The sequence below is a fragment of the Sphaerodactylus townsendi genome, linkage group LG07, assembly GCF_021028975.2.
Source record: "Sphaerodactylus townsendi isolate TG3544 linkage group LG07, MPM_Stown_v2.3, whole genome shotgun sequence".
Taxonomy (NCBI): domain Eukaryota; kingdom Metazoa; phylum Chordata; class Lepidosauria; order Squamata; family Sphaerodactylidae; genus Sphaerodactylus; species Sphaerodactylus townsendi.
In genome coordinates, this window is record NC_059431.1 from 107,815,739 (window position 1) to 107,880,310 (window position 64,572).

Here is a 64,572-nt window from a genome sequence, read left to right on the forward strand (position 1 = left end):
TTGAACCATGAGGAAAAAATAGTTTTAATAAATAAAACAAACATTCCAGGGGCAGTGTGCAGATTCTCAGCCAGTGACATTTGAGCTCCAGAATGTGACCATGGTTCAGCAAAAGAAAACACTGTCATGTAATAGTCAACTATGCATTGGGAAGTCTACAATTCCAGCGTCACCCAGCAGCTATGAATTTGCTGGGGAAACCGGTTGGGCAAACTCCTACCATACACCTTAAACACCTCTTCCCAACGGTAATATGGGGATTACAGTAGTGTGTTTCAGTAAGGATTTGCTTACTGTAAATACATATGAAGTGCTTTTAGTACTTTAGAAAAAAGATCTTGCAGACTTTCTCATAGCAAGGTTGTAATGTGGAGACAGGCAGTGGCAAACTAGTTGTGGCATCCCTTGCCTTGAAAAACTAACCAGGGCCTGCCATAAGCCAGACGTGACTTGACGGCAATTTTTTTTTTAAAAATGAATAGCTACAACAATGGGTGTAATATAGTTCAGACTGATCAGTCCTATGACTTGAGTTCACCCTCCCTGAAAGAGATGACTAACGCAGTATCATCAAGCATAAGAAGAGTAGATTCACTTTGATAGGCACAAAAGCAGGTGACTCATAACTCTGGAAATGAGGATGGGAAGAAATAAGACCGCCTCTATGCTAAACGAACATAAGGAGTGTAGTGTAAGGCAAAAACTCAAAGTGCTAGGAATTATTGTTTATCGGCCTTTTTTGCTGTCTAGCCTTCAACCGCTAACCTATTTTGTTTGTTTGAGGAAGTGTTTTCTCCCTCTTTGTAACAGGATAATCAAAAGACCAAACACTGAGCTGACGCTGCCTACGATCTCATCGTGAGGTGGCTATATTCATGTTGGGAGCCATTTGTCTTTAATGAATGGGTACACGCTGGAAGCTATTTTACAATATTGTCCCCACAATTCGGTATGATAACAAGGGTAAGAGTTAGATGCTGAAAGGCATAATTTTATTAACCCAATATTGATGAAATATCCTGGTAGAGAAAGGAAAACTCTTATCTCAATTTTGGTTAATGGAACAGACAAAGAAATAACGGCAAATGTAGCCAAGTTTGCTTGGAGGTACTGTAAAAGGGGGGCGGGGGAAGAAAGTTATAAAAAGGCCTAATTTTTAATAGATTTTATTTAATTTGTATTTTATTGGCATTGATTTAACTTGTAACTTGCAATTTGTGAATTTTAGATTAACAGAAAACTATTTTTTCTATTGCTGTTTTTAACAATATTTATATTTTAACATCAAACAGTGTGCTTATCTGTATATGCTGGACTCTGACTGTAACCGAAATAAATACTACATACAAGGGTAAAAGAAGCTGGCTGCTGTCCATTACAAGATCTTCCTCATTGATGCAGCCAAGACATAGTGCTTGACCCACTGGAATAATCCTGTGACTGAGTCCAATGTGATTGCGGTGAAGGTTTTGTCAATGCATTCCTTTAGCAGGGAGTGCCAGTCATATGGTAAAACTATTTCTGGACAGTACCACAAGAAATCAGCGAAGCACATGCATGACCCCCCGCCCCCAGATTAAAAGCAAGCTACATCCTATCCACAAAAGTTTACCCACTAGGTGTCATGACCTATCTCTCTGAAACATTAGTATAGGATATGTACAGAATATTCTTACATGGGGGAGTATTCAGTTTCAAGAGGAACAGGAACAACATTAACCATACCATCTTCTGATTGGACTGCGCTTGTTAAGCAGGTCAGAACTTTTAAAAGATTGACAGGCAGTGTGACCGAAGAGAGGGATCTATCGATCTATCTATCTGCATTCATTATATATATTTATAATGCATTCATCAGGGACTAGGCTATATATATATAGCCTGGCCCCTGATGAATGCATTATAAATATATATAATGAATGCAGATAGATGGGTAGGTAGGTAGGTAGGTAGGTAGGTAGGTAGGTAGGTAGGTAGGTAGGTAGGTAGGTAGGTAGGTAGGTAGGTAGGTAGATAGATAGATAGATAGATAGATAGATAGATAGATAGATAGCCTGATGAATGCATTGCAGTCCAGCCTGAAAACCAACTATATGCTATGAGAACCATTTATTTCACCAGTTACTTTATTCCACAGCAGATGGTGTGTGCTGTTTGTTTAATAATGTGGCAGCACCCCCAAGGTACATTGCATTGTTCTATATTCTAGTCATTACAGGCTTAATGTAGAATTATGGGCACCTAGAGCAACATACCCAAATACACAATTAGACTCCTAAATATAGCTATATCTTCCTTCCAATTTTAATCACTTCCATTAGGAAATGCTGACCTCTGTATTTGCTCAAAAACAAATAAAAATAGCTTTCAAAATACTACAACATTGCAGGCATGTTTGAAATGGCTGTTATGAATCAAGCACAATCTTTGTTTGGTTTTAATGCTGTGTGCAATTTCGTTTCCAGAATACCTTGTAATGTTGTGTCCCTACAAATTCCTACCTGTGTGCATGCTTGCCTATACCTATACACATATGAAATGACATAGTGTTACAAAATGTATAATGTGTAGTGTCACAAAGGCACTACACATTTTCCCATACACAAGGGCAGATCTAACAAAGCATAAAGGTGCTCATAGACATAAACGTGGTAGTTAAATAAGGTAATTTTTTTATATAGAGCCAAATTAATTAATATTAAACTGATTTTAGTCTTGATTTCATTGTGCTCTATCTATGTTTGTTGTTCACCACCCTGAGCCCTCCGGGGGAGGGCGGTATAAATAAATAAATAAATAAATAAATAAATAAATAAATAAATAAATAAATAAATAAATAAATAAGAAGTTTTCTAGTGACATAACTCTTCTAGTGACCTGCAGTGTTCTGTTCATGCAGGAAAAGAGTGTTGATTTTGTTTCTTCTACAACCCTAGGCAATTTGTCTTCTAATTATTGTATGTTATTCATCATGTGTTATTTGCTTTTGAATTAGTGCTTCCTCCCCAAATGGTAGGAGTTTACATGGGTAATCTTTTATAGAGTTTGGCATTGGAAGGTGCTTGCTAATTCAGATGATTCCCTAGGAGCAGCAGTGGCATAGTGGTTAAGAGCAGGTGCATTCTAATCTGGAGGAAGCGGGTTTGATTCCCCACTCTGCCGCTTGAGCTGTGGAGGCTTATCTGGGGAATTCAGATTAGCCTGTGCGCTCCCACACATGCCAGCTGGGTGACCTTGAGCTAGTCACAGCTTCTCGGAGCTCTCTCAGCCCCACCCACCTCACAGGGTGTTTGTTGTGAGTGGGGAAGGGCAAGGAGATTGTAAGCCCCTTTGAGTCTCCTACAGGAGAGAAAGGGGAGATATATATCCAAACTCTTCTTCTTCCTCCCCTTACCCTGGACACCTTAAGGCATCCTAAATGTTGATGCTTATGTTCATGGGACTTGCATGCACAAGAAACCTCAGGATGTGAAAACTGAGGATACAGTTTTACAAGGATCAAATTAACCTCACCTTCCTTTTTAAACCAATATTGTTTCCATTGGCACAGTACCTTTAATGACAGGGGAGTGTGGCAGATGCTATTTTTCTCCATTTACTCTCCCCCATGTAAGACTATCAGAACATCTGAAGGCAAAAGTGTACACCATAGTTATCCGCCTTGTGGCCCTATACGGAACAGAATGTTGGCCAATAACTCGGAAACATGAACAGATTCTTCATGTGATGGAAATGAAGATGCTCCTGTGGATGCTTGGCCTCTTTCCGATCGTGTTACAACGAAGTCATATGACAAAAGACTTTGGAATTACATCAATTACAAAGAAAACGAGGGAAACACGGCTCCGGTGGCACAGGCACATTATGTGCCAGGAGGAGATTTCTGTTGCAAAAACTGCCCTAAACTTTGACTCTGGAGGCCACTGCCCACATGGAAGACCAAAGAAATGGTAAATGGACAGCATTGCTGAAGACATGCGTGCAGTCAACCTTACCCCTGAAAATGCCCAAAATCGAGCTATTTGGTGGAGAAAATGTCAGCGCTAACCCGCTCAAGGGGAACACAGCCCTAGAAGAAGAAGACTCTCCTCCTGATGCCTTTTTGTCCATATAGGTCTTGCGATCTCCATCATCTGCTTTTTGGAAGTGTTGGTGTTCCTTCGGGAAGGGGGTGGTGGGAAATGTCTATGTGAGAAATGTCCTCCACTGGTGCTTCAAAAGATTGAATTTAGAGTATCATACAATATTGTCCCTGAAACATCTTCTTCTGGGACAAAAAATGTAACGATAATTCAAATCTGAGGCAGCAATCCAAGGAATACTTTCCTCTGAGTAAGTCTAATTAAATCAAGTGGGACTTACTTCTGAGTAGTCTTGAACAAAACAGTTCCCTGAGTTACTCTTGATTTGGTTGTTATCTGCTATGGAAACACTGTGGCATACTGGTAGAAACAGAATCTTTTCCTGCTTGAAGAGAAGTTCTATTTCACTTGAAAGCATGCTTTGTCTAGCTGCCAAACACATTTGAGCCAGTAAAAAGTATCCAGATATTTTAGATTCCTTTCATAGCTACTGTTCTGGCAAAGACATATCTGATGAAGACGGTATATAAATATAATAAATAAATAAATATGTTTATTATAGCCTGATGTGGGCCTAAGATCCCAACTTTCATTGTAACTGATGAGCAGCATTGCTATTTATTACAGAGATTTCAGGGTGGTATGCATCGGGGTATTCTATTGCAGCTTCACAACAACCCTGTGAGGCAGATTAGTCTGAGAAAAGGCTAGGCCATCTAGTGAGATTTAGAAACACTAATTAGAAACACAACTTAGAAACACTACTGATCTAAACAGACTTACATGCTCTTACACCCATTATTTTCTATAGACTAAGGGTCAAACAGTACATTACAACTCGCAATACAAGTATAGCAAGCCCATCAAAATACATACAGCCCTCCAGTGAGGCTGCAGCTCTATACACATTGACCTGGAAGTAAGTCCTACAGCACTGTATAGGATTTACTTCTGAGTATACTTGCTAAGGATTCACCCTTGATGTTCTTATATTAATTTCTACAACTCCATCAGTTCTGTTCAGCCTATTGAAGTGGGATGTTTCTTATATCGTGCAAATGAAATTATTGTGTCCAAGTTCTTAGAAAGAATGAATATCCAGAGGCAATTCCATGAGCCCAAAACTGGTTACGTAAGTTGGACTCTCTCTTGTATAGGTATCTTTGAACTATGAAAAAATATATATATCTTGGGACATTAAATACATCTCACAGATCTCATGTGCCAAAAAATATACTGTATTGGATCTGACAGAAAACTGCCTTTAATTGTGAATTCCTTACACTACTTTTCTATATACTTTATGGTTTCTTCTTCTTCTTTTGGTAAATGAAACTTCATTGTAAGGTTTGAAATACAGGCTTTTTCATATGCTATAAACAACTAAACATAATACAAAGTATGAAAAAAAGATAAGATTCCTCCAAAACTAGTGAGGGCAAATGGTGTAATGCTGTGACCATTAACCTCAAGGAGTTCAGTGGGGCTTTCTTCTGAGTAATGCATTGGCACAGGCTACATGTTCCATGGACAACAGTGGGACATGTTTGGGATTATATATCAAAAAGGTTAAGGGGACTTTCAAGAAAATATACATAGGACTGCAATCATCTAGGAGAATTCATGTATTCTTACTGAAAGTAATTTTAGTTCAATCAGACCTTTAGCTTTTTAAATGTCTGTTAAAATGTATAACTGTTAAAATGTGTAACTTATACTCAAATTACATTGTTTGAACTTGTTAATTCTCCCGAAATTCAGACCTTTAGCAGAATAATAAGTTATTCTCATTGGATGCCTAGAGTCTTTTAATAATACTTTTTCTGTGAAATATAAAGTAATGAGAACTGTATTCTGTAAATATTTCCTCATATTTTGAATTGTGGAAATACTGTACTGGTACATTCTTAGCTCTACTGCACGCTCATGCTTTACATATTTTCACTTCGGAATAACCTTCATGTTTATTCAAGAAACTGCAGACATACTGCACAGAAATTCCAGTGGAACAATGTGAGTGTATCTGTTACTTTCCAAGCACCTCCATATTTCAGCAAATCCGTTCCTGGTCCTGCTTTTTCACATTCACATCTCAAAATTCCTTTTTTTCATTGGCTTTCACATTCATGACTTATTGCAGTTCTGTGCTAACATTTCATATTGCATTTATTTAAGTTAAGGTGGCCAACCTTCCAGTGGGGCCTGGATATCTCCTGTTATTGAAGAGTTTGGATTTATATCCCCCCTTTCTCTCCTATAGGAGACTCAAAGGGGCTTACAATCTCCTTGCCCTTCCCCCCTCACAACAAACACCCTGTGAGGTAGGTGGGGCTGAGAGAGCTCCGAGAAGCTTTGACTAGCCCAAGGTCACCCAGCTGGCGTGTGTGGGAGTGTACAGGCTAATCTGAATTCCCCGGACAAGCCTCCACAGCTCAGGCAGCAGAGCGGGGAATCAAACCCGCTTCCTCCAGATTACATACAAGAGCTCTTAACCTCCTATGCCACTGCTGTTCTTATTACAATGTGGCCCTATTACAACTGATCTCCAGACTATAGTAGGGTTGTGAGATAATTCTTACATTTCCATTCTAGTGATAATTATGTCCAGTAATGACTATGCGTGCACAAACTTTTCATGTGTGCTGTCTTCTATTCAGTGTCATCTTCATTTTGAGTAAAAAAAGTACTTTCCCTAATGCTTTTGTAAACAAGCTTTTGGTTTCTTCCAGTCACTCTTTAATGGGACTTACTCCCAAGTAACTGTAGTTAAAACTGCAACCTTAAAATACACAAACACATCTGTGTACATTCTATTTTTTTTCTATATGGTATGCCGGAGATTAATTTTTAAAATACTGGTCTCCACATATGCTGAGCTACCTAGCATTGGGTTCCCAAACCCTCCCCCCAAATATTAAATCCTATCTGCACCAATTTCATTTTTAAATATTTTTACTTGTAAATTATTTTTTAATCGGTTCTGCCACAGCCCGTTCAAAAAATTAACTTTATGTCGTTAATGCTCTTGAGCTTCCAAAAGGCCAGACAAAACTCCAAATTGCCTAAGAACTATTAATAAAAGATTTCCACGGAATTTAAATTCAAGTAGCGCAAGCGTTGTAAAGTCCGTTTCAGAGCTTGATGCTCCAAGGCAGCAAGAGACACGGAAGTGACGTCACTTTTGTTGCTGTAGCCATCATGGTGCAGGTGTGCATTCGCCAGGCACATTTCTCCCCTCCCTCACAGAAAGGACAATCCATACGCTTTGAAAACAATAACTGCTGCCAGTATTTTTGGACTGATTATTCGTTCTCCTCTTCCTCACAAACTAACCCCCTTTAACGCCCTGAACGGACGCCTCTTTTCCCGCCTTTCCCGCCATCCCCTTATCAAGCGTTCCACTCCGCCTAAAAACTTCACGCATGCGCAGTGTTCGCCAATAGCCTTCCGCGCCTGCGCACTTCACGCCCCCGTAACGCCTTACAGAAGGGGCGTGTCTGGCACGGCCGCTGGTCACGAGCTTTGCGTCCGCGTCATCATGGCGGCCGGGAACGCCAGCCAACCCGCGCGAGAGTCCCGCTGAACGTCCCCGCCGCGCGCTGGAGAGGGGACGTTCGCCCCCGCTTGGCCCCGCCCCTTCCGACTAGCTCCTCCTTTCCCCCCCGTCCTCCGCGCTTTCGCCCACCCGAGCAGCGGGCCCTTCGCCGCCCTCCCTCCCTCCCTGAGGCAGCCTGCGGGGTGGGCCTCTGCCGAGCCGCCGCCGCCGCCATGCAGATCACGCTGAAGACGCTGCAGCAGCAGACCTTCAAGATAGACATCGATCCCGAGGAGACGGTGCGGCCTGGGGAGCGCAGGAGGAGGCCTCGGCCTGGCGCTGGGACCGGGGTGGGGGGCGGAGAGACGCCTCGAGGCCTTGACGCGCCTCAGCAGTTGGGGAAAGGCCGGAGAAGCGGGACGGCGGCGGGCCTCGGGAGGCTTTGCGGCGGAGGGGGAAGGGGGGGGCATTGCCGTTTCCGCGCTTCCTTCGCGTTGCGGCCCCCGTGGCCTCCCTCAACTGGCGAGGGAGGGCCTGAAAGGGAGGGTTGCGAAGCGTGGGCTTTGCCGTGACTGTGCATTATTTCATTTTGCAGGAGGGAAGGGAGGGGGGGGCGAGAGAGCCCCGCGCGCGCGCGCTTGCTTCCCCCTCTTTTCTGGCTGGGAAAGGAAAGAAGGGCAGAGGGTATGTGAAGGCTGGGCTTCGTCTTGCTTCCTCTCCCCCCCTTCCCAAAGTCGGGAGGGGCTTACGATGCAGTGCTTTTTTCTCGTGGGGTCAGTCGGAGGAAGACTCTGGAAAGCAAATTATGATTGAAAACAAATAAGGGAGGGGAGTATTCAAATTATGGATTTGTAAAAATTGGGGGAGGGGAGTATTCAAATTATGAAGTTAAAAAAGATTGGAGGAGGGGAGTGTTTATTTGCAATCGCTTGTGTGCGTTTGGTTTTCTGAGTTAACTCGCTGGATGCTTTTTAGGAGGACAGGATGTGTAGTGCGATGTCACCAGACAGACACCTCGCAATGGAAGAGAAAGCGCTATAGTTAAATGGTAAATTTTGAGGCAGTGCAATCTCTCTTGGTGGGTTTTTCCTTCCCTGATTATATTATTTTTAGCAGAAGGGTGATTGAAAAGCAGCCACGTGGGTTAAAGTGAGTTTGGGGGTATTTCCTCTTTAGGGGGAAATAAAAGGAGTATTTAATACTTTATTCTTGATGGCTTCTTCAGATTGGAAATATTTTTTGCAGAGAAGCTGCCCAAATGATGCGACTCCCCATTTTATTTGCTGTTGATATAACACAAACAGGGTTTTAAGTGTGTATTTGCCTTATTGTTTATTTCTGAGTTCGGTTTCTCTGTTTCAAGGCTCACATCTTTTCTTCATGCCCCCCCCCCCTCCTTTGGTAAAGGACATTTTGGTAAAGGACATTTGAATCTGGAATTTGAAGAAGGCAGGTTGTCTGTAGTCCTATTGGGAATTTGTCCTGAGAAGCGTAAAATTGCTTCATTTGCAGTGTAATCAATCTGTGTTCTTTGTGTTGTTGTTTTCTAAACTTGGGCAGTTTGAAGTTCAACCAAATATTGCCAAAGGAGTAAGTTAGAGGTACATTTTGTAAGTCAGGTCCTTACAGTTTCTCATTTTTCCTGAAACTTTTGGGAAATGAACTGATGAATTATTTTATTTATTTATTTGATTTCTATCCTGCCCTATCCCCGCAGGGCTCAGGGCGGGTCACAACATAAAATTATGATAGCAAACATCTTGTTTGAGTAGACTTTGTCCCCCCCTCCCCCAATTGAGTTGTCATTTGTTAATTGGGTAGCATATTTTGCATCAAATCAGCTGAATTTTTTAATCTTGGTTTATAGCTATAGCTAAAATAAGCTTATAGTATTTTACAGCACAATCCTGGGATGGGGGTAGTGACCCACCAGCACAAATGCCACTTAGAATGGCATAAGGGGGATTTATGCCGGCTCAGGGGCACTTAACACTGGTGTTGCCAAGAAGCCAACACAGCTGTGGCATCAGCACTCTTCTCATACAGAGGTCCATACTGTGCTGAAAGTTGTGTTCCTGGGGGCAGAGCCTGCTGTAGTCCACGTCCTGACCCCTTTTGGGCTGGTAACGTCCCCTTTTACTGGTGCCAACTACTGCCAGCAAAATCAATGGGGCATCCCAATGAGCTGAATATACCACTTGCACAAGGAAAGGGACAGTATGACTTTTTGCTTGCTGCATTTTCCCTGGCAGCATTGCAACTATTCCCTTTCCCCTTTGGATTGCATTACTAATGTCATGTCCAATAGTACATCTGTATGAATGTTTACTAAGGACAGACTTAAAAGTAGAAATCTTGGTTAGATATTCTCTTCTCTTGTGCTGCAGCAAAAAAAGTCCCTTTCTTACAGGGTGGTTTTCAGGATGATTCCCGTAACTTTATATTAGGCTAGGAAAGGGGCAACATGCACAATTACAGGCAGTTGGCTGTGGAACTAATAGTTCTTTCTTAACTTTGCAAGTCAGGGGCAAAACAATAAGATCTCTTCTTGATATCTCTTCTTAGGCATCAGGCAGCTGCCTGTGTGTTTGTGGAGTGTAGGAGACATAGCTTTAAACTGACCTTAGCATAAATTAATTGGGTTGTCTTGAGCAAGCTCCTGTGTCTCTCAACCACAATCCTCCATTTGTAATATGGGGACGATTGTGGCTTATCGTATAATGCTGTGGTAAGCGTTATTTAGGTTATGTTTGGATAGTGCTTTAAGCAGTTAATATTTACATTGCACTGGCATCTGGGGAATTGTGTACATACATTCAATACAGAGTTAATACAGATGTAAATAAGTTTTGTTTTGTGCTTTATGAATTACTTACATGGGATGTATGTGTGGAAATGAGTGATGATGACAACAAGATATTGATTTTTAGCTAGCCCCCCCCCCCCCCCCCCATCTAAGCACATAATTCAAAGCCTCAACTGCAGGCCCTGTGATCTCTTGAAATACATAGTTTCTCTAAATAGAGGGAGAGAAGGCGATTGTGAAATAGGAAGATTTCTCTTTGGCTGTCTGTACACATGCAGTAATGCTGTGTAAGATTATTAAAATTTCCAGAAGCAAGGATCAGTAATTTTTTTGCAGAGTTTTTTCCCCCCATGAGATAAAAAAAACTAGATGGGTTAACAAGTTCTAAACATTGAGGGTTGGCATAACAGAATATATGGCATATTGTGGCTCTATGCCCTGCGTTTCTTAGTAAACATGCAATGCCATCCTGTGGTTTGGCACTATTAGAGCAAGTCTGAAACAACTGTGAAAGTTGTGTATTCTGCTCCTCCGGTGCAGTAATTACTTCCTTTTCCTCATTTGAGGAACAGCATTATTTGCCATTGCTGAATTGGTAAACTGTGAATTGGTGTGATCCTGTAACCCAAATATAAAAATCATTATCAAGTCTTGATTTGCAATTCTGGTTTTCAGGGCATTTGCAAGTTGTGGTTTGGGAGGAAAAGTCAAGAATTTAGTCTGCAGGATGAAGGATGCTCATGCCACTTGTGCCAGATTGTTGATTGTCATTGATTTGACTCAGTTGCCAAATGTGCAATCGTTGAGACATTGAAGTAGACCTCAATGCATAAGTATTACATTCAGATTTCGTTATAATTTGTGTTACTTTTTAGAGACATTTTTGGGCATCTGGTTCAGTGGGTGCATTAGAAACGCAATGCTTATTTTTGAATTTTATGCAAAAAATGTTTATTCTTTAAATCAATTAAATGGCCAGAATTCTTAACATGAGTTATGAATTTAAAATGTATTCCCCCAAATGAGATCCTGAGTGCTATCAAAAGGAGGCTCTTTGATCAAGAACAGTAATTTCTTACAAGCCAAGCCGGGAAGACCTGTTCTCTCAGTCTTGGCATTCAGCCCAAATCAGCGCGGATGGCAAAATATCTGTGTTTTTTGACAGAGCCCAAATATAGGTGGATAATAACAAGGGCCAGATGTAATGCACTCCCCACAGTTTTGTTCCATGTCCGATTACAGAATATTCCAACTCATGACAGAGTTTGTCCCTACTGTCCGAAAACGCCAGAAACGCTTGTACATATCCTTTTTATCTGTCCCCAATACTCAACGTTAAGACGCACCATTCCTGCCCTTGAGTGTGACTCTAAGCCAGTGGTGGCGAACCTACGGCACTCCAGATGTTCATGAACTACAATTCCCATCAGCCCCTGCCAGCAATTGGCAGGGGCTGATGGGAATTGTAGTCTGTGAACATCTGGAGTTCCATAGGTTTGCCACCACGGCTCTAAGCCAAAGAACATTTATAATGTAAAGATGATACAACTGCTGGACTGTGGCCGTCATGGGGACACTGAAAGCATCCTCATGGGGACACTGAAACCCTTTTTATTGCAAGTGCGTAAGATCTGTGACTTGTCACCTTAGTGACACCAATTTTTACTTCGTGTCTATTCTGTATTATGCAACAGTTTTTATAATCATACTTCATGCCTAATAAAGGTGTTGTTGTTGAATTTGAAATGTGTCTTGCTGTGGTGTCTATTCTGTGTTTTGCATATTGGCCTAATTCCTAGAGGCTACGTGGAGTCTTCAAGCATTGCTAGCTGCTCTACCAGATGCACTCCTTTGTGGTGCGTTACTTGGTTCCACTCTTGTCAGTTACAAGTAAAGAAGCTTTGATTTGGCTATAAGACTTGCTACCAGGCTACTTTGGGGATGGGGTTTAGGTTGTTGAGCTTGTGACTATTCCTATCACATTCTTAAATAGGTCTTCTGGCTAAACTTGAAAGAAGGGGTTAGTGCCATAATTTTTAATTTCAGAGCAAGTGCGCATGTGGGTTGCTAGCATGTCTGCATATGTGATATTATTTCTGGCTTTGTAGGCTGGGTTAGTTTAACCAATGCTATTTCTATATTAAGTTGCCTCTAATTCAGCCTTGGTTATAAATGTAGCTGTTTAGATTGTACTTTTCCAACGGATGCTGATTCAGTCTCACCTTGGGGTTAATACTATCGGTGTCTTTCCTGTGTGAAATCAGTTTAGAACTGCATCCCTGATTCAGTTCTCTCCCCCGTCACCGCTTCACTAAGTTACCAGGGGTAAACGTCTGATTCAACAGCCCATCAATAAGAAACTTAATTGTAACTTGTGTTACAGAGTTGTTGTAAAGATTGAGGTAAAGGGTTCATCAAGCACTTCGAACATTTAGAAGTGATAAATATGAAAGGACGTTCGTTATGTGTAGTGGACTGGATTAGGAATGGGAAGTTCTCACTCTAAGGCAGAGGGCATCTTCAAGCTTGGGTTATTCCCCCTGGCTGCGTAGGGAGGCAGGACTAAAACTTCCATTTATTGTCCTACTGTTGGGTGCTTGTGGTTTCAATTTTGATTCCTGCCTTGCATAGGGAGAGCAGCTTCAATTTGTTCTTAATATTTAATTACTAAACTAAACTGTCTTCTTCAGTCTACTTTTCTTATCTCTCCTTTAAAGTTAATGTTTTGGGTTTTTTGACATTTTCTTTGTGCCCTACTCTGTCGAATTCCCCCCCTCCCCCGCCCCACCATGCTAATTGCTGTAATGGAGAAAACCCAAGGAGCTTCACAGATGGCTTCGTGCTGTCCTTGTAGCAGCAGGGAGCAAACTTGCCTTAGGGCAAAGCCAGGATGGCGTAAAGAGGAACTGGAACCTCAGAAGGGGCAGAAACAGAAGTGGTAAACTGTGCATCATAAATAAAGCGCAAAAAAAAAATGATGGTGACAAAAGTCTCCCCCCCCCCCCCCCAAGAAGAGAAGAAGAAGAGTTTGGATTTATATTCCTCCTTTCTCTCTTGTAGGAGACTCAAAGGGGCTGACAATCTCCTTTCCCTTCTCCCCTCACAACAAACAAACAAACAACAGTCAGTTTGGCCCACTGGGGCAACGATGGCGAGCCTGCTCCCTAAAAACTATCTTCCACCCAGATGAATATCCAGGAAGCCCCAGGGGTAATGTACAAGTGCTCCTCCCCTACCTTAGGGTTGGAGTTGACTGACCAATTTACTCTGCTGAAGGGCAACCCTCTTGTCTATGGAATCCTTTGGGGCTTATTTAGAGGGCAGTGAGGGAGGAATTCCTTCGTCTCCATGCAACTGCTCCCTCCATCAGTGTCACCAGCCCATATGTAGATCTCTTTAGTCCCCATTGGAAAGATCTGGTCTGGAGGAAGGTATGCCAGCCCATGGGGATCAGGCTGCTAAGTATTGACTCACTAAAGCTGCCAGGAAGGCTTCCTTCTCAGGCACCTACCCTGGTAATCTGAAAGACAACATAACCATTTCCTTTTATTCTGACGATGTTGGGGGTGCGGGTGTCAGGTGAATCCCCAGAGGATGAGGAAAACAAACCCAAACAGCCCCTCATGCTTTTTAATGGGGAAGAGATTCAATCCCTCCTGTCCAAAGTAATCATAACCCCAGTCCTGTCTGTGGAACCTGATATAACAAGGGCATAAAGTAGGACAAATGCGTAAAGGGTCTAAGGGATTTTTCTTCAGCCTTTTTCTGAATACTTTAAGAGACTCTTTAAGGCAGAATGGGAAAAGCCGATGTCCAAAGACAATATCCCAACCTTAAGAAAAAGCTGTACAGACTGGAAAACCAGATTATAGTCATGCTGAAACTACTACTAGTAGATGCTGCTGAAGCTGCCTTAACCCACAACAGTTATGTCACCCATGGAACACCTCCCCACCATAACAGCAGTAGAGCCAATTCCATCTTAGCAAAGAATATAGTACATTCTGTCTCCTTCCTATCCCCAAGGGTAACAGAGAATGGAGGGCCATACTTGTTTCAAAGTTCGTAAATCACTTTTTAATTTCAAAAAGGTTCCATATGGAATTGCTCAAGTTCATAACAGAAACCTGAACACCCAGCGTTTTCATCACATCGATAGATATTCAAGAAGCATACCTGCACATCCACATTTCTCAGGGCATTGATGGTACCCCCAGTTTGCACACCATAACCAGCGCTATGAATTCTGAGCTCTTCCAGTTGCTTTAATGGCTCTTGCCTGTTGCCAGGGCATATAAATCCACCTGTATCTGAAGGACATTTTGATCTGTTCCCCTTCCAGAGAGAAGAAAGTAAGAGAAACATCTGTTATTACTTAGATGTGGAAGATCAAGGGTATCTGATCAACTGGGACAAGAGTCATCAGTCCCTCTCTCAGAGGCTCCAACACCTAGGGGTGAGGATTATACACACACAAAGAGACATGCTGTTCCTTCCCAGCAAAATATAAGCAATGGCCAAGAGAGTACAGACAGTCAGAGCAGAAAAACGTATTGCCCTAATCCATCCTCAGGGTTCTATTCTCATTTGTCCAGACTTAGTGGGGCTTGTTTGCACACTTGGCCACTACTGTGATTCCTGCAACCACACCCACCAGACACTGTCCAGAAAATTTCCCTTCTATTAAACAGACAGATCAGAAGGAGCATGCTGCAGTAGACAAGTCCAATTCACTTGCTTCGAGAACCTCATACAGATTTTTACAGACACCAGTCTGATGGGATGGGGAGCCTCACTCCACACCATGCCAGCCCAGTGATCCTGGTCCAAGCAGGAACAGAGGCTGAATATCAACATCCTAGAGCTTTGGACCATCCGGCACACCCTCAATCAAATCCACAAGTCATACACAGATTCTCAACCTGGAGACTGAACATTGTGCTTCTAGCACTCTCCAAAGCCACTTTCGAACCACTATGAGAAGTATATCTGAAGCGGCTGTGGATGAAGGTGCGCCTTTTAACAGTGGTCACAATTGACCAGGAGGGTTTCTGTGCTGGCAGGAATGGTTTGTGTTTTTTTTAATTTGGACAGTGTAGGTCTTTATACCCATCATTCATGCTGAAGATTAACCTGTGTTTCTCAGAAAGCAAGAGATCAATTTACCATCTTTTGTCCTAGTCCTAAATACGTCCTGGTATATGTTGGATCTTCAGCAAGCTCTTGGGATCTATATGGTGGTGCTCAGAACACCTTGGTAAGATGGACTTTTTATTCATATCTTCAATTCATATCTGATAAAAGAAAAAGGAGAAGAGTTTGGATTTATACCCCCCCCCCTTTCTCCTATAAGGAGATTCAAAGGAGATTCCTCTTTTTCTCCCCACAGCAGATCCCTTGTGAGGTAGATGGGTCTGAGAAAGTTATGAAGAACTGTAACTAGCCCAAGCTCACATAGCAGGAATGTAGAAGTGGGAAAACAAATCTGGTTCACCAGATAAGGAGCAGGGAATCAAATCTGGTTCACCAGATTAGAGTCCTCCTGCTCTTAACCACTACACCAAGCTGACAAAAGATATCTAAGGCAGCAGTAAACGACATCATTAGACAGCACAAGCATACGAATCTGGTGATATTACCATTCCACCAGGCATCCACACACACTTTGGTGAGGAGTGCAGCCACAAATACAGCATTTGACTGTCAGCTGTTGTTTGAAGAAATCTGTGGAGCTGCCACATGATCATCCATTTCAACTTTCGTCAACCACTATAAAATATACTCTGTGTCTTTAGTAGATGAGCCTGCAGCAAGTAGTGGAGGAAAAATATTTCCTGCCCTGTTCAGTAAAGATGCTGTCTTGGACATCCCAAGCTTGAAGATGTCTTACACCTCTCAGAGTGAGATCCGAACCTTGGATACTCACCATGAAGGTTCCTTCTTTTCTGAAGTAAGGAGGACATCTTGGCCACCCAAAGAGTAAAGATAACCTGGAGAGTTTTTAGATAAATGTAGACCAGACAACAACAGTGGGAAAATTTATCTCCTTAATATGGTGATATGCAAAACGGTGCAGCGTATAACAGGAATCAGTTCACTTTACTCCATATATACTTGCTGCATATATACTTGTCTGATAACGTGTTTTTCCCCCTTCTGTTCTAATTGTTTAACTTGTTCTAAGTTACTCTGTAGTTTTTCACTATCCACTATTGCTCACAAAGGGGGACAAGAAATTGAATTTTTAGTCCTGCCTTCCTAAGCAGCCAGTGGGAATAAACCGCTTGAAGATGCCCTCCTTATCTCAGAGCAGAAGCAACCTTCATGGTGAATATCCATGTCCCCCTCAGTGATGAACTTCACTGTGATCTTGCCTGTGTCTTTTAGCCTAATCTGACTTATAGTGTCATTGCACTTAAATATTGAAAAGTCTAGGAATTCCTTGGTTTCTTGAAGGGAGGGCAGGGTACTAACACTTTAAATTATCATATCGGCTTTAGTATGAATAGGAACTACCAACTTTTGACTGTTGGTGGTTTGACTATTTGCTGTTGATTGTTTCATTTTTCTGACCTATATTATCTGCTTAGCGTTGTGGTGTTGAAGGAGTAGCCATGAAGGATGTATAGATCGTTGACAGTTTTCCATCTGAATTAACTAACACTAGCAGTTTACCTCATTCATTGCTTCTCTGGGACTGTTTCCTGTTTCTGGGAGAAATTCTGTAATTGAGGAAGGCACAAGTTGGGCATTCCAGTTTGTCCGGTAACTTGAGCATTTAATTTAAGCTAGCAATTAGTCATTTGTCTGGTTGCCTGTAATAAATACAGTGGCCTCCAGCAGTCCTACAAATCCACATTGCAATTATGAAGACTGCGCAAGGTATTCTTTTAGCAGAGTATTTTGTACTTCCTTGGAAAGTGGCTTCAAAGCTGTCTTTACAAAAATAATTTCAAATGTTTCGTGAAGAAAGTGTCTGGGTGGTGATGGGTTAATGTAACAGGTGTTTACCAGCCATCCCCAAACCTTTTGGTTTACAGAGCAGCTGCTGCAGGCTTTCATCAATCAGAGTTTACTTCATCAGATGCGTGAACCCACTGACAAAGCTTATGCTAAAATAAATTGTATTCGCTTTTAAGGTGTCACAGAACTTCTGTCCTGTTTGCTGTTATAGATGGCTATAAACGTGGAATTAGTAGCTTAAGGTATACAGTATCTGGACTAACTACATCTACACTCAGCATAACTTCTATCATTCCATCAAGGACAGTTCTTGATAATTTTTTTCGTTCTTAGAGGCCCCTTCCGCACGGAGGCGGAAGGGGTTGGGTCGGCGTAATGAACGCCAACCCGACGACGCTGGGACCGTCCACATGGATGGTCCCAGAACCGGCTGGGATGATGGCGCCGCAGAGCGCCGTCGCCCGGCCGACCCGCCTCTTCCCCGTCCTTCCCCACTCAACACGTCGCTGCCGTCGCCCTGCTGGCCTCCGTAGACCCGCCCACGCTGCCCTCTGACTTCCAGGGGTCGGAGGACAGCGAGGGAGGGCCTTCGGAGGCCAGCAGGGTGATGACGGCGACAAAGTGAGTGGGGAAGGACGGGGACAACAGCGCATTCCGTTCGCACCACGCCGCCGGGAATGCGCTGTATTCCAAAAACCTCCCTCCAGGAGGGAGGTTTTTGGAGGCGGCCTGAGGCCGCCCTGGGGGAGGGGAAAGGGAGCCAGGTTGGCCCTTCTGCGTTTTGGCAGCGCCGCCTGTGCGAACGGCTCCCTGGGGATGGCTTTTTTGCCGTCCCCAGGGCGTCGTTATTGGCCTGTGTGGAAAAGGCCAGAGCGAGGTTCATATTTTAGCCTTCAGGATTTTATATATTAATGACCATACATTCTAGTTATTATTGCCACAAAACTTAATCCTAAACTCTTCAGTTTCTTATAATTTTATTAAATCTATGACAAAAAATACTGCAGTATGTAAATAACCCTACTTGTTATCATCACAACATGCACCTGACCTCTAACCTTTTTCTGGTCTCTTTGTTATTTCACATAATTTCATTGTTGCTTTAAAAAGCTTAACTGAATATTGAAGGGAGTTTGGAAAGCAATGAGAAATGATACATCACATTAAAAAAAAGAAATGGTTCATCTTCCACCACTAGCACAGAAAGAAATATTGATAAGAGCTTCATGCACATGCATTTTTGACATACAACCACCGTTCTAATGTAGAATGATAAATACGCTTTGTGCTTCTGTAAATTAACTAGAGGTACTGATAAAATAATTTCTAGAAATACTAGGCATCACAGTGCAATTGCTAAGTGTCTGGTGACCTGATGCCTGACTTTTGTTGAGCCCTGATCCGGGAAATATATATTTTTCTGCTAATGGCACAACTAAAATCACTTTGCAAAATGGTTCAGGGTTGACATTAAAGAATCTAATTGTAATTTTTGGTTCTTTAATCAAGCCTATATGTGTTCTGATTTTTTTTAGGTTGATTTAATGATAAGCAGGCCCTGTGGTTTGTAAGCGAGATGTAACAGTTATTATTGAAAATATTTGTCCTCACAGCTTTGGAGTTCTTGATCCAGTATTGTAACTGGCTTTTCAAGTTGCTACAGTAGCTTGGGATATTTGGTACCAACCCTCCATCTGGTGAGAAGATTGCTCTCTTCCTTTTTATTTGGATCTGTAATTTCTGCCTCTGTGGTCAATACTAGAACACTGCTTTGCTTTTTGAGTTGACGGGAGCACAATACACTGGTTTTTATCTACAGTGGTTTTCTTGTCTTCTGGACACAATTGTAATACTGTGTTTACTTATAAAATGTTAACACTGCGCTGTTATGGTCTCCTGGATTGGCTGAAAAAACCCCTTTCCCATTCTGTTCTTCTGCCAAGTTCTGACAAGTATGGTATGTTTAAGGCATTTTTGAAATATGCTTCACAACTTTGGAATTCTGTTTGGGCAATTTGCTGTTGTTGAAAACTTTAGCAACTTGGGTTGGCTTTTGGTAGTGTAGGGGCAAGGAGTATAAGGTGAAACCATATGTTGCTGCTTAGATATTTTATTGTTTGTATCTCTCAGGATCAATTGGGGAGTATGTGGAACTTTTTTCTGTGTCTGTGTTCTGATGCTGAGTATGAAAGGCATTGTCACAGAAAATTGTGGAAACATGATTCAGCGTTAAGTAAATTAGTGCTATTTTCTAAATATAATGAGTTGGATCTTTTTTACTTGCAGAAGACATTTCTGCCTACAGGAAGATTGATTTCTGTGATTCCCCTGTCTAGCTACAGACCCTGTCTTTCCCTCTTGCTGTTCGTGGGTGTTCACTGATCAGAGGGTACAGTGGACTGCAGTGGGAGAGGGGGAAGTGCCCGTCACCTTGTAGAGCTCTTCTTACCACTGGTAGGATTCATCCCAATTAATATTGATTGTTCTCAGAGTTGAAGTTGAGGAATATGTAGTACTAGGTCATAACCTGGGTTTCCTGCATCTTCTCTAACATTGTATATGTGAAAAGGATTCCAGAGACCTTTTCCTTGTCTTAAAATACTCCAGGGTTTATGCTTTCAATAGGGTAACTGTAAAGACTTTTAAAATGACTTTTGCAGTTAATTTTTCACAACTGTAAAAATAGCCACGTTTGCTGTTACTCGTTGCAAATGCCTGCTTAATTCTAAGCATTCTTGGTGAGAAGTATACCGTTTAGAGATCTTCTCAGCTTTTAGCTATTCAACTTTATTTTCTTTTAGCTGACTGAACAATCTTTGTTTGTTCATAGGAATATATTGAATAAGGAGCCTTTCTTTGTACATTATTGTGCGTGCAGTACCACTACTACGTTGCTGTTAGTGCAAACTTTGATTTCCTATTTTCTGGAGAAAGAATGAAGAGTGATTTGTGGGGAAAAAGTTGTTTCTCGTTCAAAATAAAAACACATGCAGTTCTATTTTCCTTGGAATAAAGATGAACATGCCAATTCTTCAATCTGTGTTTGTTATTAATATTGGGTGCTTTTTCCCCTGGGTTTTTTTTTTGGTGACTTTTAGTACTAATATTTAGATTTTGAAAAACTTTCTCCTAAAAATTGATTTTTAAAACCCAAATTCTTGTTTTACCATATGTTGTCTTGACCATTAGGATTTATTTGTTTACTTATTGTGTCTTGACACATTTCTGTGCTGCCTTTCCAAACCAGTAGGTTCTTCGAGATGCTGAACACCAAATGTTTAACATTTGAACATTCAAAAATATTTAAATATACAATAATATACCGTAATACAAACACATAAACATGTGTATCACCAAAAATCAGGGTGATCAGCTTATGTATTCCCAAGGGGGCTATATACTTCAAAATTTAAACTGTCTACCTTTCTCTAGAATGGACAGGCTCTACCGTAAAGGTGCAGATAGAGAATTGAGTGGCTGGGCGAGCATTAGTAGAATTGCCATCATTTGGCAGTAAAGGATTCAGATATTTGGGGCGTATGCAGTAGAGCAGGAGCCTGGGCTTCTTGAAGAATTTCTGTGGCAGTCTGAAGACATAAACAGACAATGAAATGCGCTTACGGATCATTGCTTCATTTTGTGAGTCTGAGCAAAATAAATTACAGCACGTCAGGCCTGTGATTTGCCAGTTGGTAATTCCTTATCTTGGTTGTTTGCTTGAGCATTTTAAATGGTAAATACACTTTTGTAATACAATGCAGACCTTTTTGTGGCACATGACATTGCCTGAGGCTTGTTAAAAACCTAGCAAAGGTGAAGGGCCCCGCCCCTATAGAAAAGCAGCATTGTCAATTTATTTGTAAGATTAAATATGGAATATTTCTTCTACTAAGGATACTGTATATTCCTGCAACGAAAAAAAAAAGCACCCTGCCACATTTCATGTTGGATGTGAGAATAGTGACATCTAGTCCTAAACAGACTTTCCTGGTTGTTGTTGTTGTTGTTGTTGATTATTATTGTTGTTGTTGTTGTTGTTGATTATTGTTGTTGTTGTTGTTATTATTATTATTATTAATTAAACTTTTATACTGCCCACCCTGGATGGGCTCCGAGCAGTGTACAACAGAAACAACATAATATAACCTAACAACTAGAGCACTCTCATAATTTAAATATAAATACAATATAAATATAGGCTCTACACATTAAAACACAGCATACAAAATATAAAATAGCGTCCAGACGATCTAAAAAGCCCCTCTTGAGAGGAAGACGGAAAGGCTCATAAATGTAATAAGGACTGCAGACGTTAAAAGAGGGAGAGAAGGGGTGCCATCAGCGGCCAGCTTCTCCAAAGGCCCGGTGGAACAGTTTGTCTTACAGGCCCTGCGGAACTCACCAAGATCCCGCAGGGCCCGAACAGTTGGAGGGAGAGTGTTCCACCAGGAATGGGCCAGGGCTGTAAAGGCCCTGGCCCTAGTGGAGGCCAGCCGCATCATGGAAGGGCCGGGGACCACAGAAGATTGCCTTCCTTATCCCTCCCTGCAACAGTCACCTTGTGTGCTGAGAGTTCGGAGAGAACTGTGATTATGCCAGAGTCACACAGCAGGCTTCGTGGGGAAGAGCAGGGAATCAAACTCAATTCAGCCATTTAGAGTCCATAGATCTGACCCACTATACCACACTGGCTCCAATACAAAGTAGTACCTTTGAATCAGTGAAGGGATGAGTGTAATAGCAGCTGAATGCTGAGATTAGGAAGCAAATGGGTATTTTTGTTAGTTCATCATTCCCCTTTTAGTATAATTTTGGGACTTTGATGGAAATTACTTTTCAGCTGTTTATTTGAAGCTGGGTGCGTCCAGTATGCATGTTCCCTTTTGAATAGTTAGTGGCCACATATTGGATGGGTAACTTGAAGAATGTTGTATCACTTACTATAAATAATTTAGTCTGGCATGTTACAGGTGGTAAAACATTATGATTTTACTGTTGTTACTTTGTCTTCGTTTTGGTGAAATCTAGCATATTTGCCTCTTTGGTTCCAACTTTTTTGTGGGTGTGCAGTTGAGTATTTTTTTTCAGACCTGCTACAGTTTCAATACTAGATACAGTCCCCTTTTAAAAAGTGTTTTTATCAATATATCCGGTTCATGTCTGACTAGGGTGCTACGGTGTTTGCAGATAGTTGACTTATTAATCTAATTGATCTGCTTACTCAAGCACATCCTTAGCCATTGTAAGTTTCCTTTAAACATTTACTTATTTATTATAGACTGGAGTGGTAGACAGAACTGTGGAATCTTCTGTAGGGATGTCCAGGATCCATGACACAGAAAATCCAGGGTGGTTCCCTCTAGAAGTGGAACTGCAGTTTGTTCCTGGATTTTCTGGGTCACAGGAGACATTTTGGATACCCTTGGAAGCACACAGAGAAGAATGAAACCTATTTTGCTGGATGGTTTGCTATTTCAGCAATTAAGTAACTGACCTGATTGCCGAAAATGGTCTCACGTTGGCACTTTCCAGAATGGCACCTGAGAAGTGGCTGACGCTGAACTGAGATGTGAATAATTCAAAAGCCACGTAAGCTTTCAGAAGCGGAAACCTGAAATTGTTTGAATAATTCTTTATTGCATATGTCCTAATGTTAAGAGGTCTGTTTCAGTGCCCGGTGTGTGCAGTTGTGCCAAAGAATTAGATGGGTGGGTGCATTCAAACCTCTGCTTAGCCACAAAACTCTGACAATCTTACAGTGAATCTCTAAGATCTTGGCTGCACTGGTATAACTTTAGTGTAACTGGTATCCTACACATTCCCGGCAGCAAAATTGAAAGAGAAGTCAGTATTTGGATTGAGCCCACAACACCAGTGAAATTACCAGCCTGGTACAGTCTAATGATGCCCCCATATTCGCTATGCCTGTGAGGCGTATAGGGCAATAATGTTACCTTGCCTTACCACACAAGCAAGACATCTCCTGGAAGCTACTAACTCACCCCAGTAAGTTTGCCGTTATAAATCCCTGTAGTGAAGACAGCAGGAGCCTGTAACTATACCTCCAATATTTCTGAAGATGGAAGTTTAAATCCTTTTCTACCACATGCTGGCTGCAATTTGGAGAGAAAATGCAGGGATGGAAGGATGATCATTTGGAGTACATCATCCGGTTAGCCTCACTTGGGAAGGAAGGTGCATGAATAGCCTGCTGACCCACAACTCATTGTCTCAGGAAGGGAACAGTGGGAAAGGAAGGGAGATAGGACAGGATTGTACACTTGCAGGGTATATATATCCCTGTGACCTCTGGTATTTTGGTGGGATGGAGCATTGTAAGAGGAAGGAGTGTTTCAAGTCCTGCTGTGAAGAATGCTGTCTTTTGATCGCCTGCTGGGTAACAATAGGAGAGCAACAAGAAAGATAGCAAAAGAAAAGATCCCGTCCTATAGGGCTGTGCTGTTGTGAACACATCCAACAGAACAGCAGACACACTATGGTGCAATTGTAATTCCTCCTTCATCTGCCACTACCATGAAAGCAGCTATATATGTCAAGGGAGTAAATTTCATTGAACTCTGGGTAAAACTGGAATTTCTGGGTAAAACTGCTCAGGATTTCTAACATATAAAGTCTGAATATTCAGGAAATAGTTTCAGATTTCTGTTAAAACATTTATCCCTTTTACATTCCAACCCTGTCAAGGGAGCATCCAATTTTGGGACAGCATAGGTTTAGCATGCATGAGATCTCAAATTCAAGTTATCTCGTAAAGAGGGTTAGCAGATACTCCCAAGCACATTTGAGCAAGTGCAGCGTCAAAGCCAATCATGCCATTTAGGTCAGCTTATCCTCTTTGAAGCATTTGTTGCTGCTTTGGTGCCTGCTAGTTTGCTTCTTGACAACTTCCCTTCTTTGCGGCTGACATTGAACTTGTTCCCTTGTTTGTCCTACAAGTTATTTCATGTTTTTCTTGGTCACCTTTCATAATCTTTCCCCTGTATTTGATCTCTTTTCTCGGTCCTTCTTCCATACCTGTGCCACTTCTCTACCTAAAGTGAGCTAAAGACCTTGGGAAATGGGGTGGGCAGGCGGCTCCTTGCTCTGCTGAGGAGGGCATGTTTTAGCTAGGGCAGTGGTGGCGAACCTTTGGCACTCCAGATGTTATGGACTACAATTCCCATCAACCCCTACAATTGGCCATGCTGGCAAGGGCTGATGGGAATTGTAGTCCATAACATCTGGAGTGCCAAAGGTTCGCCACCACGGAGCTAGGGTGTTTCCCACTGGCTACTCAGGGAGACAGAACTAAAACTTCTACTTCCTGTCTCTCCAGTAGGAACTCATGGCTCAAATTTCTTCCTGCCTTGCATAGGGGAAGCAGCCAAGATAGCTCTCTGCAGCCTCTATTCAGCCCTTTTCCTTTGTTTTCCCCCTGCACTTTGCCTAATGATCTTGTGTCTGATCTCCTTTGCTCTTTCTGTGCCTTCACTTTCCCTCTCCCTTCACACTTGATAACTGAAGATGCTACAGAGTGGAAAAGATGGAATGGAAACTCTTATCTCTTGTAGGATGCAGACTGAGGCTGCTAGCCTCATCACAGCAGGGAGCCTTCACAGCTCAAAGCAGCTTGGACAATGTCAGGGGAGAGGAGGGAAGCCTCAGGTGCCAAAACAGCTGAATGTGCCACAGGAAAAAGGCACAAGGGCTTTTTCTACAGAAAGGGCCCTGCTGGCTACCAGTTTGGCCCAGAATGGCAACAGTGTCAGACCTTATTCCCTGGAAAGGAATTTCTTGAACTGGATGTTGGGGATGGAAGCCTCCAGGGGTTATGTACCTTCATCCTGCCCCCCACCTCGTTCCATTGAAATCATAGATAGGAGGGCCTCAAGGGAACAGCTGCATCACTTCCAGATACCTTCACCTCTGGCCTCATATAGCGGTTTCCATTACTCCCCTCAAGGTCTTTCAATCACACTCCTATCAATCATTCTGGGTTCTAAGAGAGTCAGACCACCCCAGACAGAGGAAAACCCCAGACAGTAGCTGACCAAGACAGCCAAGAAGGCTTCATCTCAAGTGCCTACCCTGGTCATTTCCCAAGAAATGTGATGGATGCCTTCTTCCATCTCAAATAATGAAAAGGAGGAAGAAGAATTCTCCTTCAGGATAACTCAACCACAGCAGAACAGCCTGCTAGATTGTTTAACAAGGAAGACTATCAGTCATTTTTTTTTGGTTAAGACCATCATGCCGTTGGATCGTGATCTGGTTGAGGAGTCCAAAGAAGGCAGATCCAGATCGAATGGATCCAAGGAGTTATTTCCAAAGTGTCAGCACTAGACATAAGAGCAGCGGCCATGTCAGCCCTCTTTTCTATTGCTGTCATTGTCTGGACCTGGAAACTAAGTTCATCTCTAGTGATAATAAAAGAGCTGCAGAAAGAGCAAATCGTGTCCTTAAGATTGTTTCCTTCCTGGCAGACACACCCCTAAACAGTATGAACTTTGCAACCTGCTCCGTGGCAGGTACTGCCAGACATACACTGTGGCATGGTAAGCAGACCTTCACTGCAAATAAGTAGTGATGGCCTACCCTTTTCAAGGTGGCAGGCTATTTGGGGGCACACTAGAAAAAATACTGGTGGTGTCCAAAGACAAGAAAAAAGCCATGTCTACAAAAAGATGACTGGAGACCTTTATATCAAACCTCCTTTTGTTCCTACCACACACTTCCATGATCCAGTCTTGACCAGAGGAGAGCACTATGGCCAAATAGCAGTGGCTTCTTTTGCAGGGGTTTGCTCTTCAACAAGTCTCTTCAGTCCCAATCCCACTGATTCACCAAGATGGATTGGTCCCACAGACAAGGAAAGCAATGTCACCAGCCAGCACTGGTTGGGGAAGATTGCAACTATTCCAGGGTCAGTGGCTACAGTCACAGCTGCACCATTGGATACACACAGCTCATTCAATTCAGTTATGCTATAGAATTTTCCAGTTCCCCCTCCCCCCACTGATTTTTTTAATCTCACCCAGATCTCTCACAAAGGAAAAACATGAGAACCTTATCCACCATAAAACAGCTATTAATGGTAAGAGCCATAGAACCAGTTCCTCTATGCCAGAGACGATCAGAAATCTACTTCATATTTTCCATGGTTCCCAAGAAAAATGGGAATTGGTAAGCCATACTAGATCTAAAATATGCCAACAGGTTTAGTCACCAAAGCTCTCATTCCAGGAGCATTTATAACTTTCATCAGTCTCATGGAAGCATACCTACCCATCCTGATTTATGTGGGCCATCATAGGTTTCTCAGATGTTCTTACCAAAATCAGCATTTCATATCCCCGCCCTTCCAATTGGCCTTGGCTTCTTGAGTGTTCTCCAAGGCACTAGTGACACTAGTGGCCTTGTGTGTAGATCCATCAAAACAGACTTTCCAACTGATCACGAACAGATTCAGTGTTCCAAAGGTGGATCTTTTCACCTCAGACTTCACTCATTGCCTACCACAATTCTTTTCCAGATACTATCATCCACAGGTACAGCAAGTACCAGTAGATGCCCTAACATCTGTGTGACCACAGGAACTACTGTATGCATTTGCTTCCCAACCAGTTATCCAAAAATCACTGCGTGGGTATGCCAGGAACTGACCCTGTTTATTTGTGGCTCTAGAATGGCCTTGCAAACCCTGGTTCCCACTTCTAGTGAAACTTTCAGTGCAAGCGTGTTGGTGTATTCCTGTGAGCCAGGATATGTTACAGCAACGTCCATCCTGAAACCCAGATCCAGAGTGGCTTCATATGACTGCATGGCTCCTGAAAAGAATGGGTTACTAGAGCTTGGTTACACCCCAGAAATGGCTTAAATCAACGTAGCTTCCAGGAAGCTTTCCACCCAATGAATATACAACTCTTTCTGGAAGGCCTTTGTGAAATTGTATCAATGCAGGAAAGTTGAGCCATTAAGCTTGGAGCTGGTACCATTATTAGCCTGCCTCCAGAACAGGTTCCAGGAACGTCTGAAAAACTTCCACATTATGTCATCAGATGGCAGCCATATAACGACCATAGTTCCACAGGTAGAAGGAGTTCCTTTGACTAAACATCTTTAAGTTCTCTCATTCCTCAAAAGGGTAGCTCAAACCAACCCTCCAGTATTCTTTTGATTCCCCTCATGGAGATTGTATGTGGTTCTCTCTGTTCCCACCAAGGCTTCTTTTGGAGCATTAAGAGAGGTTCCTCTTAAGTGGCTTCATATTAAAGCCTGGAACATGCTAGATTTGAGAAAGACTCTTAGGATATACATCCACCATACAGAGTCCATCAGGAAGCAGACTATTTAATTCATTTCCTTGGCTTCCCCAAATAAGGGAAACATGTCTAGATCATCCATAAATTACAACATAAAACCGTATATTTCACAGGCCTATAAATCCAGTAACCTTCCTGTCCCTAGAGGTATCACTGCATGTTCTGTAAGAAATGTTTTTGATCATCAGGGATCAGTTGAAGAGAGATACGAGGTGGCCATGTGATCTTCCAACTTTTGTGAAGCACTGCAAGATAAACTTTTATCTTTGGGTGCTGAGTTCGGTAGCATGTTCGTAGATTATATGGAATTCCTATCCAAAGATTGAGGGATGCCACTTTTGGAAGTCCCCAGCTACAAGAAACCCCCTCCTCAGATTGAGGATGGAACTTTGGAAACTTACTTTGAGGGTTCCTTCTGCTCTGAGGTAAAGAGGGCATCTTGCCCACTGGAAGAGTGAAGAAGCAGTGATGGATGTGATAAGAACCTGACATTTCTTCAGAAACTAGAAGAATGACAAGAATAAGACTGGACAGCTGCACTTGCACATATGGAAAGTGAAAAGTCTGCATTCATCTTTTCCCTCTGCAACCGTTATTTTTTGCTACTGTCACCTTAATACCCTTCTTGCTTCGACAACATTGTTTAACCTGTTCCTGTCCTAAGTTCTTAGTTTTTCCCGTCCTTGGAAACTGAGCTACAAGTTCCTGCCTAGAAGACAGGAAGTGGAAGCTTTAGTTCTGCCTCCCTGAGCAGTCAGTGGGAAACAACCCATCTAAAAGATGCTATCCTTACCTCATAGCAAAAGGAGTCCTCACAGTAAGGATCCAGTTTGTCACCTTGCAATGTCAAGGTAATAGATGACCGAGCTCATAGTTTGGCTGCTTTTGTTTATGAGGTGCACGTTTGTACTTTCAGTCAGATGTGCATTTAGGGAAACTCAACCTTAAAGCACTTGTTTGCTCGGTGGCAGGAGGGTGGAAAGGGAACACCTGTTTTCCTTCTCACTCCACTTTTGCCAACAGAAAAAGTGGTGGAGGTCCTTTTTGCTCCTTTCTTCTGACTCCCTGTGTTCTTTCTGGTATGCATAGATATTTAGTCTTGGATAATCATCCGTGGTAAGTTGTTGGTTTTAGTTGGCAAGGGAAGGCTGTATGTTACGTCAAATTTTCAATTTTGTGACTGAAATATTTCTTTAACAAGCATGCTGAGTTTTGCTGGAACAGTTCAAGCACATTTCTTGCAGCCTTTTACTGCCTGGGAAGATAATTGAAAGCCTCTGGTCATGCACCCCACAGTCTTTGGCACCATAAAGTGTATCTGCTCAAAATCAGGGGAGCAGTTGTGAAATTCAGGGTTGTCTCATTGCACATGCAGCAATGCTTGAAGATTTCAACAGCCCAGAGAACCCCAGATTCAAACCGCACAAAAGGGCATGCTTCTGTGTTTACTATTTGATTACAATGTAAGAAACAGAAAACAGTTTTAATCATTTAATGTTTCTTGTCAACTGCAATGCAGTAAACAATTAACAACTTAAATCATTAACGGTTTCTTGTCTCTTTGCTGTACAAAAGAATATTTTGACCAGTTAACGGGGGCAAAACTTGATAGTTACTAAGTTGCGCATATGTGTGTGTGTGTTTGTGTTTGTCTGGCAATGTCTGAATACACTGTATTGTACTAATTATGAATCTTGACATGCATGTAATACTTGAACTTCCATCAAATACTTTTGCAGCCAATTCATTATTTCACATAGAATACATATATAGTTAAAACAACTAGATGTATGACATTTTGTTCTAACTGAAATTGCTTTTTTTAATAGGTAAAAGCGCTGAAAGAGAAGATTGAATCAGAAAAAGGGAAAGATGCTTTTCCTGTAGCGGGCCAAAAATTAATATATGCAGGTAAAGTGCTTTCATGTGAAGATTATTTTTTATTGGTTGTGGTGGGTTTTCCGGGCTGTGTGGCCGTGGTCTGGTGGATCTTGCTCCTAACGTTTCGTGAGCACTACAAAGTAATGTTTAACCAAGTAAATGTTATGACGCTTGTATCACTGGTAAAGTTCTCCCTGTATGTACTGTGTAAAATTCCTCTTCTGATGAACTAGGAAAGCATCTTAAGAATGACACTGGCTCTGTTAGAATTATGCTGCAGCAGAACTTATTAGAGATGCTGCTTGATTAACTTGTAAGCATAGAGAGAATTCCTTTGAACGTAGTAGAATTTTCAAGGGAGCATGCATAAGATTGAGCTACTCCTTCATCACTAATGTTTGCTGTAATATTACAGAAAAGGAAGGTACAGCTACCGTACATACTCGTGCATAAGTCGAGGTTTTCAGCCTATTTTTTAGGTTGAAACATGCCCCCCTCGACTTATATGCGGGTCCCACTTACTGGTAATTCTTGTGTGGTGTTCCCCCTGTCCTTTCTTCGCTCGGTCCTGCCTTCTTCTCTGCCGCCCCTCTTTCAGCCACTTTCTGTGCTTAGTTTTCTGCTTCGCTCTCTCCTGCCGGTTGGCAGGCCCCCTCACTAACTCACCCTTTTTTTCCTTTCCCCAACAGGCTGTAAGACTTGGTTCAGAGAAGCTGCCTGTTGGGCAGCCTGTCTCTATGGTTTTCTTAAAAGGGCAATGCTGCAAAGATTGCTTAAGCAACCTTTGGAGCATTACCCTTTTAAGAAAACCACAGAGACAGGCTGCCCAATAGGCAGCTTCTCTGAAACTAAATCTTTCAGTCTGCTGAGGGAAAGAAAAAAATGGATGAGTTAGTGACTGCTTTCTCTGCTTCGCTGTCTCCTGCCTTCTTCTCTGCCGCCCCCTTTCAGCCACTTTCTGTGCCTCGTTCTCCTCTGCCTTTTCCTCCACCACCTCCCATCCCGTTCACCCTCCATGGCCCCTAGCTTATTCCCTCTCCCCAGACCCACCTCACCCCTCCTTAAAAAGCCTCCCAAAGGCTCCTGGGTGCTCCTTTCCCCCAACTGCTGCTCCTTTGCCTGCTCCAGCCCCCCCCCACCTCCCCATGGCGGGGCTTTCCACCCCCCCCAATCTCGACTTATAATGCTGAGTCAATAAGGTTTCCCAGTTCTTCAAAGGCAGCAAAGTGGAGTGCCTCCAACTTATACTGTGGATGGAAACTATACATGAATATATATGGTAAGTCTAATATCTATTTTACATGCAGCGTGGAACTTGGCAGAAATACATCTTACCAAGTACTTTAATTTTTGAAAAAGTACTGGTTATTAAACTAAGTAAATCCATATTTCTTTTCTTACTTTCCTATTTCTAGCCCATAAAGTAAGGAAATTGTCAAAAATTAGACAACTTTTGAAGAATTAATTCCCAATGGATTCAACTAGAGCAGGGGTAGGGAACCTGCGGCTCTCCAGATGTTCAGGAACTACAATTCCCATCAGCCTCTGTCAGCATGGCCAATTGGCCATGCTGGTAGGGGCTGATGGGAGTTGTAGTTCCTGAACATCTGGAGAGCCGCAGGTTCCCTACCCCTGAACTAGAGATACACAATTTCTAGAATTTTTGAAGCCATTGGGAGCGGAACCGTTTTCCTTCTGTTAAAAAACAGAAATTTTGGGAGAAAAGTGAAATATATGCAGTGTTTTCTCATCAAACCTAAACCTCTTTTACTGATTTTACAGCATAATATACATAATATATAACATAAAACCATACTAATTGGTGTATTTATTGAACCCACATATATAAATATCAGTTTTCTTTAAGAAATTGCAGATCTAACCTGTACTTCAGAAAATTTCAAATTGCTGTGCCGTATAATTTCAGCTATTGTAAGTTTTGCCATCTAAGAGAAGAAATATAAAACTGGAAAGTAGAAATCAAATTCTGTAGTTGAACTGAAGAATATTATTTGTGCTGAAACATAGTGATACAGCCATAATATGTAGGGTTACCAGCGTATTTAGGCTAAAGTGACACTTTATAACTTTGAAAGTACTAATCTTTTTAGTGCATTATCATTAAACAGTCTGAAATTATTCACATTTAAACTAGTATATTTGTGAAAAATATGTTTTACATGTTGATATTTTATGTAAACAGTACTATTAACTAGGTATTTATAGCTTGCTGAGCAACTGTTTTGACAGTCAACATGCCTGAGGTATTTTGCTTATTTGTATGTTAATAGCAGAGTTGGCCAAATTTGGTGACTGGAGCTGTGAACAGGGCGAACAGATCTTTCTACAAACTTGAAAATGACTCCAGGTTTGCAGAAAAATGTGAAATTAAAAAAATACATTAGGGATTTTAAAAACTCAGAAACGATAGAAGGAGCACCTATACCTTTAAGCAGCAGATTACCTCAGTGGCTGTGTGAGGCAACCATTTCAAGGCTTGGTTCTGTCAGTAAAAGCAAGGGGGGAGTTCCTTCAAGGCCTGTTTTGTTTTTTGAGGGAGGATTCATTGGGGCCAGGCCTGGCTAGGATTACCTGCTCCAAGTTGGGAAATTCCTGGAGATTTTTTTGAGTCTGAGGAGGCAGGGTTCAACAATTATATTCTCCAGGGAGGACATATCTGCAGTGGTAATTCTGGGAGGTTTTGAAAGAGGTTGCCAACTTGGAAGCAACCTGGAAGCAACCTCTGGGTGATTTGATGTCATCCGACTTTCATTACTCAACTAGGCCTGGCTGTTTGCTACTGTTCAACAGCAGCCATCTTATGAAACCCAATGTGGTGTAACCGTTAGAGCTTCAGAGTAGAGTTCAGAAGACCCAGGTTTGAATTCCCATCTTGCTGTGGAAGCTCAGTGGGTGATTTTTGACCAGTCACAAACTTTTGTCTTTGCCTACCTTACAGTGTTGTTGTGCAGATAAAGAGGAAGAGAGGAGAATAATGTAACCTGCTTTGGCCCCCACTGTGGAGGAAGGCAGGGTATAAATGCAGCGAATAAATAATAAATATAGTTGAAGACAGGAACCAGATAAAAGATAGGTCAGTTGATGGCTGAGAAGAAGAGAATGAGACAGGGAAAGGGGAGAGAGGATATGGTTGTTGCCAGAAGGGTAGAAAGAAGAAATAGTTCTGGAGGTAGAATGGAGGGAAAAGTGGGATGCCACCCTGGAAGTCCCTGCCATCTAAGTGGGCCACACTTCCCCTAGTAGAGCAGAGGTGGGGCGGAGCTTAAGACTAAAGGGAAAGATAAAAACTGGTTGTTTGTTGGATGGGAAAGTAATAAGGTTATCTACTTCAGGTTAAGGAATACCGGAAGATTGTGTGGAGAACCTGGGAAGGAGTTTGAGAATGGAAGGGACCTCAGAGGGGCATAATGCCATAGACTTCACCCTCTAAGGCAGGGGTGGCCAACCTATGGCACTCCAGATGTTCATGGACTACAATTCCCATCAGCCCCTGCCAGCATGGCCAATTTCCTTCATGGAGGCTAGGGTTGTCAACCTCTAGCTGGAAATCACCTAGAATTACACCTGCACTCCAGATGACAGAGGTCAGTTTCCCCGGAGAAAAAGACTGATTTGGAGGTCACTTTTCTCCCTGAGTTTGTCCTCCTCCATCTTCACATATCCAGGAATTTCCCAACCTGGAGCTGGCAGTCCTAAGGAGGAAGGGGGCTGACCTCTATAGTTAAGAAATCTGTTGTGATTCTAGGAGATGTCCAGGCCTCACCCAGAGGTTGGCAACTGTAAGAGGAGAGAAGGGAGTAGGAAAAGGGCACTGAGCTTTCAGGAAAGGGAAAGGAGAAATAGTGTGGGAGGGGGAAAAGGAGATGCCTCCCATAAATCCTTGCAGGTTCCCACTTGTTATTTATAATGTTCAAGTAGTCCATATGTCTTATCTTGAAGTTCATTTATCTATTCATCTCTGTGGTTTATGAATGTAGTTAATTCTACTTATTTCATACAGCTCCCAAGAATTGCCTCACATTTTATCTGCTATTTGGGTTTTTTCCTGTGGCTATGATTCATGCCCCATGATTTTGTTTGCTCTTGGAAGCTAAGCAGGGTCGGCCCTGGTTAGTGTTTGGATGGAAATCCAGGGTAGGCCATGGCAAACCTCCTCTATTAGTCTCTTGCCTTGAAAACCTTCCTGGATCCCCGTAACTCAGATGTGACTTGAGGGAAAGAAAGGAAAGTTTTGTATACTGGAATAATTCCTGACTATGCACTAGATTCCTAGGAATCCTTGGTTGGCTGGATCTACCCTAAATCACAAGTTTATTTAGGAATGTATGTTCATGAATCATAATTGCTGGAGAAAAGTTTTGTGTATGTAGCATCAGGGCTTCCACAAGTATGAAGCAGCTCTTGGTCACATGGAAATGATTCCTACTTTGATGGTTCTCATGCCGCGGGCTAAATTTATCTGGTGAACTTGTATGTTTTTGCCAGCCTCTATATATCTTATAGCTGACTTCATTTACTTAGATATGGCACCTGTTTTCTAATACTGTTCCTTTGATAGATTGTAGTGTGGTTAAAATGTTTCAGAGAAATGGGAATTTTAAACAAGCTTTAGGTGACATTAAAGGTGATGTTTCAGAGTGAATGCTCAGCAGGTAACTGCGGTAAAGTAGTTGAATGAACGTAGTACTTAATACGTACGAATTCTACTGTGATTTAGTTTGCAGATGATTAATGATGTCCAGAAATTGAGAAGCGTGGTGTCAGACTTCCACGGTGTTTTGAAGGCTACTTGTGTTTGTTGCTGCCACATGGTTTTAACTGCTTGTAATTGACAATTGCATGGTTCTTAGTCATTTGTTCCTATCCTTAGATAATGTGCGCAGATTGTAATACACAGTTATATTGATGCTTACTATTACAGTTAAAACCAAATGTCTGTCTAATTTTCTAGGTAAAATACTTAATGATGATATTGCTCTTAAAGAATACAAGATCGATGAGAAGAACTTTGTGGTGGTTATGGTGACAAAAGTAAGTTATTGTTCATGTATTTTTGCCTTGTGTAATTGTGTGTCTGTATGTTAAGTGCCATTTTGTTTCTGACATCGTGACCCTATGAATTAATGTCCTCCAAATTTCCTTTTGTCATTACTTTTGTGGGAGATCACAGGAAGGCCAAGTTGTGTGGTTAATATCTTTTAAAAAGACAAAACCAGATTTACAGTTTCTGGAAGCAAGGGCATTCAAGCATTGGCTGAAAAATTTATTTGCAATAGAAGCTATTGGGTTCCTCTGTTAAAATCTGATTCATATTCTGTCCCATGGAGGAAATAAATGGAAACGAGACTCCCAACCACTGGCTTTTAGCAGTATGATTTGGAGGAAGATCAGCAATACACTCCGAGGTGAGCAATACACTCTATAACGTGGACTTTTTAAGCACTACAAAGAGGGGTCGTAGGGTATACTTCTCCTCATTCTTAGGATTGTCTTACCCAATGGTGCACTTAACACATTTAGATTTTTAAACTGTTCCTCAATACATGATCGTATTTATGCTTGCAAGATTAAACTCTATCCCTTCTCAAACTGAATGCAAAGGACTGCGTACTCAGTACCTTGAAACTGATGTACCTTGATCTTGTACTACTGGTCGCTGACTGTAAATAAAATGACTTGACATGACTTGACTGCCTACTCAGGTCGACTTTGTGTCTGTGCTTCAGTAGAAACTTCCGAGCAATGAAGATAGAAACTTCAGAGCATTGATTGCTGGAACGTGGTTCCTTTTCCCCATATTAGGGATTTGTTCTTTACTTCCCTTTTCTGCAATAAGGGACAGCCGATAACAGATAGTCAAGAAACTCTTGGCTTTAGGCATTACATGGTCTGTAGCCAATTTTTTGCCCATGTAATGAAATTCAAAGGACTTTCAACACTGTAAGTGGTTATTTAAATTACTTTTCGTTGTATCTAATGTGACATTGTTCAAGGCCTGTAGGCTAAATGCGCAGTGTCACTATAGCATAAAAGTCCTCCAGAATGGCATTAATGGCTCTACTGAGGACTTGCCAATGGAAGACTGTGGCTTCCTTCGTAGAGTCAACCCATCTCATGCTGGGTCTTCCTCTTTTCCTGCTGCCTTCCAACTTTTTTTGACATTATTGTCTCTTCTTGCCATGTGACCAAATTACCCCAGTTTAGTCATTTTATCTTCTAGGGTGTGTTCAGGCTTGATTTGATCTGGAATCTACTGATTTGTCTTTTTGTCAGTCTGTGGCCCTCGTTAAGCTCTCCTCCAACACCACAACACCAGAGCCCTTCGGGGATGGGGCGGTATAAAAGCCTCATAAAATAAAATAAATAAAAAATAAACATTTCAAAAGAATCTACTTTATTTCTGTTAATTTTCTTTGGTCAACTTTCACATCCTCACATAGTAATGGGGAATGCTGTGGTGTGAATTAACTTGATCTTGGTCTTCCATTCTTTTCAGAACCTTTTCTAGTTCCTTCATCACTGCCTTTAACCATCTCAGTCTTTTTTTCCTGATTTCTTGGTTGCAGTCTCCCTTAGGTTGATGATGTTGCCAAGGAGCAAAAAAACCTTAAATTTTTACTTCTTCATTGTCAGCCAGAAGTTATCCAGTGTAATCCTCCAATAGACATTACTTTTGTCTTCTTGAGTTTTAGCTTTGTCTTCTTTGAGGTTTGTCATCTTGAGGTTCACTTTGTCCCTCGAGTTTCATTAGTGGCTGTTTCAGACCTTCACTGTTTTCTGCCAGTAAGGTGGTGTCATCTGCATATCTTGAAATTGTTGATGTTCCTTCCAGTAATTCCATTCCACTTTCATCGAAATTTAATTTAGCTTTCCTTATGATATGTTCCACATATAGATCAAAGTGATAGATAACATACATCCTTGTCTGACTGTTGCCAGTTTGTTTTTTCCATGTTCTGTCCTAACAGTAGTTATTTGTCCAAAGTACAGGTTGCAAATCAAAACTATCCGATTTATTGGCGCACCCATTTTGCTTTACAAAATCAGCCTTGCTATAGCTATGAAACACAATCTGATTGTCTTCTGAAGTTCTCTTGTATACTGCAGTAACCACTGTAGATTTATAATACGATCTCTGGTGCCCCTTCTTTTTCTGAATCCAACTTGAGCATCTGACATGTCTTGTTCCATGTATGGTAACCATCTTTGTTGTAAAATTCTGAGCATGTCTTTACTTGCATGAGAAATTAATGTGATGGCATTATAAATAATATAGCATTGTATTGAACACCACAATATGTCTGGGGAGAGATAGCTGCCATCAGACAGAGCTGAAACCAACCACTGCGCTCTCTTTCCTACCCTGTGGATTAGTCTGTTGTCAGCAGGTGATGAGTTAAGTAATCTGGGTATGAATAGTAGTGGTATTTTATGGTTTTTTGTTTGTTGGCATTTTGAGGGACTTTGAGTCCTTATTGAGCAGAGATAAGTGGGCTAAATTGATTCAAATAATACAAAAATAAACACCTTTTGACATTTGCAGTTTGTTCTGTCTGTAAGTTTGTGAGAATTTGCTTTTCATATAGGGAGCACATGTGGAAATGGTAAATATTTTCAATAAAATTGAGACACACCATTAAAAATGTCAACATTATTAAAACCCAAATTTTAACTGTTGCCTTCCTTTGCAATCAGATTAATTTAATGGTTTGGTGAAAGATGTTCCATATTGCCATAGAATGGAACTGAAGAAGGACCAAACTTGATGAAATGGTGTGGAGCTGTTCCTGCATTATGTACTCAGTGGGGAACTCTTTTTAACTGTGCTGTGGGGAGTTGATTCTGATCAGAATCACCACAGTGCTGGGAGGTGGGGCTCCTACCCCCTTATGTATTTCCAACCTGTGGGAGAGGGGTGTCAGCAAATACACACACACACCCGGTACTTTTTATGATTGCAGAAACAATGGGGTTGGTATTTGCTTGGTGGGGGACCCATTATGCAACATAGAAGTGCATCCCTTGGGACAAATTCAGGGACAGCAACTGGACCTTCGTCTTGGGGACCATGTTATGAAGGGCGACAATTTTCACAGTTCTGTATAAACTGGATTCTGTTGAATTGCCTTGCAGATCTCATGTGTTGTAGTTGGGGTGAAAAAAAGAAAGGAAGAACCCTCTTGTTTCAATTGACACATGTTTAGTGTCTGCTTTATGGAATTGTTTAGGAAAACTTTTGTGACTTACAGTTAGGAATTTTGAAAAATTGCTATATCAAAGCAATGACCTCTTAAATACTATTTTCACGTTGCTTTTATTGTCTTCCAAGTAACCCCTGTTCATCTGCCAAGGAGCCCTGGTTTGTAGCTGAGAATTCTGGGCAGTAGTTTGTGGGTTGCACTCAGTTATCACAAGTTCTGGTATCTCACTAACTCTGTTGACTAGAACTTTCCTTTAGAACACAATCCTAATATGGGTCTGTATTATAATGGCAGTTGTATAGTTGAGAGTAAACTTCTATGGAAGCATTTTTGGCTACTACTGATTTTCATGTTGCATATACCTCTGATTAGCTTTTGAGACGCTCTCAAGTTCTGGGAACATAGCTGTGCATTCATGTAATCAAGTTGAAATTAAATTACCTTAGAAACCATAAGGTGCTTCAAAAGTGAAGAGCAGAACATTACATGTGCAAATGAGTACGAAACCATTGCTGTGCCAGGTGTTGTAAAGCAAGGCTGGAGAATGATTCGCGGGCGTGACTCACTTGGATGATCTCTGTTCTTTATAGCCCAAAGCAGCATCAGCTAGTCCAGCTCCATCACCAGCTACAACTCAGCAGTCAAATACTGTTAGCTCTTCTACAGTAGATGCTGCAGCCCCAACACCAGCACCTGCCCCCGCACCTGCTTCTGGTCCGGTTACAGCTCCTGCACCAGCTACTCCAACACCACCTGCGGTCGCTTGTGAGCCTGCACCAGTAAGTGTCCCTGTAGAAGAGAAACCAGCAGAGAAGCCATTAGAGACACCAGCTGATCCCAGTCCACTACCTACAGACAGGTATGAGCCAATTGTGGGAAGTGGAGTGTCTCAGTTCTATTTGGTGTTGGTCCTCTTTGGATGCTAACCACTTACATTTTCAGAAGAGAAGTTATTTAAGTTCTCATGTGTGCTAAACACTGTATGCAAAGCTTTGTTCTAACATGTTATTAGGTTAAGGATCAGTGCTTGAATGCAGGGTACCGGTATTATTTGGGCTATCTGAATTTGTTTTGCATTGTTTCCCTAACCAGCCCCAGTTGACTAATGATACATCCACTTGTGGAAGTAATTAATTGGTGGTTATGAAAAGTGCCATCAGGTTCTCGCCGACTTCCAGTGATCCCACAGGGTTTTCAAGGCAAGAGACTAACAGAGGTGGTGTGCCATTGCTTTTCTCTGCATAGCGACCCTGGACCTCCTCGATTGTTCCCCATCCAAATACTAATCAGGGCTGGCTCCACTTAGCTTCCAAGATCTGACAAGATCGGGCTGGCTTTGGCCATTGAGGTCAGGTGCATAAATGGGTGGGAGCTCACAGATCTCTCGGTTCAGGATGATTAAGTCACTACAGGATGCTTTCTCAATAATTAACTGCAAATAGCAGCTTTCGCCAACTGATTTCAAAGCCATGTTTTGGTTTGATTCAATAGTAATTGCCGTACTCATTTATATCTAGGTGCAGATTTTCAATTTCTGGCTAAAAAGTGGGCATTCGCTTGAAGGGAAATCGTGAACTTTTCGCAGTTTCAGTAAAGATGGAACAAGTGGGTTGGATCTAGCAGATTTCTCAGAAAACATATTTTCCCTGTCCTTCGCCTTACCCAGTACATTTATTGTTTTGTCCCAAAACTCCTCTGATCAGTACACTCTTGCAAGCAGAATCCCCCTCCCCCCCGCTCCCAATAGAATGTGCTGGGAGAATCTGATAAAATCCCTTTCTCCTCTTGACTTGCACCAGCCAAATTCTTCTGTGAAGTCTTCTGCTGCCTCCGACACAATGGATATAAGTGAAAATGGCGATTTTGATTTTTGGTCAGAAAGGTTACTTTGGAGAAGCTATAACTCAACACTGGTTTAGTTGTTTACCATGTCATCAGATAGTTAACACGGAGCATTTTTCATGATGCAGTTTGTCTCATGGAGTTGGTGAATAAGGGAAAATAATGGTTGCACGACTTTTGCTATAAGTAGTTTCACTATTTATATTACCCAGGATTGTTCGAAGAGCACCCCATTTGCACATAAGAGAGTACACGTAACATTTTGCTTTCGTTATTGTTTTGTCAAGTGTTCTGGAAGCCCCCACTTTATTGGAAATATGTTTCCCTCTTTCAAGGAAGAGGCACCTGTTGACACTTGCTTTTTGTTACAGTCCAGCAGATGATACTTCACGATCAAATCTCTTTGAAGATGCTACAAGTGCGCTTGGTAAGTGTTTCAACAGTGAGAAAGGGTTTGTTGTGAAAAATTAAAAGATCTCTGGTTTGCATTCTCTTCCTTTTGCAGCCACTGAAGTTAGTGTCATAATTCAACAAGCATGGCTTTAAATTCCTCTTTTTATGACTGTTCATTTTTATATGGAAACTACTTGACTTTATATAGGATAATCTGTATCGGGGTGCTGTGTGGTTTCCGGGCTGTATGGCTGTTTTCTAGCAGCATTCTCTCCTGACGTTTCGCCTGCATCTGTGGCTGGCATCTTCAGCGGATCTGATAGTAGGAAAGGAAAGCAATCGGAGTGTATATACCTGTGGGTAAAGGTATATATATAGGTATATATACTCCATTTGCTTTCCTTTCCTACTATCATCCTCTGAAGATGCCAGCCACAGATGCAGGCGAAACATCAGGAGAAAACGCTGCTAGAACACGGCTGTACAGCCCGGAAACCACACAGCACCCCAGTGATTCCGGCCGTGAAAGCCTTCGACATACATAGTCTGTATTCTTTCTGAATCAGCAAACTTTGTTTGTGATTTCTGTTGCAGTACCATGAGCTTTAGTGTAAGCTGCATATATGTGTGGTGACAGAGTGTGTGATGCCTTGTTAAATCAGGAAAATTATTCTCTTTTGCACCACTGTGTCTGGCAAACTTAATTGGGCTATTTGGATTCAAGCAATTCCTGTTCAGGTTTCATACATCAACTTTCCCCTTTCAATATAACGTTTTGTTTTTACAGTATTTATTCAAAAGGGAGATGGCCTTAAATAAGTAAATCCCCCGAAATTTAAAGCAATCCCCCCTAAAAAAAGGTAGCAGTATAAACAAAGATTTTAATTATGTAGAAATCAATATACAACAAATAATATAGCCTTGACAAAATTACTTTTCCTTTTTACACCTTTTTTGCATTGTGACTCTTCCCTAGAATTGGGACACACACAGTTCCACATTTTAAAAAGCAAAAGGCTGGGTTTTTCCTGCCTCCACCAAACTACTAAGCAAAGGCTGAGCTAATGACCGGCCAATAGACAGTACAATCCTAAGCAATCACATTGTAGTCATTGAAAACAGTGGGCTTACAAGGATGTGAATTGCCCCCCTCCCCCCATCACAGTAAGCAAGAAAGCAACACTTTCAAGATTCAAGAGCTTGCTATATCACCAATCCAGCGGGGAAATCTTCATTCTTCCCTACCTAAAATGTCTGCAAACTCATAACAGCTGTAGCTAATGTTGCCCTGAATTGCTGTAAATCCTGTGGGCTTTGGAGGTTTCTCTCTTCTGAAGGGAAGAAGAGCTGAATTTTACTGGACAACTCCTGCCTGAAGCATAAAGGAAAAATCCAGAGCCAAAGTGAAATAAAATTCTGAGCTAGAAGCATAGGTTGGTCCTGTAGAGGAGCACAGTCTGCCACCAGTGTTCCTTCCATTTCTTATTGTTTGCCAGGCAACCGACTGCTGTTTTCATAGCCAGGGAGTCCACTCTGTTTCCTCTCGCCCCGTGAAACTCAAAGCAGCCTGAAAGATAGTAACCTGGTATTTAGCTGATCATTATTTTACACTTATGACCCTCATGGGAAGTATCCAAGATGGCTTGCCATAAAATAAATTTTTGCGAAAAACAACACAACATACACATTTGTCCACAAAACTAAAAAAAAGCAGTGTGTTATAATTGTATTTTAAGACAGAAGGCTAAAATATAGTAGGTTCTGCATGAAACGTAAAATATATCAAGGCGGCAGGATGGAAGAAGCCACAATATGAAATGTAAAAACAAAAACTGCCAGAAATAAAAAAAATAAAACAGGATAGTTGTAAGGCATAGTTGCTTATCATATCTGGAAATTTGCTTCTGATTTCAGGAGACCCATTGAAGGCCCTTCTTGCTTGTCATCTCCAGAGACCCTTAAACTGCTTTGCATTTTACTGCCTTGAATAATGTGCTGCCGTATCACTCACTGTAAATAATGTAGGAGTAAAGTTTACATAATAACAGTACCAATAGAGATCCTTTGGGAATACCAGTGTGGTCCTATTGATTCTGAAAGCTGTTGATTCATTCTTTACTCCCCACTATATTTTGAGTAAATACTGTTGCATACAGTGGCGTAGGAGGTTAAGAGCTCGTGTATCTAATCTGGAGGAACCGGGTTTGATTCCCAGCTCTGCTGCCTGAGCTGTGGAGGCTCATCTGGGGAATTCAGATTAGCCTGTGCACTCCCACACACGCCAGCTGGGTGACCTTGGGCTAGTCACAGCTTCTCGGAGCTCTCTCAGCCCCACCCACCTCACAGGGTGTTTGTTGTGAGGGGGGAAGGGCAAGGAGATTGTAAGCCCCTTTGAGTCTCCTACAGGAGAGAAAGGGGGATATAAATCCAAACTCCTCCTCCTCCTCCTCCTCCTCCTTCTTCTTCTATCACTGCCAAGTATAGTTGGGGAGGGGTTTTTAAAAGAAAATTAGGCACCTTGTTTAAAGTTTTTTGACATATCCTGTGCTTAGTTATTGACACCCTCTAAAAATATTAATCACCAGCAAGATAAGGTCCATTATAGAAACTGTGCTGATATTTCATCAGAAAGACAATGTTCTGTTCTTAATAATTCTAGCTTTAAATCCCCTCCCCCCACAAAGAGGCATTAGGATGAACTCCATCTGGGCCCAGTCCTAGAAACATTGATGCTTTAAAGGTCTTTCTGACTTAACTCAGCAACTGGTGAAACAGAACAACATCTTGTGTTCATTAACCTAGATAAAGCCAGAGTTTACAACTTCGTTGACTCTGAAACAGATACCTTTTTGATGAATGCAGATAGTATTGCAGTAATACAATGGAATAAGCGTTTAGAGTGGGCCAGTAAAAACAAGGAATGGCTGGAGTGTTTTCAGAGCTAAGCACAGAATCCGAGAGAAGCCCCCTCTACCTATCTTTTACTATACCTTTTACTTTTTTTTGACAAGCTTGTCTGTGAGTTCAGTTTTTGTGAATAGATGAATTGTGAATTCTAGAATTTCAGTCCTTTTTGTCTTCAGTGTTTCCTCATAAAACTGCTAATCCCTCTCAGATACCTTTTGTGCTGAATATTGCTGCAGAGAATGCACTTAACCTCTGCAGTTTCTTGTCCGTCAGTACTCCTTTTAAATCTGCCTTCGTTCATCAATCTCACCATTTAGCTGATTTCCTTCGGGTTTTCCTTATGTAATTATTAATTTTTGCTTAATCAAAAATTTAAAACTTGGTTTGAAAGAGTATGTATATACATATATATGTTGCAATACTTCCCCTTAAATTTTGGCAGTTTATAATCCCTTCTGCTTTGTAATCACAGTCTAGTCTCCTTTAGTTTTCCTGATCGGCGGTATGCATTTATTTTAGCCTCTGTTATACTTTTCAGTCTTTCTAAAAGGTTCTGACCTTTTGCCTTTCATATAGGGCCTTTTGTCCATCGCTTTGAGAAATACCTGTTTTTGAAATTGAAAGGCAGCATAGAACATTCTTAGCCATTTCTGTTTAAAATATTTATTAGGAACTCAGGAAGCCATATATTGGTTCATTTCTACCTTTGCACACTGTGGCTTTGGACAGAAAAGTATTTTTTTAAATCTCCCTTCTAATTCTCGTGTTTCTAAACATACCTTGTCCTTGAGTTTTTCCTTGTTTGTATTGCCTTGACCTGTGCTGCTGTGGTTCTACAGTTTAACTCCCAGGGTTCCCTGCTTTTATTAGCTTCCTGTTCCGTTTGTTTTGTTGGACTTACCTGCAGTGATCATCATGTTAACATGTAGTTTGCTAGAATGTTTTATCTCTGCGTTTGAAAATGCTTCCCTCGGTCTGTGAAACGGGGTGGGTGGCAAGTCGGCGTTTGACCTTCAGGCAGAAAATTGCTTCCTGAACATGATTATAAACTTTAATTCAGATCTTGATCTTCAAAGGATCCAACTCATTATAATATATTTTGCATTTCTTCTGCTCATTGAAAAGGGGTGGGGTTGGGTGTTCAAGGCGGTATTCATAGTGGAAATGTAGAATTTTTCACCGAACTTTTGCATGCTAATTGCTTTAAGCCAAAGGCCGTTGCAGTGTACTCAGCAGAAATGTAACTTGAGTGTTCTGAGAGCAGTAAAACATGACTGCTAAGCAGGAAAATTAAATCAAAAGTCTTGCTTTGTGCAGCCAGAGGGACTGAGAATCAGTTGAGAAAATAGAACAGTGAAAGGGGGAAAAAACCCAAGTTATCCATTTTTCTTTCCCATTCCTCACTAGGAGGTGTCCTGTGATGAGCAGTGTGATTGGAGGATTAGAGCAGGGGCAACTTGCAGGTTATCCAGGCAGGGTAATAGATAAAATTGGGTGGTTGTGGTGGGGCGCTAAAAATTAATGTGACAGGAGCAGCGAGTCAAACATGTACATGGATGCTAAACTTACATGTAGCATCCATTGTGTCCCATACGTGGTGCTATGTTTAGAGGCGGGCATGCATCTGCTGATCACTGGAGCATGGCTACTTCCTTTTAAATACTGGATAAGACTATGCTTTCATTTAGATTCTGGCAGGCTACTCCACAGGGCCTTAGCTGACGTGCAAGATTCTGAATGGTGGGACATGATCATTGGTAAACTCACCTTATTAAGTCTTTCCCTGGAGGAGTGGGTGATGAGGGAGCCCCAAGAAATATACAGCCTAATTAAAACTAGACTACTTGATCAGGAACAACAATATTTAATCAGCCATGCAACAACATCATGCTCCCCATTGCACCTTGGTATGAACCCTGGTGTGGGCAAGATAGCCAATTATCTATTACAAATTCCAGATCCTAAACAGCGCTGGGTTCTGACTGGAGCCAGATGTAACGTCTCCTCCCCTGCCCTTTTACAAGGCCGGATTGCAAAGCTACCGCTATCGGATGGAGCAGTGGTGGCGAACCTATGGCACTCCAGATGTTCATGGACTACAATTCCCATCAGCCCTTGCCAGTATGGCCAATTGGCCATGCTGACAGGGGCTGGTGGGAATTGTAGTTCATGAACATCTGGAGTGCCATAGGTTCGCCACCACAGGGATAGAGCATGCCCATATTGTCCTACCTTGGTGAAAACATTGGAGCTTATTCTATGTCACTGCCCGAAATATAATCCACTGAGGGAAGCCCTATTATTATCGATTATGGGTAAAGCCCCTTCTAAAGTTTGCGTGGTAATACTAATGATCCTCTGATCTTAGGGCAGGGGTCTGCAACCTGCTGCTCTCCAGATGTTCATGGACTATAATTCCCATCAGCCCCTGCCGGCATGGCCAATTGGCTGATGGGAATGATGGGATGGGAATTGCAGTCCATGAACATCTGAAGAGCCGCAGGTTGCAGACCCTTGTCTTAGGGAAAACAGCCCACTACTTGTTGCAGGTCAGGTCGTTAAGAGAAATTTAATATCACATGTTACCTTTTCCTCTTGTTGTAATGTTATTTTGTACAAATATGCCTAATAAAGGTTTTTGAATTTGAAAATTTTGGTAAACTTACAAGATTTAATCTCTAATTGTATAAATATTTTGCTATAAAGGAAAAGACGTGACTGGTTAAGGCTTCTTTTTTCATTCAGTTTCCTAGCTTGTTTTTTTTGGGGGGGGGGAGTGGAATTAAAGTAGACCACCCCAGCTTGGCTTTGAAGCTCTTTAGATAACTGTGAGCCAGTCACACATGTTCAACCTAACCTGCCTCATTCTGTGGATGAACTGACAAAGGGGCATCTGTGTATGCTGGCCTAATAGAGGAATAGAAGGATACAAATGTTTGATGCACATGGATCTTTGGTATCCAGAATATCTGAGCCTCCCTGCCTGCTAGTACTTCTGAAGCAGTTTAGAGCTGTCTGCAGGTTCTTCCTTGATTTAGGAGCTCAGATTTTGTGTTGCAAGTTTCCGCTGTTCAAAGGTGGCAAAAATAATCAGGCAGCTTGGCTTCTCCCTGGTGAACCAATTTCCAGGCTTGTGCATTAGAGGGTTTAAGTCACTGTTTTTCTAGCTAAAATTCATGTATTCATCCATGATTGGGAGGGGGCTTGTTTCAGTTCAGTACTGGATATAGGCTTAGCAACTAGAAATGAAAGAGCATTATGGGTTGTCACCACTACAAGTACTAATTAGCCTGTTTTGACACTTCAGTTTGAATATATGAAACTCTGACATACTTTATAAAAACAAAGCTTCTTTACATTTTTCCCCCTGTATCCCCCCTGTTCTGCCTTTTGTCTTCTCAGTGACAGGCCAGTCCTATGAAAATATGGTGACCGAGATCATGTCGATGGGATACGAGCGAGAGCAAGTGATTGCGGCACTAAGAGCTAGCTTCAACAATCCTGACAGGGCAGTGGAGTACCTACTAATGGTGAGTACCTTCTCCGTGTTGATTCTGTTTGTATTATGCCTGCTGTTACATCACGAACTCTGGAGAAAGCAAGGCTTACAAGTAGGAGGATTAAAAGTTCACCGATGAGCTTCAGGATTCTGCTTACAGTAAAAAGAACACTTGATCTGAAATATTGAAGATGCCTTGGTTCCTTTTTGCTGTTCAGAGAACAAATAATCATGAGCCTCCTTTTTACTGTTCAAAAAATAGAGCAATTCATCCTGAGGAAAAGTTGAATAGGTTTGAGAAAGTGACAAGTAAAAAAAAGGGGAGGGGCAGAGTTCTGAATGTGTTCAGAATGTGGTCTTCAGTAGAAGAAGGATGTTCAAGGCCAGGAGCATCTTAAAGATTTTCTGGATTTAGGTTTTTTGAGAGACAGTTTCCATCATCAAATATCAAGATTTATTCAGTGGTGCCTTTTTATGTGAGGCTGAGAGGTGATTGGCTTGCCCATTTCTTTGTCTCTTTTCCATAATTTTTTTAAACCTAAATTGCCCAAAGCTTAATCTGTGTTCTTGGTATGTTCCAGTGCTTTTATAGTTTCTTGCTGTATAAATGTAAGACCTTTATGGTGTGCAGATTTAAGGAATTTATGGGAGCAGATTCTTAGGTCAGCCATGTTACCTGTGTACACTGAGCATTTCTGGTATAAAACTGTTGCCACGTGCACTCCTTGATTTCTGCCTCGCGAGTCGTTTTGGCTGCATTCAGAATGAGCAGAAATTGGGGCAGTACCTCAGAAAAGCTGGGGTTGGCAGGCAGTGAGGGAGCACATTCCGCATGGGCCAAAAAAGCCAGTAAAAGGACAGTAAAAGCAGCGTTATAGGTGGGGAGTTCACATGGCCATCGCTGCAGAAACGATGCTGCAGTGATGTGGCAACACTCCAGCAGGCCCACAACGGTTTATTTGAAAACCGCTCACCAAGCGTGTTTTTTCAACAACGGCGGTCCACAATGGCCAGTCCTGGCGCCAAACGCCCATGATGTCTACTCTGGGGAAAAAAGAAAAAAGTTTGCAAAGTGTAGCCGTGCTAAGCGCTGGGGTTCAGCCGATGCACTACCTGTCTACGGAGCACCCACCCATGCGAATGGTCCATTGCTGCAGCGTAGCCAATAACACTGGCAGCACAACGTTGTTATTGTCTGTGCAGAACGGCCCAAGTTTTACAGATTCAATACAAATTTAACAGAAGACTAAGTAGAAAATACAGGTAGATTGAAAGAGCAATGTAGATTATTACATAATGGGGAATTATTGAAATGCAGATAACTAGATGGCATGTGAAAATCACACCCACATACAAATGTGAAACTAGAATCAACAAGCAAATCAGAAAGAATCCTATGGAAACTATCCCAGTTGTGTTAGGTATTCCTTCCTCAGGCTGGTCCAGAAAGTTAGAGCCTGCCCTCAGCGTTCTTCTGAGCATGCTGGTTCTCAAGAGAGTTGAAGGGAATGGAAGGGCAGAAGATGCAGGTGCCTTCTGAGCAGCACTTCAGTGAAGGGATGAGACTTGGGTAGACGAACGAGTGAGAGATATAGATAAGCTGAGCAGAAAATTTCATATGTTGCTATGTTCGGAATATTTAATGCAGTTGAGGGGGGGGGGGGTTCTTCTGTCTAGTGATCTCAGTAGTGTAGAGCAATCCTTGGGATCAAATTAAACACCGTTCTCCCTTGCTGGGATGCTATTTTTATCCTTATTTCCCCTTGGACATTCACTATTGGGGCCAAATTCTGTTAGTGGTGTTTTTTGTAACCTCATCAAAACTCTTGTTCTGAATAGTGGAAAGTCAAATTAGTGGTGGTTGGCTTGGATTTGGATGGGTTGGTGGGTTGGTGGGTTGGTTTAGATTTTTGTAAAGATAAAGCAGGAAATGGCTAAAAGTGGTCCTGGACAGGAGAAATGATGGGTGCCAGGTGAGGCAATGGAGACGATGTGATAATTGAGTTACCTGAGTGGCAAGCTTGTTCAACAAAGGCCAGGAGTTGATTCATGGCTTTGTTTCACTTGTGATTAGGTCTCCTTGGAAGTCTGTGGAATAGTGGTTAAGAGCAGCAGTGGCATAGTGGTTAAGAGCAGGTGTACTCTAATCTGGAGGAACCGCGTTTGATTCCCAGCTCTGCTGCTTGAGTTGTGGAGGCTTATCTGGGGAATTCAGATTAGCCTGTGCACTTCACCAGCTGGGTGACCTTGGGCTAGTCAACAGTTCTTCTGAGCTCTCTCAGCCCCACCTACCTCACAGGGTGTTTGTTGTTAGAGGGGAAGGGAAAGGAGTTTGTAAGCCCCTTTGAATCTCCTTACAGGAGAGAAAGGGGGGATATAAATCCAATTCTTCTTCTGTTTTTTTAAGGCAGATTCCTGGGTGGTACCAGGAAGCAGGGTTATCCCCTGCAAGCCTTGATCATTAACCGTGGTTTGACTTTCAGTGGACCCTCAGGATGCCAAAGGATAAAGCTACTAACAATGCCCAGGCCCCCTGAGGAACCTGACTAGGTCAGTACCCTTCTGGCCTATAGCATGATGTTAATTTGTCATCTTTAATATCTAACACGGAGTGTCTCCTGCAAACCCAGACATCATGTTGCCGTGAGAAGTCTTGCGGGCGACCCACAAATATAGCTCCTGACCCAATGCTTCTTGTGTGGGGGTCATCACTGTCAAGTGTTTTCTGTGTGTGGGCCAGGGGACTGACAAGTCTGCTCCTCCGGTTACAAAGTGGCCTGCTTTACAGTGGTTACAGGCAGTTGCATTGGAAATTTTGAAGAAATAGTTCTCAGTTAGTGGTTGTAAGACTCATTTGTGAGAGTTAACAATTACCGAAAATGTTGTGAGTCGTCTAAATGTGATTGTACCTGTTCTCGCACGTACGTCTAAAAACAGGCAAGTGTTTATTTGGGAACTGCACAAAGTTGATTAGGGGTAGTTTGGAATGACGCTGTCCAGAATTTGGATATTCGCTGTTGCAGTATTGCAGCATGTACTTGATGGAACATGTGATGCTAAGTAAATTTTTGCAGCTAGTTAAGGTTAAAGTCTAAAGCGGCGTGTCTGTTGGACGTTTAGGGGTATCCCTGGGGATGAGAGAGAGTCGTGCATGACTGGATTTACCGTTGGCTGCAAGCTACGCTTTGGTGCCTCTCCATCCTCAGCAGTAGCGGCGGCGGCAGCAACCACTACAACAACAACAACTACTACTACTAGTTCTACAGGAGGTAAGACCCACGTTTCAGATCTCTTTGCTGTTTTATCTCGCGCTCACATCCCATCATTTGTCCAAGGAACTCAGTTTGGCATACATTGATGGTGTGACCCCGGCTTCTCTGCTCAGCCGGCTGTGAAGCCTTCTTCCAGCACGCAGAAGCCTTCTTCTGACAGAAGAGCCTTTTCTGTGGGAAGGAAGGCATCAGATTTGGCTATATCAGGGGTCAGCAACCTGCAGCTCTCCAGATGTTCATGGACTACAAATCCCATCAGCCCCTGCCAGCATGGCCAATTGGCAGGGGCTGATGGGAATTGTAGTCCATGAATATCTGGAGAGCTGCAGGTTGCAGACCCCTGGGCTATATGGAGCAGTAAGATCATTGGTGCAGCCCAACAGTGTGCATAATGCTTTTTTCCCTTTTGGATTAGCGATGCTATGGCTATTGCTTGCTGGCTTTTTGTAACGATTTCATTCAAAATTGGTCAGGTGTATATCCATTTAACCGGGAAAGGATCTCTCAAAAGTAATTTACAAGACTGATTGGTATTGATAAACTTATCTTGAAGCAGTAGAAATGATACTAAAATGTCAAAATTATAGGGGTTTCTAAATGCTTAGCCCATTTTTTAAAATTTAAGTTTGAAAATGTGGTATTTATGATAAAGTTAGGCATGTATGTGTGTTATAAGCACCACCCCCTTGGAATACTCAGATATGCATTTAGTTTTATCCTTTCTGCATCAAAACTAAAGGTGAAAGTGTGGATGAACAGGGAAGTTAATGTTGGGCATTACTGGGACTGAGGCTACCTCTTCGTGTTTACTTATTTATTTTATAATCCACCTTCCATGCTGTGTCTCAAGCAAGGTTATAAAGTTTAGCAATATGTTCAGGATGTTATGAGACATACGATCATTGTGATAATATTGGAATACAAGTTAGAAAATAATGTGATAAAAAGGGTGTAAGGCATGACATAGGAAGCACAAAAACAATATTACAGGAATCAGAAAACAATACAGTAAAACCAAGAAATGCATACAGGGAGTGCCATAAACGACAGCTTGTGTTCCTTCGAAAAAGCGTCCTCCTGGACAATTTAGTTTTACCGCAGCTGTGTTCCCTTTATAAAAATGTCCTCCTGTTGCTATATTTCTTGCATTTTTACAAAAAAAATATTGTATCAGAGGATCTTCAGATCCTCTGAAGAGGCCAGCCACAGATGCAGGCGAAACGTCAGGAGAGAATGCTGCTAGAACATGGCCATCAACCCGGAAACCACACAGCACCCCAAATATTGTATCAGAAAGTAAGGACAGAGAGCCTGTAAGGAAATAATAATTTGTTTCCTTGTGAACTTGAAGCCAGAAATTGAGTAATAGGAGTCTCCTCAGGTAGTAGACTCTTTGCAATAGGTTCTGAGCATCATGAACTTCTGTCCCAAAGCCTTTTTCATACCTTGTTAGGTATTTAGTAGCATTACTGATATCTTTTTAAATGGGCCTCTTTCCCTTTCAGGACATCCACTTGAATTTTTACGAAACCAACCTCAGTTCCAGCAGATGAGGCAAATTATTCAGCAGAATCCATCTCTTTTGCCTGCCTTGTTACAGCAAATAGGACGGGAAAATCCTCAGCTATTGCAGGTGACTTTTTAATCACCCTGAGATTCCTCTGCCATTTTGAGCCGCCTTTCACGAAGGTTGCCGAAAATGCTTGGGGGCCGGGCGATGGGGTGGAAGCAGTGAAACGAGATGAGGCACCTGTAGCTGGCATTGGTAACATTTATAGATGTAATACTGCAGGATATTCTATCCGTTGGCCTTCTTTTTTTTCCTTATCAGAATTCTGCAGGCTGCCATTTTCAGTGTCAAGTGAAGTAGTACCTTTTGAGGCTGTTGGTAGAGATGAGTATGCTTTATTTCAGTGTATTGTTTCCTTTTGTCCTCCCATGCACCACAGCAAATAAGCCAACACCAAGAGCATTTTATTCAGATGTTAAATGAGCCTGTGCAAGAATCAGGTCAAGGGGGTGGCGGCAGCGGTGGCGGCGGTGGCGGCGGAATAGCAGCTGAAGCTGGAAGCCGTCACATGAACTATATTCAAGTAACACCTCAGGAAAAAGAAGCTATAGAAAGGGTAAGTTTCATATCAGGAAGGTCACTGGGAGCTTTCTGCTCCCCTCAATCCATTAACTAAATAGGTTTGAAGTGTTATCTGTTGCAGTCTTAAGTGTGCAGCGTAGTCCTTTGGTGTGACTGGGCCCCCAATGTTGCAAAGGCAGCCCCGTCAGAGCTCAGAATTGTTGCGATTGCAAATTGTAAATGCGTGTCACTGTTTTTCTCTTTCCTACAGTTAAAGGCGCTAGGGTTCCCCGAAGGACTTGTGATTCAAGCGTATTTTGCGTGCGAGAAGAATGAAAATTTGGCAGCCAACTTCCTTCTACAACAGAACTTTGATGAAGATTGAAAGGGAGAGAGACTTTAAAAAAAAATCTCACACATCACACCAGTGCATTACGCTAGCTGTTCACTGGATTGTCTGGGATACTTGGGCTCATATCCATGATACTTGGTGTAAGGTATGGGGGGTGGGGGGTGGGAGGGTGGGGAGAGATAAGAAAATATAGAAAAGGAAACAAGGAAAGACAAACATGTCTCTGCTCTAAATCAGCAGATGAAGCAGATCACACAAAATGTAAAATAATATACAACCAAAAATCAGCCTTTTTGCAGATATCTAGTTCCTTGACTTTTTTTCTCCCCCTACCCCACCCCCCCGGTTTTCACTCTTTTAGTGTACTAGTTCCCAAAATTAGTGTGGTGCCCTGCTTTGTTTCTTCTTAATTAACATTGGTCTTGCAGATAGCTTTTGCTACCTAGACTTGACAGTCTGTATTTCATGGTAACACTGGATAATGACTTTGTAAATTGAAGGGAAAAAAAAGTATATTTGAGCAACTCTTACAACGTAAATGCCAAAAAATGTAGGTGGAGGGGTGTGATTTGCTGCTTCAGATGTATCAAGTTACTGCAAGAGACCCATTTCACCCAAATGGTTGCATTAGAATTATTCAAATTTATTAAAAACAAAAATCCCCGCTCATTGTTTTGGATTCTTGATCATTGATTTGTGAGGAATCTTTCCCTAGCTCTGCCCCCTTCTTCCTTTCATAACCTAAGTGGAGAGGCTATATATACATGCAAATTAAAATTATACCTTTTCTCTATTGGTCAAATACAACAAGATAACCAGATTACTTCACCATTATGTTTCAGTATTTTTTTTTTTTATAATACAGGCATTGCATGTTTGGGTTTGATGTATCCCTTTTTTTGTGAATTGAGCACTTTTTATTGCCAATGAAGAAAATGTAAACTCTCCATCCTAGTAAAAGTATTTATGAAGAAATGAGATTCCATTCTACCTACGTTTTGTTTAAAGCAAAACTGATCTGATGAATACAGCTGCAAGTACTTCAAAACTAGGTGTCTTAAATGCTTGTAATCTTATAGTTTCAATCTCTGGGACTCTGAAGGCTATTGTCATTTGTACTGCTTTAAAAAGGACTGTAATGTTCCAGTAACTTGCATTCTCTTCTGTTTAAAAGCCTTGTGAAATTTTCCTGCTCTCGAAGAGGTGTTCAGAACGCGGGGAGAAAAGTTGAACAATCAAGCTATTGGATCCCTAAAAATTATGCACATCCCCCTTTTATTTCCTATTAAAAGTAACATCTAATTGTAAGGTTTGAGTTGTATTTCTTAGTACCCTTTTGTCTATCTTGAGCTGTGTGCGAAGTGCCTTTCTTTAATTTCGGTGACCTTTAATGGCATTAAAATTCACAACCAATAAAACAGTTATAAGAAGATTCTAATGGGAAGACCATCAAAAATGACTATAAGTATTAAAATGAATATATCAAAAAGCTAGTAATTATAGTAATTACTAAGTGCTTTTGTTTTCTATTGTTTGTCATGGCAACAGCTTATTTCTGTAACCTCTGCAGTAAGGACGGACAGGCAATTCGAAGCTCCTGGGCCAAATCTGGCATTTGTGGTTTTTGATCCTTCCTTTCCCAAATTGCCAAGTCAAAAGTGGAAGAGGGGAGTGATCATTGCAGTAAAAATGCTAATATCATCTAAGCCTTTGACTTGCTTTTCAAGAGTCGCATCTATGCTCAGTACACCATTATTCAGACATCGCTGCTGGTGGTAAAAGGACTAAGTTGGTGTGTCAAAAACATATCTTTATGCCATTTTAAAGGCTAACAAGTGCCTTTAGTAAGTCGAATCCCATCACTTGTACCGGTTCTTGCATTCAGTGGTATATCCCTGAAGTCGCATATCAGAAAATGGTTGCTACATTTAGCTACAGTTCTGCTTAATTCTTTGGAGTGCCCCACATCCGTCGTCAGCAGATCCTGGGCTGACATCCACATCTATATCCATCCTTTGGATGAGAACAAGTTTCAGGATGAGCATTCCTAAAACTGCAGTAGCTGTATGGAGAAGTGACTGGCAAGGCAGTACCAGAACACGGACATCACCTTTTATGGGTGAGTCCGACAGGTAGTTGTGGAAGCACAGCTTGTAACCTACAACTAAAATCTCAGTAAATCATCGTGAAGGTTCTCACAAGTGGGGGGTGGGGGGCAGCCGAGTCCTTGTCTACACATGCTTGCCAACAACAATGGACCACCTGCTGGAGGTACGGGCCATGGATTACCCTGGTACCATTTCTGTCCCCCGTACCCATTGCATTGACACCAATACAGGAGCCAGTATTGGTGATTTGCAGTATTTCTGGCCTGTCTCCTGAAGGGCTCAAGGTGTCTTTTGTTAACATACACATCTAATGTAATTGGTCTGAGCCAGTGATTCCCAAAGTGGGCGCCACCGCCCCCTGGTGGGCGCTGCAGCGATCCAGAGGGGCAGTGATGGCCACAGGTAGAAACATTAATACATATATCTGTTTAATTGCTATTAAAATTTTAAAAAAAATTAATTTCCAGGGGGCACTAAGTAATTTTTTTTCTGGAAAGGGGGCAGTAGGCCAAATAAGTTTGGGAACCACTGGTCTAAGCGGTAACATCTTGAGATCAGTGTTGGCCAAACAGAACGAGCACGAATTAACACAAGTTGCACATTATCATTGTGTGTGGAGCATTTTAACCAACCTTGGCATTACAGAATATACCTAAAGGTGTCTACATTTTATCAGAAGAGTTTCAAAGGGAAACTAACAAAAAGGAGCCAGCAAACTTGGGGGAAGTTCGTGAGAGGAAGCAGTCGTTTCTCCTTCGAAGGTTCGCTCATCCATATGAGTTGACACCAATGCCAGCGGGAAGTTTATACCTTTGACTCTTCTGGTTTCATCTGCGTTGCAATGTAACACACCCATGTTTTAGCTAACAGGACATTCTGCCTTCTTCCTGCTCTGCTTTTGTAACATTGTCTTCATCTCTGCACCCACATACTTCATCCATCTGACTGTATGCACATTAACGTATATCTGGACAGGGTAGTGTTGTGATATGTTACATCTTAAATCAAAGTATTGTTAAAATGGCTGCTTGCTAATCCAGTGGCTGCTTGTTAATCCAATTTTACTGTAAGTTGGTAGAATTCAAGCAACTGCACCTAATTTGCTATGGTGGAATGGTTGACATAAGCAGTCCTGGCTCTTTAGGAAGATGGTAGAGCTTAGCCATCTGTGGTCTCCTTGGCGGACTTGAAACATGCATCGGCTGAAGGTCTAGTTTAAATGTGACGATGGCTACATAAAATGTGTGATCATTTCAGTGAAGCATTTAAATTTTAATTTGATTGTGTGGGAGGAGAATGTGAAGTAAAGCAGCAGAATTTGGGGCTGTATTGTCTGTAGTTGGAAGAAAACGAGTTATCCTGTTCTTTTGTGCCCTTGAGAACTTACACCATTTTCATGGTGACTGGTGATAGCTGAGCCCCCTACCTAGCAGCTACACAATTTACAAAGGAGAAATTTTGACATAAATGTCGATATTAATCTAAGGAAAAAGCATATCCTCACAACACCTTCATTTCATATATACAGGGTATGGATTACCGTATATACTTGCATATAAGTCAAATTTTTCAGCATATTTTGTGCTGAAAAAGCCCTCGACTTCTATGCGAGTCAGGTGTATTTTAAAAAATATTTTAGGGTTCTTATTTTGTCAGCCGCCAGGGGTCATAGTTTTTAGGCTAGCGGCACCAAAATTTCAGGAAATTTTCAAGAGACTGTCCTGATGATACCACCCAAGTTTGGTAAAGTTTGGTTCAGGGAGTCCAAAGTTCTGGACCCCCAAAGGGAGTGTCCCATCCCCCATTGTTTCCAATGGGAGCTAATAGTAGATGTGGGCTGGGAGGTTTCATCAGGATAATCTCTTGCTGATACCAGCCAGGTTTAGTGATGTTTGGTTTAGGGGGTCCAAATTTATGGACCCCCAAAGGTGGTGCCCCCATCCCCCATTGTTTTCAATGGGATCTAATAATAGATGGGGCTACATTTTGAGAGTCCATAACTTTGGACCCCCTGAACCAAATTTCACCAAACCTGGGTGGTATCATTAGAAGGGTCTCCTAAAGATACTCTGAAATGTTGGTATTGCTAACATAAACATTCCTCCCCTGACCAAAAATCCAGTTTTGAAGGATTTTAACTCTTGTGTTTTAGCTTGGTTGCTGGTTGAGCTAAGGTTTTTGTACTTTTAAAGTTACTGTTGAGACCATATTGTTTTTGTTGACCCTCTTTTCCACTTACAGAGCTAGTTTACTGTTTTTCTTCGAAATAAATATTCAAAAACATTTAACCTACTGATGCCTCAATTAATGTAATTTTATTGGTATCAATTTTTATGTTTGCAATTTACCAGTAGCTGCTGCATTTTCGACCCTTAACTTATACACGAGTCAATACGTTTTCCCAGTTTGCTGTGGTAAAATTAGGTGCCTCGACTTATATGCAGGTCAACTTCTACATGAGTATATACGGTATAGCAAATTGATTTTTAATTGCTGGCTCAATAGTGCATGAATTGGTCAGTAGGGCTGATTCGGCTGTATTCGACAGAGGTGGAGTGCCACCTAGAATAATACGAATGAGATTATATCTACAGGCCTGCTGTGTAGCAACCAATTCTGTGATCACAAGTACAGTGTGTCACCCATCTAACTTTTCTGCGGTGGCGTGCAATAGGACAGTGCTGACTTGTATGGTTAAAGAAAACAGGGTCTTCAATTTTCCACTGAGGTGTGTGTTTTACAAGGGAGGACAGCATACTTGGGAGCTCTTTACAATCAAGGCCTAATTAATCTGTATTTTGTGATCCCGATTACAGTCTTGCTCTAAAGTCGATATGGCTCAGCATGTGGCAAATTGTAGAAGTAGTATTGTAGTAGAAGAGTCAATAGGAAAGCTTTGGTTTGGAAAAATGCAGGAGATACACCTACCGTGTTTTCCCCGAAAATAAGACAGTGTCTTATATTAATTTTTGCTCCCAAAGATGCACTATGTCTTATTTTCAGGGGATGTCTTATTTTTCTGTATTCTGTTCGTCGGACATGCTTCCAACCAAAAACTTTGCTACGTCTTACTTTTGGGGGATGCCTTATACTTCACACTTTAGCAAAACCTCTACTACGTCTTATTTTCCGGGTATGTCTCATATTCGGGGAAACAGGGTACTTTTTATCCTACTGTCCCTTGTGTTCAACCTGATGCTCCTCTGCTAGTGTTTCACTCAAAACCATTCAGAATACTAAGTAAGAACTGAGCCTGCTGACATCTGCTCCCTGCTAGCTGCTTATGTGATGATTAATGCCACCAACTGAGAAGATCTGAATAGGCTGGAAGTGCTGGTTGCTTTAAATTGCGAACATGTCATCAATGTCAGCGTAGAGGGTGTGCTGTGAGCAGGATAAGTTCAGTGTTTAAACATACTTGTGAAGTTTGTAGAATCATGAATGGTTGCCCGTTATAGCTGATGAGTCCCCCATGTTAGACATGCATCTGAATGCCAGATGTTGGTTGAAAATGGCAAGCAGAGACTGTCAGGCTGCCCAACAGCATCTGGTTAGCAGCTGTTGGAAATAGAATGGCGGATCAAATGAACCTTGGTCGACTTCAGCAAGGCAATTTTAAGTCCTTCTGGTTCTTGCCTCCGCTGGTTTCCCAGACCTTAATGTAGAAGAAGAAAAAGAGTTTGAATGTATACCCCCCTTTCTCTCCTATAAGGAGACTCAAAGGGGCTTACCATCTTACCCTTTCCCCTCCCACAACAAACACCTTGTGAGGTGGGTGGGGCTGAGCTCCGAAAAGCTATGACTAGTCCAAGGTCACCCAGCTGGCGTGTGTTGGAATGCACAGGCTAATCTAGTTCCCCAGATAAGCCACCACTGCTCAAGTGGCAGAGTGGGGAATCAAACCCGGTTCCCCATGTAGCATGCCACAGTCAGAAACCTGGAGGCAAGCCACCATTTTGGATTTGGAGAGGTGAACAGAATAACAGAGGACAAGAGGCTGTTCCATAGCAGCCTTTTTCCTGCTGACCATGAATGCCCTGGTGATGGCTGTATTTGAGAGGATTTTTAGATGCAAATGCTGACAAAGTGCCTTTCTTGAGGACAGAAATGTGGCTACTCAGTGCTAGTAGTTTACTGTTAGTCTTAGGAGCCCTTACTCAATCTTGAGAACTCCTCACTGATTTATCTCAGGCTCAGGTGAGGGTTTTTTTTTATGGCAGTCCGCCTTCCCCAACTCTGAAATGTTTACTAGTTAGCAATCGCTACTTCTATTTCATCTTTCTTTCCCATTGCCTCACTGATATGAATGGATACAGTTAAATTACAGTTACAGAAAATCATTTTGGAAGTAGAAGAGTTAGGATTTATATCCCCCCTTTCTCTCCTGTAGGAGACTCAAAGGGGCTTACAATCTCCTTGCCCTTCCCCCCTCACAACAAACACCCTGTGAGGTGGGTGGGGCTGAGAGAGCTCCGAAAAGCTGTGACTAGCCCAAGGTCACCCAGCTGGCGTGTGTGGGAGTGTACAGGCTAATCTGAATTCCTCAGATAAGCCTCCACAACTCAAGCGGCAGAGCTGGGAATCAAACCCGGTTCCTCCAGATCAGAGTGCACCTGCTCTTAGCCACTGCTCTTAGCCACTACGCCACTGCTGCTCCAGTAAGCTAACTTTTGTGCATATTAGGAACATGTGTAGCCACTACGCCACTGCTGCTCCAGTAAGATATCTTTTGTGCATATTAGGAACATGTGTACTTTCATCTAGCAGGAAATTGCACTATTACTAGATCATTTTGCAATCTTTTGGAATACCAGTGCAATAACACTGTTAACCTTTCCAATACAGGTAGTATATGTATTTTTCCATATCCTGCCGTGCTATATGGATCCAGTCTTTCCAAAGTCTCAATGTACGTGCTATCACATGGCTGTTTATTTTGCAGTGATCTACCAAATTCTTGTGAATGGTCTTTCTTAACAAAACCCAATAGTGTGAGATCAATTTCATAGTTGCTATGAAGATGTATGGTTGCTGAGTTTTTCCTTGAATCGTGATATTTTTCTGATCCACTGGGAGGAAAGTTTTCTGATACAAAGCTCTTCCCAGCTCCCCATCTATCAGGGAAACATTCTGGTGTATCGGAAACAGTGAAGTGTACCTGTGCCCATAGTTGTAGTTTGTGACAGGAATTGTTGTTTTTGGAGATTTGTCAAAGATGTTGGTGGTGTTAATGTCACTGGTGGGTTTCAGAACTGTAAAGAAACCATTTTATTTCATATGGTACGGACTGCTCCACAGATGAGGCCTGCTTTTGCTCACATGACTCCAGGGATCTGATCTGACATCTTCTGAGATATGTGGGACATTTTCTAGTTCTGACTGCAGGTGGAATTTGCATTGCAAAGCTGCAGTTGAGTCTTGAAGCCAAACTCTAGAACTGTGCAGATTTACCTGATCAAAGGGCTTGGTTTAAAGACCCAGTCAAAACAGACAGTTTAAGCCAAATAGTAGTCTCCTTGTGAGGTAATTTACTTAAGAGTGAGAAGAGGAGACTTCGGCTAGAGACAGAACAGTTTACCAGGTGCTATCCCATGGCTCCTTCTTAAATCTGGAGGAATTGTGTTAAAAAGAGGCCAACTACCGTATATACTTGCATACAAGTCGAATTTTTCAGCACATTTTTTGTGCTGAAAAAGCCCCCCTCGACTTATACGCGAGTGAGGTGTATTTTAAAAAATATTTTAGGGTTTTTACTTTGTCGGCCACCAGGGGGCACAATTTTTAGGATAGCGGCACCAAAATTTCAGGAATTTTTCAAGAGACTGTCCTGATGATACCACCCAAGTTTGGTAAAGTTTGGTTCAGGGGGTCCAAAGTTATGGACCCCCAAAAGGGGTGACCCACAGCCCATTGTTTCCAATGGGAGCTAATAGTAGATGGGGCTACATTTTGAGGGTCCATAACTTTGGACCCCTTGAGCAAACTTCACAAAACCTGGGTGGTATCATCAGGATAATCTCTTGCTGATACCAGCCAGGTTTGGTGATGTTTGGTTTAGGGGGTCCAAAGTTATGGACCCCTAAAGGGGATGCTCCCATCTCCCATTGTTTCCAATGGAAGCTAATAGTAGTTGGGGATACCCTTTTGAGGGTCCATAACTTTGGACTCCCTGAACCAAATTTCACCAAACCTGGGTGGTATCATCAGGAGGGTCTCCTAAAGATACTCGGAAATGTTGGTATTGCTAACATAAACATTCCTCCCCTGACCAAAAATTCAGTTTTGAAGGATTTTAACTCCTGTTTTTTAGCTTGGTTGCTGGTTGAGCTAAGGTTTTTGTACTTTTAAAGTTACTGTTGAGACCATATTGTTCTTGTTGACCCTCTTTTCCACTTACAGAGCTAGTTTACTGTTTTTCTTTGAAATAAATATTCAAAAACATTTAACCTACTGATGCCTCAATTAGTGAAATTTTATTGGTATTTTTGCAATTTACCAGTAGCTGCTGCATTTCCTACCCTCGACTTACACGCAAGTCAATAAGTTTTCCCAGTTTGCTGTAGTAAAATTAGGTGCCTCGACTTATATGCGGGTCGACTTATACACGAGAATATACGGAGTTTTAAATCCCTTCTTAACCATGAATCCCGGTCACTGTGTGTTGGCTTAATGTCTATCCCTTGGGGATAGGGCAGTATAAAAATCTAATAAATAAATAAATAAATAAATAAAATAATGTAACCTGCCGGTTTATTGTGAGGTAAAAATCAGATCGTCGGAGAAAGAACAAAATGGGAATGTGAGACTGCGCATACTTCCTCTGTCAATACAACTTTGAAGACTTGATGCTGCATCACTCCATCTTAGACATCAAGACCTTTGGCTTGAGGACAGAAACTGCTCACACGCACACACGCTCTGCTGGATTAAGTGAGAAACCCCACCATGCTGCTTTTAAATTATGGGATGCCTTTGGGATTTTTTGCCAAGCAGGTTATGAAGGCACTACCCTGGAGTGTTTAGGTTTGGGAGCCTGGTCTTGAGAGAGACAGAAATGTTCTTTAAGAAGATTTTTTTTTCTGAAGCGGCAGGCTCTCCTCTACATGCTTTCCCCATCTTTTGCCCTCCCCAGGGGAATTGCTGGATTTAAAGGGAGAATCTGAGGTCCCCAGTTTAAACATTGAAAGTGATGCTGTTTCAGGGTGGGGGATAATCCACCCCAAAACAGGATCATTTTCAATGTTCTTTTAACAGGGGATCCAAGATTCTCCCTTTAAGGTGGATTTAAAAGGAGAATCTGGGCTCCCAAAACAGCATCACTTTCAATGTTGTTTTTAACTGGGGATCCAAGATTCTCCCTTTAAGGTGGATTTAAAAGGAGAATCTGGGCTGATTTAGAAAAACAGTGCACACCTGTGGTCCATTCATCCCCCCCCCCCCCACACACACACTTTCCACATGTTCACAGCTTTTTTTTGTAGCACTGGGCATTTGTCTTCGTGTCTATAGACATATGGGGAAAACAGCGTCCCATTAAACAGCCAGGGCCTCACTTTCATCCTCATGCGCCCCAGCTCGTTTTAACACAGTTTTGTACATATCAACAAAGTATGTTGGAAATGCGTTGCATACTCAACCCCCCAAAAAGCATTTTTGTTTCCTTGAGCAAAGGAATTTTCGGAAAACTAATGACACCTTTTAATCAAAGAGCCGAGCTGCCCTTTTGTTCTGGGTTTGGCTGCAGTCTAGAGAGACTGAATTTCCTTTCAACTTTTAAAGGGCTCGCTCTGCATCTTTCCAGCCGGAAAACATTGGGTTCTTTTTTTAAGAGGAAGGTAGGTAGGCTTTAGTAGTCAGAGGGCTCTCTGGATATGAGCCACTGGATAAGAGGAAATGAAAGGAAGTGGGGAGGACTTGCACCATGCCTGCTAACGCTGGATCCATCTAACACAGCATCCTGTTTCCATCAGTGGCTGACCAAATGGCTCTGGAAGCTCTCAAGCCGGGCAAAAAAAGTAATGTGAAGCAAGCCTTTATTGGCATACACAACAGTACAACAATAATAAAAAATGGATTAAAAAGCATATACAATACAGGAAATAAATGTTAGGTCGAAGGAAATCTACTGGCGTTTAGTAATTTCCAGGAGAAAGTCTGCCACTATCATACAGAGGGAAGGATCAGGGTTGTCCAACAAGTAGTGTAATCTAATTAAATCGGGGAGATGGGGTAAATGTAAAGGAGTAAGATTCACATACTTGGATCTGATTTCCTTGAATCTGAGACAGTGTAGTAATTGGTGGGCCAGAGATTCAACTGAGCCATCGTTACATGGGCACAATCTTTTAGCCTTTTCTTGCTTATTAAATCTGCCATGTAACAAGGCAGAAGGCATAACATTAAACCTGGCGAGCATTATGGCTCTCCTTTGAGCAGGGTTTATTAAGCAATACAGGTAGTGTGCCCTTGGATGTGAAGGGGTTTAGCTTTCCTAGTTAAAACTATTGATAGGCCTACTCTGCGAGGATTTGCCTAATTTGCCTTTAACTCAGCAATGAAGCTACTAGCTGTAAACCTACAGTAAATATGCACAGTGTGAAAAAAAAGTATTTCTTCCTGTCCGTTCGGATCCTGCCAGTCATCTTTGTTAGGTGAACCAGGTGAACCTTTAAATAATGTCTCCGTCACGCTTCCATTTTTGACTCTATTTTGATGCCTTTCCAGTCATTACATCGGTGATGTCCTGGCCTTAAACATGCTATGCGCTTTCCTCAGCACGTGCCAAAAAACCCCCCAAGCTGTGCACTTTCCTCAATGTGTGCAATGGCCTTTTTTTGTGTGAATAGGACAATGTGTGGATTATCAGGCTTTGGCACATGGCACATGCAATCGCCAGTTTTGTTGAATGCACACATTTGGAGGCTCTGTGAATCCCTCACCAGACAAAAGGATGACTGTGCATATTGGGAGGGTTGTGGACAGTGGTGGAGTCCAAAAATTTTAGTAACAGGTTTCCATGGTGGTGGGATTCAAACTGGCATAGCGCCAATGGGGCTGGGCGGGGCACGACGGGGGCGTGGCCGGGCATTCCAGGGCGGGGCATTCCTGGGTGGGGCTGTGGCAAGGACGCAGCCACTGCGTTGGTCCTTGGGCGGGAGATTGAATGCATGCAGGCGCCCAGGCTGCGCCACGCACGCCGGGTGCAACTCCTCCTGCTAGGACTGCTTCAGCCAGTTCTCAGTGTGCTACTGCTGGCAGAGGGAGGAGGCGAACTCACGCACTGTGGCAAAATCAACACCATTAAGTAACCCCCTCTCGGCACACACAAATAATTAGTAACCTACTCTCGGGAACCTGTGAGAACCTGCTGGATCCCACCTCTGGTTGTGGATAGCTCTCAGTTACAGTTATTAACTTCTAGATGGGGCTTGGAGATCTCCCGCTATTATAACCAAACTCTAAAGTGACTGCTGAGGTTCCCGGCCCTCCCCAATCCCTGCTCTGCCTCTAAAATCTCCATGTATTTCCCAACCTAGAGGCCACTATACTCCCAGTACATGCATTGGGGCAGTGGTGGGATTCAAATAATGGCGTACCTGCAATGGAGACATGGGAAGTCAAATGTCCCTGGGCGCCCCCTTGTGGGGGGTGCAAGAAATGCATGTCCGTTTGGGGTTTTTTGTATTTTTAGTGTTTTTTCCATTTTTGGCCTGCAGGGGACACAGTTTTTAGGCTAGCAGCACCACAATTTCAGGGATTTTTCGGGAGGCTCTCCTGATGATATCACCCAGGTTTGGTGAGGTTTGGTTCAGGGGGTCCAAAGTTATGGACTCCCAAAATGGGTGCCCCATGCCCCATTGTTTTCAATGGGAGCTAATAGGAGATGGGGGCTACACCTTTGAGGGTCCATAACGTTGTACCCCCTGAACCAAATTTCACCAAACCTGGGTGGTATAATCAAGAGGGTTTCATGAAGGTACTCTGAAATTTTGGTGCTGCTCTCTTAATGATTGCACCCCTGACAGCAGGCACCCCCCAAATTTCCTCAGATTCTCCTTTTAAATCCACCCCCTTGGGCATGGATTTAAAGGGAGAATTTGAGGCCCTCAGTTTAAACATTGAAAGTGATGCTGTTTCAGGGTGGGGGATAATCCACCCCAAAACAGCATCACTTTCAATGTTGTTTTAACTGGGGACCCCAGATTCTCCCTTTAAGGTGGATTTAAAAGGAGAATCTGGGCTCCCTAGTTTAAACACCATTGAAAGTGATTTTTCAATCACAGCAGCAGCTCATGCCCCCCCCCCCCCCGCAAAACT

The 64,572-nt window shown here is 42.1% G+C and overlaps 1 protein-coding gene across 2 annotated transcripts; it reads left to right on the forward strand.

Moving 5' to 3' along the window:
* Positions 1 to 7,627: 7,627 nt before the first annotated feature.
* RAD23B (RAD23 homolog B, nucleotide excision repair protein) lies at positions 7,628 to 53,455 on the forward strand. Of its 2 annotated transcripts, none has more exons than XM_048503314.1 (10): positions 7,628 to 7,916; positions 29,538 to 29,619; positions 34,562 to 34,641; positions 38,402 to 38,670; positions 40,025 to 40,080; positions 46,356 to 46,483; positions 49,574 to 49,721; positions 51,230 to 51,357; positions 51,656 to 51,850; positions 52,067 to 53,455. In XM_048503314.1, the coding sequence occupies exons 1-10, from the start codon at positions 7,851 to 7,853 to the stop codon at positions 52,178 to 52,180; spliced, it is 1,266 nt and encodes a 421-aa protein (XP_048359271.1). In that variant the 5' UTR covers positions 7,628 to 7,850; the 3' UTR covers positions 52,181 to 53,455. The 2 variants fall into 2 exon arrangements, with proteins under 2 accessions (XP_048359271.1, XP_048359272.1); XM_048503315.1 differs by having other exon boundaries at positions 7,630 to 7,916; positions 51,674 to 51,850.
* Positions 53,456 to 64,572: the final 11,117 nt, after the last annotated feature.

Excerpts from the sequence above, each read along its gene's own strand:
- RAD23B (XM_048503314.1), top strand. The coding sequence starts at position 7,851 with ATGCAGATCACGCTGAAGACGCTGCAGCAGCAGACCTTCAAGATAGAC. Across the intron at positions 51,358-51,655 it reads AAAATCCTCAGCTATTGCAG|TCCTCCCATGCACCACAGCA; the intron begins GTGACTTTTTAA and ends TGTTTCCTTTTG. Across the intron at positions 51,851-52,066 it reads AAAAAGAAGCTATAGAAAGG|TTAAAGGCGCTAGGGTTCCC; the intron begins GTAAGTTTCATA and ends TCTTTCCTACAG.